This window comes from Numida meleagris, chromosome 3 (assembly GCF_002078875.1).
Source record: "Numida meleagris isolate 19003 breed g44 Domestic line chromosome 3, NumMel1.0, whole genome shotgun sequence".
Taxonomy (NCBI): Eukaryota; Metazoa; Chordata; class Aves; order Galliformes; family Numididae; genus Numida; species Numida meleagris.
The window spans coordinates 79,526,917-79,593,930 of NC_034411.1; the positions used below are offsets into that span (position 1 = coordinate 79,526,917).

A 67,014-nucleotide genomic window follows, 5' to 3' on the forward strand; every position below is an offset into this window, starting at 1 on the left:
CCCTCTTAGCAAAAAATATCTTCCTAATACCTATATTATCTCCACATATCTCATTGGCTGCTTCATTTACATCATCAGGCATTAGGTCCCCAATTCATCGCCAAGTAATGGCCTTCAAAGCAATACCACAAAGATTTTCCCGTTCCAAATTCAAACACCATCTTTGTTCTGGCAATTGAGGGAATCTGTTTCATCTGCCATATTGGATACAGTCATTACAACAGTTCCCACCCAGTATGCCACAGCCATTCCACAGTGCAGTTGAAATCAATAGCATTTTTCTGTGCATCAGGGACTTCCCATCAATATTTACATGTAATGATTAAAAGAGCAAGGGCTCAAATAATCACAGAGGCTTCACCACTGTTGGTACCTCTGGAAATATCAAACATTGTGACACTGTGATCTATTTTAGTTTTTGAAGGTTTCCGTCCTCCTTTAAAGCAGCCCTCCTCTCTCTTAAGCTGTGAGGCTATGGCATTTTTGCTTTCAAGCATGTGAAAACGTGCTTCTGCTTCCCTCTCTAGCTCTGGAATGAAACTCTCTGTTCCAACAACATCTCCATCCAAGCAGTCAGTTATGGCATCAGTCTGGCTTTGCAGAGACAGAAGAAAACTGCAAAACATTATTTTCTGCTCAGGTGATTCACATATTTGTCCCATCCAAGGGAATTCAAAATGTCATACCATTTATCTTTACTGTATCTACTGCAAGGTAGAGAACACAGTATTGGTAGGTTTTAGATTAACAGGTTCTAAACTTCCATTGATTAATCCCTATGCCAATATTGCACAATATCTGGGTTCATTCCAGTTCAGCAGCTGATTTAGGAATGTTTACATTATTCTGGCTGGAGCAGCTGATGGAGAAGCCTGATTAGATTGTTCTGAACAAAAATCCCATGTTCAATTCCGGTACTGAAGATATATAATGCCTAAATTCAATTCCTTTATTATTTACATTCAATAACTAATGATTACTTAGTTGTTAACCAAGCCCTAAGGGTTAGTCATGATAATTAGACTATGAATTATCAACACACAAAAAAATCTTCAATATTTCTTAATGTTTTTCTTGGTTTTTTTTTTTTTAATTGCTTTCTCTGCTTACAATTTTCTTAGCTAGAGTAGGCATGGAGATGGATTATGAATCTCTTTCATCCCATTTACAGCAGTAACAGCATTTCAGATTCTGGCCTGGCCTGCTGCCAGATACAGGCAATACATTTCCTCCAGTTGCAAGCAATAAAATTATTCTGCAATTGTTATTCTGTGTTTCCCTGGATCTTTTTGAAGGACAGGAATGAATCTCTGCCAGCACTGCAGTGATGAATTATATGCTTTAGCTGTTTAGCACAAGGGTGAGCTATACAAAGCCACAGGAGGCTGTATTTTAAAAATGATCCACAGTAGTTTTTATTGTTTTTCAAATCAACTTCGTAATAGCAATGCAAATACAGCAAAAATAGTAAGTGCAATTAGGAAGATGATCAAAATTAGGAAATTAAGACCAGTTGTTGTTTTTTGGCTTGCCTGCTATCTGTGATACCAGAGTCAAAAAATCAAAAGCTCTGTTGAGGTTGGGAGACTCCGCATCAGCTCTACACCTCCTGAGGACTTTGGTGCTTTTGCAAACGTGTCTCCATTTCCTTTACAGGAGTTTCTGCCAACATGTATACAATTTCATCCCAGCCTGTTCATTAAGTTGCATTTTCAAGAAATGCAGTTGTGCACATTAAGAGCTCTTGTGCACAATCAATAAGAGTAAGTCAGTTTTGAGAATTTCTGATTCTTCCATAATCTTTCTTTTTCTTTTTCCGTTGAAACAGGTAAGATTTTTTCTCCTAAATCTTCTAACAGGGGGATGAGAGTAATTTAATTTCAAGAGCACTAAAATTGTATTTTGTCACATATTTGCTTGTATATAATAGTGCATAAGCTTGGGGGCGGGTTTTTTTTGTTGCTGTTTTGTTGGTTTTTTGGGTGTTCGGTATTTTTTTGGTATTTATTTCGGTATTTGTTTTGGTTTTCTTTTCCTTTCCTAAAAACATTATTTTGGCTAATAAATCTGGTAACTTGTCCTGTTTTCTCATTTATTTTTTTTTTATAATGTTCATGTAGTGGTCAATTCAGTGTTAATTTTGAATGTTTTGAACTGTGGAGAAACAGTGCTGCTGAGCGCAAGTACTCCGTGTCCCCATGCAGACGGGTTATAACAACTTTCATACAAAATGTTCTATTTTATTCTACCTGGACTTCTACACCATTTTCATCAGTGGGCTACCATAACACATTCCATTAGGAAGTTAAATGTGCTAAGGTCTGCTCTTTCCCTAGAAAGGAGTCTGATTTGACTACATTCACTATTAAAAGTTATCCCAAGGCAGCTCAGAGATACACCTCCAAACCGCAGGCAAATAGTGATGATACCAAGCAGGGTACCCCACCTCTCAGGGGCAGCCAGATGCACACACAGAGCCTCCTGACCCTGCACTTTACACCTCCCTCCACGACACGACCTCCCCCACCAAACCAAGATGGCGGCGAAGAGGCAGAGCCTCGGGCCCGACGCGGGGCACCCGCCGCCTTCAGGCGCCGCTATGGCACCGCAGCACGGAAGCAGCGCATCCGGCGCTACCCTCGACGGCCAGCCCTCGTCCCGCCCCCTCTGCAGTGCCTAAGCCACTCAGAAGCCGAAATTATCTTCCGTCCAATGAGAGCAGCCGTCACTTTCCACTGACATCAATTAGACTCCAGAGACGTTAAACTGACAGCGCGGACAGCCAATGGCTGACAAGGAGAGTCCGCCTCCCCCCGCGCCCCGTTGCTGGGGCAGCCGCTGTCAATAGCCCCTGATCGCTGCCGCGGCGCCTTTAAGCGTAGCGTGGCAACAGCGCCGCGTCCGCCGCGCGGGCCGAGCTAGCGGCGGCCGGGTTGGGCCGGGCCTGACCGGGCCCTGCCGGGGAGCGGGGCCCAGGGCAGAGGGCCCGGCCTTCAGGTGAGGGAGTGGAGGGTCGGGGAGAGAGAAGGGCCGAGCTCCTGAGGCCGCGGGCCTGAGCTGGGTAAGCGGCGCCGCGGGGGCGGCCGAGCAGCAGCAGCACCCGAGGCGGGCAGGAGATGGCAGCGCTCCCCCGGGGCTGAGGTGCGGCCTCTGGAAAGCGTTGGCCTGAGGTAACGCTCGGTGGGTTCCTTAACGGGCTGTAGCAGAGCTGCGGCGCTGAGACGTGGAGAAGGTGGGGTAAGAGTAGGGAGGCTGCTTTCCTTGGCAGTGATTTGCTCTGAAGTTCAGTATTCCAGTCACTTAAGTGAGCGTTTCTGTCCGAACGCTGCTTTCTTGCTTTCTTCCGTGCAGTTAGGGGTCAGCACCTGCGCTGTGTGCCGTCAGGAGGGCCCTGAGGCTGAGGGCCCGGCGCTTGGGCTGAGCCTTGCGCTGCAGGGCCGAGTAGTTTCCTCAGCACTTCCGAGTAGTTCTTTCTCTCTCTTTTACTATTTTTGTTTTCCCTACAGCCTGCTTTCTGGTTCAGTGTTTTGCTTATGAGCGATGGGAGGCAGCCCTCAGTCATCCCTGGAGTTGTGTTGTGCTCTCTGCAGCGCTGCGTTGTCTCTTGCTCCTCAGCGACCTGCAGCCCAGCTGCTTGCTGATGGGTTTAGGTTGGGTTGTGTTCTTTCTTTCCACTAACACTAAAGGCTTTTCAAGACAAAATGTGTAAACAGTAGAAGCAGATAGACGTTGCTGGTGTAAATGAGTGTGAAATTCTGAAAACAGAGCTTTCTGAAGTTGTACAAGTCCCAGACTTACCTCATGGGTCCTGTTGGTCTGATCCTGATGCATTCAGCTTCTAAAAGTGTGTGTGGGTTTCTGTTCTCTTTGGTGGGGTGTTCTGCTTTGGCTTGTTGGTGTGTTCCTTTTATTGTTTTGGATTTTTTTTTTTTTCAGTAGTTCACAATGTTTCCCTCCTCAAAGCATCATTAAATGTACTGGGACAAAACCAATATCTTTGTGGATTTTACTCAAGAAACTTTCCGTTATTTTTATAATAACTCAAGCTAGTTGGTAACAGTTGAAAAGTCAATGAACCAAAGAATTTCTTAATTGAGTAATCCTTAAGCCAACTAAAGTAAAATCTGAATACCTATTCTACTGATTCTTTTGCTCTAAAGATAAACTCTGCATTTTTTATGTTAATCAAATTGCACGGTAAACTGGTGGAAAATGGCATCTGGCAAAGCTTGACAAACTGAGGTTTCCTGTTTTGTATGGAAAATGTGATGATATTACCAATTTATAAAACTGAAAACCAATTGAAGGTTCAGAAGTGTATTTGGAGATTCCTCAAGGGAGCATCCGTTGTTTACACTTTTCCAATTTATTTTCAGTCCATTGGTTATTTTTTTTTCCCCTCTTTCCAGAAAAAATCCAGAGAGCATCAGAAATTACTGTACTTTGCTACATGTCAAAGTAATGCTTAACGCAGGTTGCCTAGAGAGGTGGATGCCCTGTCCCTGAAGACACTCAGGGTCGGGCTGGACGAGGCTCTGAGCAACCTGATGTAGCTGTAGGTGTCTCTGTTCAGCATGGGGCAGTTGGATCAGACGGCCTTTAAGGATCCCTTCCAACTCGACAGTTCTATGATTCCATGAAAATATTCTTAAAAGCAAGCATCCAGTACAGAAGTGGATAAGTTTTTACATGGTACTTGACAAAATACCATTTTTCTGCTTTAAGTACTGCTGTGAAAGGCATACTTCCAAAAGATTATTGCCTATTCAGGGAGTACTTGTGGGACTATAAAAATACTGACTGATCATCTTTAAATTAGTAAGTGAAAGTGAATGCTCTTGTTTTATATATGTAATTAGACATGTTGATAATTGAATTGCAGACACTTATATTTTTCCCCAAATGCAATACCACTTATTTTTGCTTATATACGCTTTCTTCTCAAGAAAAAATTTGCGCGTGAAGATTTCTTTCTGTCCTTCAGTGTCCTAACGGCAGACAAAAGTAGGGTGTACCTTGGCTGTACACACACCATTGAAGTTACCTGCCCAATAGAGAAGTTGCTACTGCCGTGGAGGTTAGGCATGCTGATATTAACACTTGTGGATGTGGTGCCTCTGATGCCAGGGTGCACACCTCAGCACTCCAAGGTAGACCGTGCTGCTTGACTTCCCACCAGATTGTTTCATTCAGCTTGTTGCTGTGAGCAAAAAGGGGAACACATGTTAGACACAGAGCTGAGAACTGATTGTTAATCTAATTAAAATCTTAATGGCCTAATCAAAGGCTTAGTACTAGTCCAGATATTAACACAGTTCAGGTTATGCAGTTACAGCAATAGAGGTACAACCTCTGATACCCAACTTTCTTCACCCACCGACTCTCCCTCTGGGACCCAAAGGGCTTTGTCTGGGAGGGGGGAAGTCGTCAGCATCCCAGATCCTTTCCTGGAAGGAGGAACTAGAGGAATTAGATGGTTTCTTTCTCTTCATGGGTCCATCTGGGATTGCTTTTATGCTTGTTAACACACTGTACGCCTTGTTCTTTCCTCATCAGTTCGTGGCTCTGTATCGTAACTGAATTTACTACATATGGTGAATTTTACACGTTGAGAACTTTTCCTTTGTTCTATGTCTTGTTACTTATAGAACTGATTTTACCCTTCTCCGAGGCTGTATTGTCTGGTGAGCAGTAATTAATTGACCACTGGTGAGCTGTTACAGCGCAGGGCCCCTCTGTTGCCCTGTGTACTTTCAGGTCCCCACAGTCATCCCATGCCTGTGATCCTCTATGCTCTATTTTTCCAAGGGTCACAGTTAGTTTGCTCTGCGCAGAATAACAACTGCTTATTGCTATCTGCTGGTTATAAATCAAACTATAGGTGCGAGAGCATACAGTTGTATAAAGCTAAGCAAAAATTAGATAAATCATGTGGTGGTTAGCTAATTTTCTTGCAGCTAAATAAACTACCGTAAAGCTCCAGGCATCCAAGATGAGAGCAGACAACATCTGACAAGTCCTGTGGCCCATTCTGATAGCTGAAAATAAACACTGTGACTTCTTGCAAGCAGTGACAGCACCACATTTGCTATAGGCTACAAACACAAATTCAGTTTTCATGTCTTTTCAGTCAGGATGACTGAAGTAGTCTGATGCCTGTTACAGTCCTACGGAGTGTTACCTTTAGATTTTTGTTATTTTACTATTTTAACATTAGCTTATATCTAATTTTCTATCTTCTGTATTGCCTGCATTTCTATCTTGTGGAGACAGACATAATGCAGTCTGTGCACCCTGTAGAGAGCAGGTGGTTGCCAAAACTGTGCCTGTGTTTCAGTTCGGAAGCAAGGAGCAAGATAACAAACTCTGTGAGACCAAGATTGAGGAGCAGAGCTGTTTGGGATTATGGTTGTGCCCTGCTAAGGTCAAATATCTTACACAATCTTAGTCTTGCACTCATTAATGCTTCTGAGGTCTTTGTTACATTCACAGACAAACGAGGTAATACAGTTACAGGTAGGTGTATACTCCTGAAATGTCTTTGACTTCATGAACGCAAAGGAAAAGAGAATAGTCGATGCTGATCATCTGAATGTTCACAACAGCTTACTCCTTCTGGCATGTGCTAAGGAATCTCTAGGACAAGTGATCTCAAGCACTGCTCATCTCTCTGTTTTCATCAGAATACTCTGACATAAGTTTCAGGCATCTAATTTATTTTGACCTCTTTGAAAATATTTAGGTGCTCAAAAAAAACATTATATTAGAAAGTTACTCCCCAAGTAAAGAAAAACACTCTCTTCCAAATAATCCAGTAATTATTTCCCAGCAGCATCTCAGTTTAGATATCTGTTGAAGTATTTATTCCTCTAATTCCTGCCCTATAGGTTATGAGGACAAATCCATCCTAGTCGCTGGAGACAGAGTTGTGGGTGCTAACAATATAGTGGGCCGGAAAGCTTGAATTTGTAACAAAAACTGTCTTGGCAGCTGATGTTTCTGTTCTGCTTGGCTATGCAGTTCTCTGTGTATAGACAGGGGAACAGAAGGCCAGAAAAGCATGCTACGTTTATTTTATTGGAATAGCAAAATGACATAATATGGTGAAAATTTTGCAGCTCATTTACAGGTATGTCATATGCCCTGCAGTGTAGAAGAGATTTGATTGAAAGCAGCTCAGGTTTTGTTTTTTTTTTTTTGTGCATAGTTTACTTGGGCTCCTAGCCCGTTTCTAAATGGTTATGTCATTCAACAGGCAGAAGTGCTGGGCTCTGATGTGAGTCCTATTTATTCACCCATTAGAGGCTTCATGTCCTGAGGTTGGAAAGATGGGAAACAGGTGGAGAAATAAGCTTGAGAACTGTGGGGAGAGAGGCGGAAGGTGCAGGAGGCTGAGTGTAGTCAGTAAAATACTTCATGCACTGATGTGAAAATTATTTTTGATTGAGAAGGGCAAGGAAAACTTCTGATGTAGTTGCTCTGCGTTCTCAGTGTCTCAAAAATGCAAAAGGTGATTTTTATGTAGAGATTAGATTTTTTTCAGCTTACATCAAAATCAGTCCGCAGAAGCAGTCATTCCCTTTTTACACCTGGTTTGCATGTTTTACACCTGGTATATGGTAATGTTTACCATATGGAAATATTTACCATATACCAGCATTGTGGTCTCTCTTATCAGATACTTTAAAAATAAACATTAAAAAGACTGTACGTGCGTTTGCACATAAAGCACATGACAGAAATATATGTGCTCCTACCAGTTCTGGAAGCAGTTCATGTCGCACTAGGAGTTGTAGGGTACAAGAGTGCTTCCCGGTGCAAGGAGCACACTCCAGATTGATTCATTTTTTTTTAATTGAGTATTTTATTTCTCATCATCAGGGTGTGAGAAGTTGAGACATGGAACGCTTAGTCTAATTCTACAAACACTGTTTCAGTTCTAGTCATAGGAATTAGTCAGTTTATTGGGTTAGAAAGTTTTTCAGCGTTGTTTATATTAGCTTCCCAAATAGCTTCAGTCTTTCACTTGGTTTGTTTTCCAGAGACTTATCTGCTCTCTAGTCTGGAAATAAGTTCTTAATCTAGATTTAGCTATGGTAATTTTCTGATAATCTTTTGGCAGTGAATTGCCTCAAACTATTGTGTAGTACTAGTTCAATTCCTAGAGTGACGTCTGTCCCATTTAATATAAATGATAAGGCTAATGTAGCTGATCGTCATAAGGCTATGGGAATTCTGAGTGATTTTACAGTTCCTTTACCTTTCTTAACAGCGAAGCCATTCTCACTTTTTTTATCTCTCTCAGTTGTTACAGCAAAATGCATTCGGAATGATAACTTCTGTTTGCTGAGCTGAACTACAAAAATCTCATGCTTTGGAGATGAAGATGATAAACACAAAGAAATAATCCAGCTTCTGCTGCTGTGAATATTAAAAGGTCCTTTGTGTCAAAATGAGCAGTCTTTGAGAAGAATCTGGAAAGCTGCTAAATCTAAAAAAAAAAAAAATAATAATAATGGGAGAAAGGGTAAGGAGCCCGGATTCTGAACAAGACAGAAGATCAGATGGGGATAGAAATAGTGACTCTTATTATTCGGATGAAGATAATGCATCTCATTCATCTGGCCAGTCACCTACTCTAAGCTATCCATCTACAAGCCATGAAAAGCAGGATCACAAAACAAGAGCTTCAGACAGTCTTGTGCACTACCAAGGTAGGTAGATAGCAGAAACGGTTCCTTTATAACTTCTCCAAAGAGTTATCTGTCTTTGAAAGTTGGAATAAAAGTGGAAATTTATTGTTCTAGGAATCTACTAATAACATTTGTGTGAATTATACTACAGGTGGCAGGTAGACTCTAACTGTTCAGTTGAAAAATGAAATTAACCTACTGCTGTAAAAGGGAGATTTTTGGTTTTCAGAATTACTCATGTTTCTTTTAACAGGAGAGCACAGCTCTTAAACTAGCCTTTGTTGCATCATGCTGTGGTTCTCTTTGAGTCTTTGACAAGAAGACCCAAGGCAAGGCAATACTACGCAGTCTACAAAGGAGAGATGATTGACATAGTCTCTCTAACAAAATACCCCAAAGATCCTTCTGTTGTGGAAGTGTACTTGACTGAGCTTTCCTGTATAATAAGGTGTGGTTACAAAACAAACCAAAAAAAACAATCACCAATGCTGCAAGACAGAAAAAATGTATAGTGAAAGTTGAGGCACCTGTGGAGTGGAAATTCAAAAGAGGTTTTTTTGTAGGCCTTCCCTGAGGATAAAATGTAGCTGCACTCTGAGCATCTTCACACACACCTCATGTACATGAGCTGCTTTGTTGATGGAGACTGGGGGGAAAGCAAACACCCCTGCAAAAAGGAAGAGAATGGTTATACAGCTTCAGGGCTGAAGTAGGGTTATGAAGCCTCTCTGCCACATTTTGACAGGTGGTTCTAAATAGTTGCATGCATTTTCTGATGAAGTGAAAGCATGCTTGCCTTTCTTAAGCAAATGCTGTGTTTCATTTGTAAATCCTTGATGGCAAAGTTTCCCAGGGAGAGTATCTCTTTGGATCCTGACATTTTGCTGAAATTCTCTATGTTCGGAAGTGCATCTTCTCCATAGCACTCATTGGTTGGGTGTCTGAGAAACAAAACCTGCAGTTCCACTGTTCTATTTGTTTTGGAGTGGACGAAGAAATGAGTAGGTCTTTGGTGTAGCTAAAATTGAACACAATTATTACACGAAGGCATGGTGAACGTAGTGCTTTTCTTGAAATGCACTGTTCCCCAACTTAATTATATGGTCAAAAGTACGAACTTGGTATTGAATTTTCTGTTCTGCCCTTAATGTGGAGAAATTCTTGAAGGGGTTTGAAGGCTAGACTGCAAGGTTCATGGGAGTGTGCTTAGTTGTCAGCAGGAGGGACTTGATTCATGCAGTACCTGTATTAGTTAATCTTCTCATACCTGAATGTTACATAAGCATTAGTCATGTAGGAGGGAAAAGAAAACTTTTTCTTTCCTGTTTTTTTTGAAGTTGTTATTTTTGCTGAAAAACATTGTCTGTAGAATAGAAGCATGGTGTGCATTAAATGGAAGGAAAGATTTGCTGTCATACATACTCTGTGTGTGCGTAACCGCATTATTTCTATACACCAGTTTTCAAGTCTATATATTGTATGAACTGGTGCTCAGAGTATTTCCTCCACTAAGCTGTCTGTATATTCAGTTATTTTAAGATGTATTTTTGGTGTGTAATGTGCTTTATTCTTTTCAGCGTTGCCTGAGATGCAAGTAGAATAGAAACACTGATACTTAGCTTTTATCTGCAGTGATGGTAATAAAATAATAGCAAATAGAAATGCAAGTGATGGATACTAGTAATCAAATAAGGATTCTCTGTGGGAAAATAACTTGTGATATAAGAATAAGTTGTTTGAGGGACAACTGAATTTTCATAGGATTTATGATTTTGCTTTGGAGGCTTTTTTGACCCTTTAAAATTGCAGTTTTATCTGTCAGCATGGATTTGAAAACACTGCTGCATTTGTCTGAGAAAATTACGTCTTGCATAATACATAACTAGCTAGCGCTCAGCTAATTGTTGCAATTTTAAAAGCATTTGAAAGTATTGCATGCATAAGAGTGCAGTATTTCTATCTTAAGCGTGCTAATAAACATAATCAAATATTATCAAAATGTCTGTTATTTCTGATACAATTTATAGATGATTACTTTACAATGCTTCCATGTTGATGGCTGCAGATATTACCTCTTTCAGTAAATCACAGACATAGTATTTTTTTTAATCTATGGAAAGAAACATAAGCCAATCACATGTATGCTTTTTATTTTCTGATTTGAAAGCTGCAGTCTCTGCTAAGTATTGTAAAATTGTTTCAGGCAGAACTTGATTCCAAGAATCATGTCTGAGTTGACAGATTGCATTGTCTTGCAATAAACATGCTTTTTGTTTTTCCTCTCTTAGCCACAAAGAAGTTGGGTTCCAAATATGCACCAAGCAAGAGAGGGACACGGTGGGGTTTCCGTTCTCAGAGCCTCACTAGGGATTCTCCTGCAAAAGATATAGATCTTGTTACCAAAAGAGTTCTTTCTGCTAGGCTGCTGAAAATCAATGAGCTCCGAAATGAACTGACCGAACTCCATATCAAACTAGATGAGCTGCGGAAGGAAAACAGGGCACTGAAGAGGCTTCAGCACCGGCAGGAGAAAGCCTTGAATAAGTTTGAAGATACGGAAAACGAAATCTCTCAGCTCATCGCTCAACACAACAATGAGATTAGAATATTAAGGGAGCGCCTGCGAAAATCTCAAGAGAGGGAACGTGCCACTGAGAGAAGGCTAAAAGATTCCGAAGATGAACTGTACCGCACAAAAACTGTCTTGCAGAAACTGAAAAAGCTGTCTGCAGATAAACACCTTGCCGAAAGAGACGACCTGGCTAAGAAACTAGCCTATGCAGAGAGCAGACTAGAGGAGAGTGAAAAAAGAATTAAGGTGAGATGACCGCCTTTTTGTAAGAAATATTTGTTCAGATGTTTCTTAACTAGGTGAGCTTTATGCGTAGGTTTGGCTCTTGGTTTTCTTCGGTTTTTTTTCTTCACTGCGGTGGAGCAAGTAGAAAATCTTTCTTTCACTTGATGCTATTTATGTGCAAAAATTATTCCTGAAGTGATTATATAGTTATATACTCAGTAGTCATGCATTCAAATTTGCTATTTACAAATTAAGTATTACGTGTCCGTGTATATGCAGTGGAGTTGTGCTTTTGAATATTTTTAGAACTAGTAATAATGTTTCAAAAATGCGAGCAGCTATAATGTAACTTTATGTAGTCTAATTCATCCTCCTGAAGAGGAAGCATTTCTTAAAAATTTACAGGATATTTAGAGAACCATGTACTAAAATTCTTTAAAAAAAAAAAAAAAATCTTGTTTAATCATGTGAACTGCATTCATATGCAGGCTTTTTTGTTGTTGACCCCCTAATCTGCACATCTGAGAGTTGAGCTGAAGAAAATTACAGCAATTTTTTAAAATATCAAAATAAGCTTTAGTACATTTTGTGGGCATCCATCTTAAGAATCTCTTCAGTATATTTTAGTTTTGTTTAGCAGAAATATTTACGGATATATCTTTAAAACTCAACAAAAATTATTGCGTTAGCAATATTAAACTGTTGGTAGTTGTATGCAGTGCTATGTTTAGCTGAAATTATGTTGGTCATAATTGTATGTGTCGGTACTTAAATGTAAATTATATCACAGTGATAATAGATACTAAAAATCCAAAGGATTAAACTGGAAAGAAAGGTGTCATGAAATAAACCCCAAAATACCATAATAGAAATTGCTACATTTCTCAAATCACTTCACCCTGTAGTGTCACCATCTGGCACCTGGAGTTTCTTGATCAGGTATCTCAGCATTTATAGTAGCAGTGGATAATATTAAAATGAGTCATGCCTTCGAAGGAAGTGTCTTTTCTTCTTTTTTTCCTTCTCTCATCATTACAGATTCACTTAAAACAGTTATTGAAAGGTGAGGGTATGTAAACAAAGCAACCGTCACAAATTTCTTTCTAGTAGAAGATTTATAATTATTTCCCATCTTCTTCCTCTTCAGGAGGCATCTCGTTTCTAAACTATCAGGTCAAGATTTTACTAGAGATGTGGAGATGCATTCTCTGCCTGTTTCAAGAACCTTCCCTAGTGGATACCGTTATGTCCCCAGATTGCCCCTCACTACTCCAGGAAGAGGAGCAGCAGCACCTGCAAGTGCTATGCCTGCCTCCTCAAGCGTTAGGATTAGGGTTTAAATGTATTTAGTGTCATAGTAGTGGCAGAGTTGATCTTTGAATCTAGGATGTTTGTTTGTTGCTATTTTTTTTAACCACGTTGACTACTAAAAGAAAAAAAAGAAGTGTTCTTGGTTATTAAAAAGTATTATTTTGTTGCTTTAATCGAAGGATCTGGAGAAAAATCTTGAATTAAGTGGTAGCAGTTTTCAACGAGAGTTACAATTGAAGAAAAAAAAGGTGCTTGAAGCTCAAGAAAAAAATCAAGCTCTCCAAGAAGAGCTTCTTCAGCTAAATCAGAAGCTGAAGGTAAGATGGGAAGCAATGTAAAGTTGGTATTTGTGTTCTGGCATTTTATCTTTGGAAGAACCTGTTATCAAGTTTTTATTTTAGCAGCGGTTGCGCTTTCTGATATGTACTTGATTATATCACGAGAGTTCTTTTCCTGTTTCAAACTAAAAAATTCTGTGCTCTGACCCTACGGCCTGTTTTTTGAGCTGCAGTGTTTCCATGTTATCATTATTGTTTGCACTAGTTAGGAAAAGCAAGAGCAAGTACATAGCCAAGAATTGTTATTAAACCACAAGATTTACTGGAAAATTAGGTATCGAAGACTTGTTTTTTAAAATCAGATCTGCAGCTATATACAGCCATTTATGTTCCTAACGTACTTGCATTTCAGTAGGCTTGTGTAAAGATTAGCTGTGAGATCTACATACGTTACTAAACTTGTGCAGTTTCATTTAACTCCCGCTTTGGTTGCCAAAATTCTGAATTTTGCTGTAAAAGTGTGATTCAGAAAGCACTGTATTCTACCTTTTCCATTTGCCTTTATAAAGAACACGCCTTCATAAGGAAACTCCACGTTTCAAACGTTCTTATATAATGAAGATGCAGCAGTTTGTCGCCTTACTAGTTATTGAACACGCAGCGCTAGTGATCCAAAAATCTGTTTGTTTAGAGTGAATGTTTTAAGCACGATTTGTTAGTGGACAGCTTGATATTCTGAAAATATTTTCATTATCAGATGGTTTCTGGTAATTTGCTGTTCATTTCTGTATTTTATTCAATAATTATCACAAAAGAAGAATATGCCTCTTACCACATGATTCAGTGGGACACTACTACATGGTATTAACACACCCTGTGACAAGTAACCTTGAAATGTTTAACTCTTTACAATACAGAAAGTTTGCTTGTGCAATCTATACATACATCACAACTCTTATTCAAGTTTATGGAAACACTGGCATTTAGTTTTATTTTTTCTGCAGAGCTGCAACATTTTTTTTCCAGAGTATTTTGCTAATGAGATTTAGGAATGGAGGAAAGTTCTATTTGAATTTTTGAGCACAAGAAAAGTTAAGAATGTGATTGTTCTCCTTAAAAATTGGACAAAACTGTTGAAGCCCTTACTTCAATTCCGTTTACAATGTGTATTTTTTTAGTTTAATTTACAGCTTTGATAACAGCTAATAAATGAGACATTAGTAACTCCTTCTGCTATGTCTCTTTCATTTTCAGGAAAAAGAAAGAGAACTTGATGCAAAAAATATATATGCTAATCGTATGCTGAAGGTATCGCCGAGAAAAGGCACGGATGTTATTCAAAGAAGGAAAGGTAACATATAAAGCAACAAAGGCAGAAAAATTAGTGCTGCTACTTTGAAATTAGACTTTACCAGGTTTATATCGTGCTGACCCTATCACTGCTTGTCCAAGAAGACTTAACTTTTTGCACTGCTTTCTACACAGCACCCATTACAAAAGAAGGGCACAGGATGACTCTTGTGTAACTGCAGCAGAACTAGAACCACAAATTCCCTCAGTGTTGTTAATTTCTTTCATATCAGATCTTCCTGCGTGAAGGAGGACCAGGAGATTGTTCAGTAAAATTTCTAGTAGATCGTAGGTGATGTCTGCATGACAGTAAACTGAAGGCTAAAAATATGAAATGTCACTGCTGTATTTTGGGAACGTTTTTTATTTATATTTTTCCCCCATTCAAATTTAGTTTGTCAGATTGGCTGCGGTACATTTTTCATCAGAGTACATATGTCCCAGAACATAATCTTCTAAAAGCATCATTGCAGGAATTTTCTTCTGGAGCGACAAGGCAGCCTTAAGCCTTATGCTACCAGCATAAATATACATTTGTGTATGTATGGCTGTGTGTGTACTCGGACAGTCTTCAGTGGATCAGTAGAATCTATTTGTCAGAAGAAGGAATTTCTGGGGCTGTTTTAAATAGTTAATTGCCAACGTTTCAAACAGTTTATCTATTGCTTATTTTAGTATAGATATTCCACTGTTAACCCATTTTTAAGTTCAGGCATTAAAATATATTTTTTAATAGAGATAAGTTTATGTGCTTGGAAGATACAAAAAAGTAAATTTTAACTTAATGAGTTTACTTCTCTGAATGTACCTTCTGTGACAAGGAACAAGATGAAAACATATTTTGTGGCTGATTTTTAAACAAATATTCAATATACTGTGATGATTTTATAAGTAGCTTTATTTTTTTTTCTATTTGTAGATGTGCTTTTACATGTGGGTTTGGGTTTTTTTGTTTTTGTGGTTTGTTTTTTTTTTCACTTAGTGTGTAACAGGTGCTGAAAGCAGTTATGTGAAACTCGTCAACGCTTTGCACTTCCATACTTGCAAATATTTCAAAATGAGGAATAGGTATATAGTGGGGAATTTTAAAGTGAAAATACGATTTGTTTTTATTTTCTACAGCCAACAACCAAAATATTACAAAAGGAGCGCAGCTCACAAAAGGAGTACAGACCAGTGGATACTTCTCACCGGTAGAGTTTCCCTCAGAATCAGAATTTGTCTGTGATGACGCAGTAGATAAGAAAGAGAGGATTCTTCCCAGAATAGTGAGTTCCATTAAAAAAAAATATTTGAGGCCTGCTGCAAATAATTCACCTATCAGACTGAATATTGAATGCACAGCTTGTTTCTTAGGAAAGAAGTATACAGAAGGTATAATTTAGAAAGTATTCTGATCTTTAAGAGAAACTCTGCCCTTCCAGAAATATTGTGTGCCTTTCTTTCGTGACAGTTCACCACATTCTGTGTCTTACTGATAGCCACTAACTCTACCTGTTTCTTTTTCTGCCACTGCCATTTCTTTGAAGCTTTCAAGACTTCATTTTGTTTTTCTCCTCTTCTTTACTTCTGAAGCTTATTTGAGCAATCTGTTGTAACAGTGCTGGCTGCTTTGTCTTTGTTTTGGTCTTAATTATGGTTTCTTTTACTTTGCAAATTTATTTCACGCCCCATAAATCCAATGCTTCCTCTTATTGTCAGAGTGCTGGTATTTCTTCTATCATTTATCCAGCTTTGTGAATGTGGCTGGATTTTTTTGTTGTATTTTTTTTTTCTGTTTCCCTTTTTATTGTAGAATAGTACAATTAGAAGTATTCCTAATGCTTCCGTGAGCTTGGGCTAGAACTAGAGATTTGTAAGGTAAAATTAGACAGGTTCTGGTACAAATTTGATGCACTTTACTTATGTAAGGCTGGGACTACCTGTAAGAAATAATAGTCTCGTGATGGTCTTGACTGGCTTCCTGATAGGACTGAAGTATTTGCATGGCTGGTTCCTTCATTCATACATTCTATTCCAGAATGTTTTCTGTAAGTGTGGATAAAGTTCAGTGTATGCATTTTTCAGCACTTCAGTGTGTAAGTTCTGTAACCATGCAGTAGGTACTAGCAGAGCTTGTGAAATCCAGTTTTTCCTTTCAGTAATGTAAATTAAAGTTGGGTAGCCTGTTTCACTTATTTTAGAGTAAAATAAACTCCAATATAAAGTAAAATGCACCTAGAGAAATAGGCACAAGCCACTAGATTAGCATCCACAATGTTGGAATAGGCTGCCTTTCTCTTCCTTGCTTTTCTGCTAGTGATTTTTACTGCTGACATTAATATCTTTTCAAGTGTATTTTCCTTTATATGTCTATATATACACTTATTAGCTGATTTTTCACCCAAGAATGAACCTTTCTCTCTCACTGTTTGTCACTTGATACTCCATAAATTTAAGTACTGTTGTGAAGCTGTCTGAATCTACAACCCACTCACTTCAGTAAGAAGTCAGATTGTGGTAACTAATTGCTTGTTTGCTAAAACAAAAACGAAGTGGGGTCTGGCTTCTATTAAAGTCCTTTCCTATTAAAATCCTATTAAAGTCAAGTACTGAGTTTTAAAGAAACCTATTCTAACACAGTGACAGTTTTATAACACTGAAGCTGCAGTGTTCCTGAAATGTGTAATACGGAATAGAATTGGTTGTTCATTTTGTTTCAGATACATGTTAGAGGTGATAAGATTATAAAGCCAAATCCCTGAGTTGTCAGAGTTGCTTTGGCTTAGATGTCTTGCTCATTTTTATCATTAGCGGTAAAGAATGTAATTTGAGAATGAAATAGAAGATTGTGTGATATTGTTTGATTTAATTATTATTTTTCTGCATTAGTTTGTTATTGTATCAATTTGTTTCAGGAAAAAGAGCCTCAAAACAAAGAGTGGAAAAAGCAAGCAGACTTCCCAAAACAAGAGCAAGACAGAGAAAGGGAAGAGAAACTGAAACGTGTCCAGGAACTGCAGGCTCTAGAGGAGAGGTTTCAAAAGCTACGTGATGGTAAGAAAATGGGCAGCTGAAAGCTGGAAAATGCAGCATAGAATACTAAGTGAGACTGCTATTTTTCTTGTGAGAAGAGCAAAATGATTTTGCAGAGATCATTACAGTGGAAAATTATTTTCAGTTATGTTATGCAAAGAGATCAGAAAGAAAAATGGAATATAAAGTAATCTGAATCCTGTGCTCAGATGTGATTAAGTATGTAGCCGCAAAAAATATTGAAGTCTGAGAGGTTTTGCTTTACAAAACAAGGATGACATAGCAAGTAAATGCTGACATTATCTCTGATTTGCTAGATGTTATTAAAGCAGACAGTAGTTTGCCACTGTTGTAGCACAAATCTGCTTTCCTTAATAAGGCCTGTTTTTTCAGTGCTTACTTACTTCACTTATATCATTCGAAATAGTAATTTATCTTTTCACTTGTGTGAATCATTTGCTGTGGCTATTTGAGGAATATCAGTTTCGATCATTACATCTTAATATTGCTTTTTTTATTCATTTGGTTTTCAAAACATGTTAGTGGCTTATGTTTATAAGTCTTTTATACCTTTTGAAGTATTTCAGATGAACCACATCCTGTCATGTAAAAATACTCTTTCAGTGATTATAGTTAATGAACGGAAGCAGTTACTGTAGATGACAAGGAAGAAATCTAAATATCTACAGCTGCTTTTAACTGAATTCTGTGTAAAATCCCCTACCTCCACCCACATCAGTGCACAACTTAAGCAGGCCAAGAATTTGCTCTGTTGCCTGTCTAAGATGATTCTGACCATGTTTTCTTATTGTATAAGCTGATATTTTCCCCACCTTACATACAGAAAGGTAGCTATTTTACTTGTTATAATGATATTTTCAATATATTGTGATTGAAAATACATAGAAACTGAACTGTTGGAGTTATTTCTGTAAGCTTGATTGGAAGTACAGTAGGTAACACGGAACTTCGTGAAAACATCAATTAGCAGTTTAAATTAAGAGTGCAAAAGGAAATGCCAATGTGTTGAATAGGCCAAGTAGTCATATTCAGCTTTTGACCTAACACGTGTCTATTGTGTCTTGTTATTGTGTCTTGTGTCTTGTTAGAAAAATATTTTGAAAAGGTAAATTCTTAGAAGCTTTCTTTTTCTTGTACACGTAAGTATTTGCACACATTAGTAGCTAATTACTGTTTTGCAGCTTGCATGCCCCTTTACATTTATGCAAATTGCCATTTGGTGTTAGCACAGGCACTCTCATTGCCTCATTCATATGGTAGCACGTGAGACCCTTGTGTGAAGGTGTCTTACGCAGCAGATGCAGAATGTTTTAAATCACACACAAAACAGTAATGATTATCTGTGACTTTCTTGCCTGAGAGCCTTACAGGAATGCTTCCATTTACAGTAAAAAAAATATATACATATATTCTGGTGTCTGTGATGCTGACAAAGAAAAACAAAGTACTGTGCAAATTAGAACTATTAAAATCAGTGATGCTATATTAATTTTTCTTCAAACCCAAGAAATAAGAAGGCATTTAGCAGAAATTAATTACCCCTGATCTTCTAAAATGTGGAAAATGTCATAATCCTTTTATAAAAATGATAGTATACCTTTGTATCTTAGCAGAGAATCCAGTGGATTTAGTTGTAATTTTTTGAATAATTATTTTTACTATAGGAAAACCACACTGTGCATAAAAGAACATATTGCATACTCAATGGCTTTTGCTTGCACTGTTTTTAGAATATTCTTATAAAGGCAGCTTAAGACTGAGATGTTATAACTAATGTTTAAACATTTCCTACAGAGTGGGAAAAGGAAGAGTGTGACAAAATGAAAAAAGAAAGCAGCTTTTTCTTGGATAAAGAAGATAAAACAAAGATGGAAACAGAAACACACAAACCTGAAATAGACACAGAAAGTACTGAAATGCTGGAAGAACGTCGAAAAAGTGAATTTCTCCTTGCCAGAATGAATGAAATTGATAGAGAAACTCAAAATGTAATGAACACGAAACTGGTTTCCCAAACACTGTTTGTAAATACATCAAGAAAATCTGATTCTGTAGAGAAAAAAGAAAAAAATGATCAATTCTTTGAAATTCCAGGAAAGGTTACAAATGGATTTCCCCAAGACGACAGCCAGGAGGATGCCACGAGAGCACAAGGGCAGAAGCAGCGAAGTTTAAGGACCGTAGATATAAGTAGTGAGTTAACATTTGGTAGTTATGCACCTTCCTTTGGAAAAGTATCAGGGAGACCAAGCTGGCTTAATCAAAAAGGTGACTCTTTAGATGAAAACGTGAAGGAAAATGCAGATTTCCACAGTAAGAAAGAAAAGAAGTCCAATTTAATGGAACAACTCTTCGGAAGCAGTGCCAATACCATCCTCCTTCCTAAAAGTAAGGATATGACATCCTTTCCCATAGATTGGGAATCTAGCAATACCCTTCTTGATAAAAACAGTAAAATCAAAGTGAAAGAAGACAATGATCTTTTCAGTGAAGGAAGAAACCTAAACAGACACCGTCTGCAACACGCTGGAAGCAAGCCAGCTTTTAAAACCCTGGGTTCTTTAGAAGATGAAATTGAAGAAGTAGTCTTACAATGATCATATTTTATATTTTTCACACGTAAACCCTGAATAAATATTTTCCCGTAATATTTATTAGATACTGATTTGAAACATTTCAGATGTAAAGCCTTATGAAGGAATAATTTACTTAAATGCATATATATGTTTAGAGGAAAGATGCCCTCTGATAGAACAGCCTAACCTATGTGCAGGAAATTTACTTTAAAAAATAATATCCAAATACAGGCCTTGGAGATTGGGCAGTGACTATTTTGGCAGTAAGACAGTGAAGTTGTCCTGAGGGACTTGCTGATAGGTGAGATAGCTGCTGGCTTGCCACTTAAGACAGAGAAGATTCTCTTACCCCTATCTTGGCTTCAGATTGATGGTCCTTGTTGCCACATGGCACCATCTGACTTGTGCAGCTGTGGCTCAGGGTGCCAGAGGCTTGTCAGTGCAGCGCTGCTAGGGATGCTCCAGGAAGGGAAGGTCTTACAAAGGCTTACACTCCTGCACACCCTTCACCTACGTGCACTCATAGATGCTTTGTGCTCTCTCGCTGTCTTGTGCTCACAGTCTTTCTCTTGCTATCGCTCTCTTTTAATTATTGAGACTTATGTGTCATACTGCGATAGATCAGTGAAGTCATACTTCTCACAAGGCAGCATTATTTATGGCAGAGTTAGCTGGCTGAGAAGGCAACAAGCTTTTAAGTGGCAGCGCTGGCATTCTGGGCAGCTAGTAGATGTGCATCTCTGGCTAGCCAGTGTAGGAAGTATTTTGTTACCTGTAGGCTGCTCACAGTTCACTGCTTTTAGTTTGGTTTACTTCTTTCAAGCTTCAGTTTGCTTTCTCAGGCATTCATAGAGCCTGTAAACTCTATCAGGAAAAGGCATATGTAACATCAGTGTCATGAAACTGATAGAAGAGACTTGACTAGCACAAAGCCTCAGGTAGAAAGAGAATGCTCTACGCTGCAATCATGTTATCTCAGAACAACCTCAACAGAAATACAACTAACTCAGGAGCAGCTGATCTCTTTTCTGCAAAGGTTTTCTGGAGACCCTAATACCAAACTTACCCAACTCTTCTCGTATTTCCAGGTTTTTACTATATATAATCGTATTTATTATATAATGCCATTTTTGGTAATTTTTGAATTTTCTACATAAAATTCCAATCATTAGTAAGTTGTTTTTTAACAGAATGCTTTTATTAAAAGAGTTAAGTAAAATTTGTATGTGTAGACCATCTTTAACAAAAAGTTTTGACTTTTTATATTGTGTTATTGGTGGGGGGGGGAGGGTGAAAGGGGGTTTGGTTGTGACATTGCTAGTCATGCAACTCACTGCATGGTGCATGTACATAAATTAGAATTGTAGGCAGTGAAGTATATAGCAGAGGCATTCCAGATAATTACATGAAGATCATCATTCTTTACTAGAGTGGCAGATTTTTAAATGCTTCTCTGATATGCTCCCTATGAGCCTGATTTTAAAACATACTAAAATACAGAGGAGGATTAACATAATTTCAAGATGCTTTGAATCAAGATTTCTGCAGAAACAATGGCTTTTCTGAAAAGCAAGGCCGCTGTCTGCATCATGCAGTAACTTTCTTTGCTCTTCCATTCAGGAAGAAAATTAGTCACAGATCCAGACCGGGTGTGTGGGACCATTTTCGCTAATCATGCTGGAGTGGTAGCAACCCATGTTCACCTGCTCGCTTACAGTGCAAACCTTCTTATGTTTATTATAACATTACAGGGTTTAGCTCATTTGTTTTACTTACTGTGTGTCAGAATACAAGTTTAATTCTGGCCAGAAGTAGTGAGTTTAATTGTCTGTGTTATTCTTCCTCAATTACATGTTTGGGGATATACAGTGTTCTGAGAGGCAAAAGTCTGCTTGTAAGCATGTCAAGCATATGCGAGTGAGTGGTTATTTATCTTATAACTTTCTTGTCCTAATTGTGGATGAGTACTGCCCTTCAAGACTAAGGAGCTGTGCTCGTGAAGATGTTGCTGTGGCTGTTTGCTTTTGTTTCCTGTGGCTGAGGATTACAGGACACAAAACAATGATGTAATTGCTGTGGTTATTAAGGATCACATAGTGTATGGAGGGTTGATTAGTTTGTTTCTTTCTTTGCACAGTGGCCCGTTAACATCTGGCAAATTCTAATCATCATGCTGAACTGTTGCGCTCTGCTGTTTCAATTATAAATGTATAGTTTCTCAGTTGCTTCGTACTATCAGCCTCTTCTTAAGCTCACAAGTGTCCACGTTCTGTTAACAGACGTTTCCTGAAGCAAACACTGTGCTGGCTTACACAAAAAGGTATATCCTCTAGGAAGGTGAAAATAAATTAATCTGCTGGGAACAGTACCACAGGTATATTTTCAGTTTTCCCCTGATTGCTTTCTGTCTCAACAGCTTATTGTCTTTTCTTGCTAAGTTTGCGGTTTTAGAGTTATTTGTGTGTTAATGGCATTCTAGTGAAAAAGTATAAATCAAGCACTTGGGGCTTGGAGGGAGCAGGAGGGTGGAGTTTCTGGATCCTTCTCAACATCTGCAAGCAGAATTTCTGATGTTGAGAAGTAACGGTTTTCTACTGTCTGGAAGCAGCTTCTGCAAGGCCTTAAAAGGATCTCTAGACCTTATGATTGGGTTCGTTGGTGTACATTTTCCTTTTTTACCCCTGATCTTGACTTCTATATCCACACAGTCTGCATGTTGCTTTAGCAGTGGTAGAGTGTTTGCAGAACATTCCATTTGGGGGGATAAAAAGCAGGTTGTGAATGTGAGCTGTTCTGATGATTTGTAATGATGACTTGATGCTTAAGTACTGTTGTAGATTCTGCTTGTTAGGTTTTCAGATCATAAGGCTGTCAAACGTGTTGTGCTGGAAAAAATTCCTCCGTTCTACTACAAAAAGATCATTAAAGTTTGTTAAATTTTTTTATTGGAATACACAGGGAGATGGTTACTGCCCTGGGCAATACGGTCTCCCACTGAGGAGCACCTGATGAATGTGATCAGGTGTTAGGACACACCTGACAGAGGAAACAGGAAATTTTAAGGGAGAAGATTTTTTGAACTGGGGTGGGGGGGAAGGGTAGGGTAGATTATTTGTAATGCAAGAGAAGAGATGTAGATTGTAGGAGGAGGACTTGGGATGCCTTTCACAACTCTGAACTGAATCCTGAAGAACACTACAGTGGTAAGAATAGCGAGCCGGGAAGTGCTTGAAAGCGGTGTCTTTGTGCTAGTTAAGGAATCAAAGAAAGTGATTTTTTTTTTTTTTTTTTAGAACTCTGATAAATTCTGTTTTTCTAATTTTTCTTTGCCTATTGTATACACGCCTAAAGAGGCTAATTGCAAATCTATAATGCTTCCAAATGAGGAAATTTGGAGAGGGTGTGCTTGGGCTACCTGGTAGCCTCAGGTTCATTGCTGGTGCTGAGACAGAAGCTCTAATTCTGCTAGCCCAGAGTCTATTAGCTCTGTCAGGGGTAGTGGAAGAATATCTGATCTGGCGTGTTAGGAGTAGGAATCTGATTAGGAAAATGCCTTGAGGCAAATGGCTACAAGAGCATCAGCAGGATTTTTGTGGATATTTACAGACTAGAGAGCGCTCAGGGTGAGCTTTTAGTATTTAAGAAAATAATAATAAGTTCTACATAGTGCTCTAAAGCCAAGACTAGCAAGGATCTACACTGCAGAAATTAACAGCTTCAGGAGAATCACTGTAGAAAGGGAGGTTTTGTTCCCAGAGGTACATGACTTCATGAAGTCTGATCTCCTCTTGTCCTGAGATGACAACTTTAAGCATAAGAGATGCCCTGGGTGACTTTGCTCATTTGTAAAATTTTCTTTTGCTGGATCATATTTAATGTGATCTCCTGTTTCGAATTCTGCTTTTGATTAGCTGCAAAGTTTTGATGTCAGCAGAAGCAGAACAATTGGATCAGTGTGAACCATCAGCCAGGACCCCTGGCTGCTGGGAGTTGCTAGGATACCTCTGACAGGCATGGCTCACTTGGCCCAGCACCAGCCTAGTTTGCTTGAGAGGTAGGTTCATGTCTTTGCGATGGGTGTGTGTGTGTGTGTGTGTTTAGAGTGAGCTACAGGCTGACTGTTGTGAGTATCTGTGTATCTGCTTTTGATAGTCAAAAACTCTGTGCTCTGCAGCAAAGAATGCAGAGAGAGAATAGAGTAGTGATTCCAGTAACATGTGAGCATTGCTTCCAGAGGGGAACGTCAGCTGTAGAAAACCAAAGATTGGTTTGACTTGGCCTGTAGGTGTGGTTTAACCTTGTATCTGTGAAGACACAAGGGAATTTTTCACCTCTCATGTATTATTTCTTGACTCTAAGCAGCAGGTTGGACCAGATGACCTGCAGAAATCCCAGCCTGTGCCTTTCTATGATTCTGCCATCCTTGCCATGTCCCACTGATATTAATGCTCCCTTCCCACATAAATCTTTGCACAAAGCTCTTCCATGCTACTTAGTCAAAGTTGCCTCAGATACCTCCTGTGTGTCCATCTGTTCTTGAGTATGGCAGCACTGTACTTAGGGCACAAATGCTAACTCAACTCTTCCTTGCCACAGTAGCTGCAGCAGACAGGCATATCCGTCCTGTACCCTGTAAGGCTTTTCTCCACGTTCCTGTTTCCTGAAACGTCTTGTTCAAACCTTGTCATAAAGACCTTTTCTGTCACTCGTATGAACCTTTCCACTGCCCCAGAACCCTCGTTCTTCTTTCACTCTCATAAACTCATGCTGCTTTGGATGTGACTTTCCTCCCTGTCGATGGTCATTCATTCTATCTGGTTTTGGCTGTTTCTTCACCTAAGCGCTACAGTTACCTTCTCCCTCAACTCCCTTCACTTCCTCTGTTCTCTGGGTTTCCTTCCTTGCCGTATAGCTTCCTACCAGCCATATGCCTCTTCTCTCCTGTGGGTTGAAATAATGTTGGAAGGCCTCATAGGAAGGGGAGGTGATGGTTCAAAACTGGTTTTGTCTGTACTACCACATACAAACACTAACAGGGATGTACTCAAGCAGCCTTGTCCAGCAGCTGGGCACCAGGACACTTATACCTCGTTGGCCTCTCAGGGGTCCTTGCAGCAGACCAGAGTGCAAGACGTGCCTGCTGGGAAGCCCTCGTATCCCCTGGTCTCTGCTTGAGCTGTGGAGTGCAGTGGGGTTTGGAAGTGCCCCTTGATGCTCTTCCTGTTCCACTTCTGAGAGTTGTTAGGATTTTCTGTGTCCTTTCTCATCTTCTTTGAGGTACCGAGAGCTCCAAGCTGGTCTTCATCTTCCCACCATTACCCCTTAATGGCTTAAGTCTTTGTTTTAGCCTGGGCATAGGCTGCCCCTTGTATTCCCGATAACCTGAAAACTGCATATTGCTGTGACAGGATCTTGATGAGCTTGTTGATGTGGGAGCTGCTCTTACAGCCTTTCTGCTGGTCCATCTGCTGTCCCCACATCCCAGGCCTTCCCATTCATTTTCAGTTTATAGCAGTCTTAAATGTTTCCTTTACCGTTCACTGTGATATCATGAGAGTTTGTAGGACTCAAGCTACGTGCTGCTGTGTTTTGCAAGGCTTTTAACAAGTTTTTGGCTTTGCTTAGTAATTCTCATGGCAAGGATGGATAACCCAGCTGCTGTAATTAACTAGAGATCAGTTAATTACTAGTAGTGTAGTACTAGAAATGGTGTTTGGACTGGCAAAGGGCACTAACTGAACTCCTGTACCTGATCTTCCCCTAGCTACGAAGCTAAATGTGGGTTTCAGTTCTTGTGAAACTAAACCTTAAACTGCCTGTGTAAAGCAAGCATCTGGGCCCTGGGGCACAATTCTTATTTAACCAGCAATCATTTGTTTGTTTGCTTGGTACATATCTGCCTTTGTTTCATAACCCATCTTACAGAATAACAGCAACAATGCCTGGCTTTCACTGAAAGTTTGTCTCTGCATGCTGTCTGAACCTATTGGCCTCGTGGCACCCACGTGGAAACCCTGAGAAAATGAGAGGCACGAAGCCCTTCTCTGCATCACTGCTGGCAGAAGTTAGACTCAAAACGTCCGTGTTCTCATTCATTATATGGCACTGCTCTATTCCCATGTGCGTATAGGCGTCCTCTATCTGAATCTCAAATACTGGAATGCAACAGGCATTCAGCCAGTTTTCTGTCCTGGAATGAGTTGCAGTGTGTAATTTCTTCTATCAAAGAAATGCACAAATATAAGATTAAAGGTTTTCTTAAGAGTACTCTCATGTCTTCTGATCTTTTTTTCCTCTTGGATTTTGTTTCCCGTGAATCCACCCCATATGATGGCAGAGGATGAAGTTTTGCTTAAATTGATAAATCACAGCATCCTGCAATCCAGGAAAAATACCCACCATTTACCTAGCATGAGCAACATTGACAACATTCACTAGAAATATTTGATTCAATGAATATTAATATTTCCATATTCTTCTTAATTATAAATTACGCTCTGAGGTCTAGAGTTCATCCAAAACCTAATTCAGTAAATCCTCATTTTAATGAGCGGCAATCAGCAAACCATCCTGATTTTCTGAGGAGCCGAGCGTTGCAGTGCCTATTGAATTCAAAGTAAGATTAGTCTTTCTGGGCAGCAGGTTGAAATTCTGTTAACCCCTATACAAGATCTGCAGATTTGTACTTTGGAGTTCAAGAGCTCTTCCCCTGTTTGACCCAATGACAGCCCTTGGCTGTGGCACTCAGCCGGAGCTCATGGCTCAAGATTTGAGTGTTACCTCTGCCTTATGGCAAAACTTGCCATCTTTAAATTTGCTGTTCCCCAGAGTTTCTCTGTTTAAATACAGTTCTAACTTATAAGTGGTGGAGGTTTGAAACGAAGTATATGGTATTGTACATGGTACTTGATATTTCTAGAAAGAGAATGTGTTGAATTTTTTAAGCACATCACAAAGTAGCTGCGAACTCATGGTGGGTAAAGCTGATACAAAACACTGCTTACAGAGCTCTGGTTCCTCTCTGGTGTTCATTTATTCACATCTCTCATTCCCAGGAATGCACCTGCTGCTGTTCTGTGTTATTTTGGTCTGGATAAAGCTTTATGAGATACATCCTGGCCCACGCTCGCTTTTGTGAACCAGTTTGATGCCGTTTTCTTTCTCAGCTGTGATCTGGGGTCATGCTCCCAACAACATGTATGTGCACTTTGGGATGAAAACGCTTTCAGCAAATATTTGAGGAGGAAAAAACCCAAGCCAGTGAACCATAGACAGGCTGTCTCAGATTCTGAAGTGATAGGAAGGACTCCATATTTTGTCAGCTTATTCATGAAATTACCACTTAAAAATACTTTATGGATCACACAGTGCTCATATGGGCAGTGGGTACAACTGTCAATAACTCTTGTACGTCACATGAGCTTCCTTTAGAGGGCACCGTTGACTTCCTTAAAGTCTACTTAGATGTCTGCATGCACTGCTAACGAGGCTTGTCCACACCTGGGCATTTTTGGTGCATTTGAATATTTTTTGTTCTAAATATTTGGGATGCTGTGTGCTACCGCACATCATCTGCCATATGCAAATATCTGACATAAAATACACTTCGTTATAGACTTCTAGGCCTTGGCTATGATGACTTTAATCACCAAGAGAAATGCTGGAAGGCGAGTATGCTCTGCAGTGCTGAGCAGTGCCTCCCCATAAAGGGTTTAGAAGGACAGGGAGGCTCAGCTTCGAGCCGCAGGGGCCATGATACATGAGCCATCATTTTCACCATGTGGTCTTAGAGGTGCAGGTTCTCTCGTATGGTATGACCAGTTGCTGGGCCTATTATAGAGTGATACTGGATACTCTCCCCTACAGCTTTCTGCTTTACAGCAGAAGTGATGTTTATGCATTCATATCTATCACAGCTTTCTCTCACACACACGGTTTTGGTTTGTTTTTTTTTTTTTACTTTCTTTTTTCTCCGTTTTCATAAGCTGTACCAAAGTTCTGAGAGGATGTGGCTATGTGGTCATTTTGCTTGATAAAGTGATGCTAAAAGCATTCAGCATTAACAGGTGGATAGGTGATGTGAGTTGTTTTCTAGAATGAAGAAAGTTGTTAGATTTCCTAATCAGTTTTTCTGCTTCTGACTTTTCCTGTCCTAGCTTGAGGCAATGTATGGTCCACAGTGATGTAAGCAGGATAATTGTGTAAATAAATGTCTGCCCTGCAGAGAGAAAAAAAAAAAAAAAAAAGGAAAAAAAAAAGAGAGATTAATTTTAGAATTGGATGCATCTCATTTGTCCAGATAACTGTTGTAATTTCATGGAGATGAAGGGACATCCAACAAAATGGTTGTTTGGATGCTTACCTTCTCTCTTGCTCCTTGTTTATGATTGTTTATACATTGTGCAATTGCATCAGCGTGGTCCTGATAATGTGGGTTCATATTTTATACTTATGAGGTTAATTAACTGCAGAGCTCCAGGGTGCCCATCTCTACTCTTGCAGATGACAGGGGACTGTTCAGTGAGTTTGCAGACCCTGATCCAGATCTTTAACCATACTCATCACATCTTTTGCTGCCTCAAAAAGTACCTATGCCTTACCATGGGAACAGGCAGACTGGCACAGGCAGAGGGAGGACTGACCCAAAGGAAGAGGAAAAGCTCATAGGAGGAAAGTAAACCCATCTTTTGATGGCTTGCAAAGGCTTTTTCAGGCAGCATGAAGCACTCAGAGAGTGGCAGCGATAGCTGGAAGAGAATGGAGCCCAGCAGAAGTGCCCAAGTATGTCATCCTGTGAATGTCACCAGCGCGTCACTTCTCTCTTCTTCCATCCCTGCACAGGAGATTTTCATAACACCCAGCAGCTAACCTGAGGTTGGCTCTGATTTTCAGTAGACTCAACGTAAACTTATGTTGGTAGGGTTCTGTGTTATGCCTCAACTCACAAAAGCTTGCAACCTCACTGCAACACAGTCAAAACACGACATCTCCTCTAGAATGTTATATCTTCTTTTTTTTTTTTTTTTTTTTTTTGCCTAGTTATGTAATTAAAACCCAGTCAGAAGAAAACTTAGTTCTCCCAAACTTAATGTTTATTTGGATAGTCTTCTATGGCAGGCATGTTTACATCTCTGTGATACTGAACCTCAGGGAGTTCATTTCATTTCACGGCCGCTGAGTCTCATAATTCCCCAGAGATTTTTAGCTATAATTTTAAAACCTGTTGTTATGGAGAAAACCTTGAAAATTAGAAGCAGGAGGTCTCAAAGAAAGAGAAAGTACATTTAAGGAACAAAAATACATAATAAAATCATAAAAGTTCAAAATACATATTCCATCTTGTAGTCATTTTGTTGAGTAATATTTTCATTTTCCTGACAGAAGATGACAATTTATGTTTTTGGAATTGATCAGGAAAATATGTCAAGTCTCTGTTGCTATGAGTGAGTTTGAAATTAGTTTGTGCTATACACTGAATGCTACATGAGATAGGCTGAGTACAAGCATTCAGTGAAATACATCTGTATTATCAGCATCTCTGTCTTTCAGAATGAAAACAAGCACACAGAATCTGATCTTCTCAGGGCTGCTTAGAACTTCCAGCTCCAGGTACCTTGAAGGAGGCTCAGCTGCTCTGTAAATAGACCCATTTGGTCCTGTTTCAGACTTAGGGTACTGTGTTTTAATCTTGCTTCACATGGAAGCCAGCATGGCAAGTGACAGCCTTGCTGTAACCATAAGTTCTTGTATCTGTGTTTCTTCCTCTTTTGCATGGCGAGAACAGTGATGTGCCCAGGGAAGTACTAGCTAACTTAGGAATATTTGTAACCCTTTCTGAGAGTTTCTTCTTCTTGAAGCTCAAGGGACTGAGGCACCTCAGAGTTAAGATCATTCTAGTGAAGGACGACCCAAATTTGAAGGAAATCAGTTACCTACTGATCTCAGATGTTCTCACGTACTTTGTTTCAAAACCATTTATGAAACACTTCGCTTTAAACGTGGTCTAAGAGCACTCAGGCAGATGATCTGCAGGGCAAGCACTGGTCCCAAAATACTCCTGAGCAGCCAGGCCACATGGCTGGAGCAGTGTGTGGGGGGCCTGGAGATACTGTACGTAATATCTGAGGTTTACCTCACATAACACTTCTTCAGGAGATGAGCGGACTCCTTGTCATCAAAAATTGAAAGTAGTGAGAGAGGCAGTCACAGACACTGACCTAGTGAAGGAGAAGGTTGCCGCAAACCAAACCTAAACTTGAGGTCAGCTCCTTTGCTGACTTTCTGCTCATGGCGTAAGGTATCTTCTCTTTCCCACGAAGCTGTGGGCATTCAGCCTTCTCAAAGGGCTCAGCTACAGTACTGGGGACCCTGGACACCTCACAGGCTCCAAGACCGCTTCTCTAGGACAAAGCAGTGTAGATAATTCTGCTGCTTAAGAAAGGTCAAGTCTGGGGTTGCACCCTCAAGGCAGCCTCAACAGCAGATGAGGTTGCTTTCCTTCCTACCAGCGCACCCTTTGCGCACCTCTTGCTGGAGGTTTGTCCCACGTACAGCAGCTCTTCACCTGCTTCAGTCTCAGAGAGGTGTCCTGGAGGCCTGTGCTTCTGTCTCTGAGCCCTGCACCATTGATAAGCTACTTGCAGTTTGTGCTTTCTGTGCAGAAAAGAAAACAGCAGAGAGAATCAGTGCATGTGCGTGAGAAGCCTTAAAGCAGCACCAGCGTTGTACATTTTTATCTTCTCCAGCCTTACGCTTATCTCTCCTTTTTAGATATTCTCCATTCTACCTCAACTTGACACTGTGCCCCACTGCAGTCATGCAAAACCCAATAGCACTCTGGTCTCCTAAGCCTTTTATTTATTTTTTTTTCCAGAAATTTTCCCTTCTATTCCATGTTATGACCTTTGAATGGCTCCCATATGACCTGCAGGTGCACTTGCTCCTAACCTATTTCAGTGTAACAGCATAGGAGCAGAAGGGAACCTTTTGATCAACACATTCAGTCCTCTGCTCAGACAAGAAACCATGTCATATAATCTTTGCCTTAATCTGACTTAGCTCAGTCTTAACATAAGTTGGCTTTTGTGCCCCGTGCTTCCTTCTACCCAGCTGTTCTTGCTGCTTCAGTGATGAGAAAGCCTCCGACTTCCAAAATTACTCTGATAGTTCTTATTTGGCTCTCCACTAGCTCCAAGGTATTTCTGCAATGAACAATTACTGCTTTGCTTCAGGAGGCTAAACAAGACGAGCTCCCTTTATCTCCTCTGGAAATTCAGGCTACCCAGTCCCTTACTGTCCTTACACCCCCCAGGTTTGTATGGCTCTCTCCTTAGGAGCTTGTCAGGCAGAGGCAAAATGGTGCAGGTGTCTGCTATTATTAGAGATTGTTCTGAGATAAAATAGATACATGGATGAGAGTATCTTCAAAACTAAAGGAGCCAGGACCCAGGCATGTGTTCTTTGCTTCATATCTTAATAATTAATTGTTACTGTTTATTATTGATTATAGTAGTTTGCCCAAAACACTAATGAAAATGTAGTTGCAACTCCAAAGATCTGGTAATTTGATTAGGAGCTCTATTAAAATTTTATGACGATTACTCAAATATATCATAATTAAACGTATAATTAAATAATTAAATGTACTCAAATATATCATAATCCAGTATATCGCTGATAACTAATGGGACATATAGATCCAACATATAGCTATTAGCCCTGCTGTTTTTCAGATGGACAGGCTTGATGCCTTTTGCACTCGGCTAACGTGAGGACAAAGGACTGATGTGAGCAGTGACAATTTTCCACTGCTTTTGTTGAAGCCAGAAATGTCATATTTCAAGTAAACAGTGTCAAATGCAGAGCTCATAGAAGCCCCTGCTCTTATTCAGTGTGCCATTCCCTATGCATTCAAAGATCACGTGAGCCCTTTAAGCCATCACCATATGCTAAAGTTTCGTGATTGGTTCAACATCTACTGTGACTCCTCATCTTCTTTTCTTTTCCCCAGGACATAATCTCTGCTCCCACAAGCACAAATGATGTTCTTTTTCCAAGTATGTAACTGTTTGGCTTCACTGTAAATGAATTCTCTTTGCTTGCTTGTGCTCACATCTGCTGGAGGGAAGAGCGGTCCTTTTTGTTATTTAGCAGTCCTCCAATTTTTGCTTTATTGGCAAACTTTATCAGCGTTATTGTATTTCCTTCCAGCTCACTGATAAAAGTTAAATAACGTGAAGAGATGTGGCAACACACTGCAAATGCACTTCCTTGGCGATGATTCCCTCAGCACACTGATGCCTGAGATCCGTCAGTTAATTGGTTTTATCATCTACAATTTTAGTTGTAGCTGTGCAGAAGTATAATCGGTAATTATTGAAATTCCTTGGATATACATATATTTTGTAACATAAATTGGCGTTTTTGCATTTATCAACCAAATCTGTGGCATGATGTGAAGGAAGAGATATTGAGCTATTTGAAAAAAAGTCTGATTTTTTCTTATTTTCTTATTGCTATTGATTGTATGTCTCTCCTTTCGTTTGTTTAATAATGAAATCCCATAACTGCAATTTTGTTGTATTTATTAGAACCAATCATAGGCTGTCAGAGGCATGGTAGATTTCATAATTCTTTGAATGCCTTTTTCGCTCTTGTACATTACTACATATTTTATCTGCCTGCTCCTCTTACTAAATGGCCTTTTAAATTCACAGTGTATATCAAAAGAGAGTCTCCATTGCCATAAACCACTGTATTGCCTTCATTCAGTTTGTGACAAGATGAGGCTTCCAAAGTGTTTTTGTATAATCAGACACCACAACACGAGAGAAGCCTCCAGGCCAGACAGAGTTGGTTTGAATAAATCCACCATCTTCCCACATCCATGCCCCAGCAAATCTGGAGTCTCAGCTTTCAGAAATACTCTTGAGAGGTCTTAACACATAAAACTGCTGAATTCCCAGTTTTACTAGCAGGGAATGTTCACAAAATTCCCCATCTCTTCTTAGGTCCTTCATGCAAGCTACTCTCCTGTGTCAGTGCTCGAAAGGTGCTATGTGCTCCGAGACACCCAGTAGTCAGATTAACTAATAGCCCTTAGAAATCAGACGTTTGGGAGCTCTTGGTGTTTCTGACAGAAGAATGAGCAGTTTTTAGTGTATATACAGTGCTTGTTAAAATGGCTCTAGTGAAGCATTCTCTTTTGGGATGTGGGTGGCTGACAGCAAAGTACTAAGGTTTTGGCAGCTGTTTTCTGCACACCTTTTTCCCCCCGCATTAAAAGGTATGCTATCTACAGATAGCCTAAGGGCATAGCCTCTGCATTATTCTTGTCTGCCTCCCCTGAATCCTTTGCGTCAGCTTTGGACCATGGAGAGCCAGTAGCATTCTTTTGCCTCAGGAAAGCCATCTGATATGACTGGAAGGACTTTCAGACCCTCCACAGCAAAGCCAGGTACCAAACATGACTGCCTTTTCTTCCAGAGGCCATTCCGTGCAACGCTTATAAAATATCTCAGTGCTTGCCCTGCATAGGAGAGCTTCTACTTCTCAAGCTGCACTGTCGTGATGTGGACAGGGCTGGGAGATGCTCCTGCAAGAGGCCATCACTCCTCAGCACCAAGGAGGCTGTGAGAGGCAGGCAGAGGCCCTCTGGGGCTGCTGTGAGCGGGGTTAGGCCTCAGCCCAAGGGCTTCCGCAGGGGTTGGCTGGGCGAGGATGGCACTGCACGGCGGCCTGAGCACCTGCTGGGCAATCTGAATGGCTCATCAGAGAGCACTGCCAGGTTTTAGGAAAGCTGAAAATCCAAACGCAGGCTCCCAAGCTGGGCTATGCCATGAAGGACCATAGATCTGTAACAATTAAGGAAGTAATGGCCTTTTTGTTCTGGCTTGGTGCATCATGCAATGAGGTCTTGATCCATCGCTACAACTCCCAAGCAGTAAAGTAATACAAATAATTATTAATAATAATGAGCTGGGTTTCATTACATGTCTTGCCCTGAGTAAAATCCCCTGTGAACAGTTACCGCCTGTGAGAATATTTAATGTCTTACTGCAATCTGAAAATGTAGTGCAAATGGCAGTGTAATAAACCAAAGAACTTCATCAACTTCTAATTGAAATTAATGAGAACTGAACTACTGCCTTGCACATAAAAGAAGAGACTCCTTCTCCATCCTTAACAGCAGTAGGCTCTAGGGGTGATGTGGGTGAGCTTGAGTTATCCTCTCTTCCCACCTCAAGCAGTGCTCTTATTGCAGAAAACTAGTCTTTCTGCAGCCAGCTAGCAAATACCAGATGGAGAACCTGTATTTTTCTCGTGGTCCCTGCAGAATTAGTCCATGATCCAGAACCCATGGACATATCTAATCCATGAGAAATGAGAGACATCTCTATTGTGGGAGACAAGGAGCTGAGAAGAGATTCCCCACCTACCAGACCATTTTCTACAGCACCCGTTCAGAAGTTTAGGCACAGACCAAATCTTAACCAAAACAGACCGTTAATTCAAGGGCACTTTATACTCTGTGACAGAGGTATAGAGGTTAGAGATGGCATCAGGCAAAAGCGTTGTGCTTTCCTAGATGGCCATGGAAGCCCTTCCCCATCCCCTGGCAGCAGACATGAGTAACAGGGGCACTTGGTACTGGTCGTTAAATTCTATTAGCATGCCATAGCTCAGGAAGCATGATTCTCCATCCCAATATTTTGCACCAGTATGATTGGTTTGTGAACACCTAATGATTGCAGTGGGGCACATCTCAAGCCACTCGGTTCCAGGTTACTGACATGTTCTGTCTTCAAACATGCACGCAGTGTTTATTTTTCAATAAATATTTGCTATAAAAATGGATAAAAATGAGCTTTTTTTTTTTTTTTAACTAGATTGCACATCCTTGCAAAGCTTTAAGAGCATCTAATTTGCTGAAAGCTTCAGTTTGGTCATTTTGGTCACTCCACCTCACTCCACTGCAGCAGTTTCATTGGATCTTGTTGGTCATTTGTGAAGAGAAGAGTTATGGTGACATATTGTAGTTCCCTACAGCAGACACAAATCAGGAGGATTGCATTTGGAGGCATATCATTAAATTTCAACAAGCGGGTTTAGAGGAGAAGTCATTCTTCCTATGAGATCACTAAAGCTGCAGTTGCCCATAAACCATTTGAAAGACCTGAACAAAGGGCTACTTAAGGTCCTCAGTTGATAATGCTTAAAGCTGCGTTTTGTTGTTCCTTTGTTGTTTTTTTCTCCTACTTAATAGTTGTTATGTTGTGTTCTTTTTTCTCAGTGCCAGAAAAATATCTAGTCAAAGGCTGTTGGAGAAATGATTCTATGGTTCTATAATTCTATTGAAACGGGGTATTTAAATGCTACTTCTGTCTAAAACCCAGAGGGAGCTAAATATCTGCAAGGTTTTTGGTGGCTCTAGCATATGTGGATGGTTGGCTTGTGACAAAAGCATGCCACATGAGTATCTGGGAAGCTGAGTTTGAGTACCAGTCTTTACCTCAGATTCTGTTGTTTTATTGCTTTTCATAGCATTTGTACACACAACTTTTTAAAAAATAATTATTTTTTACATACTATCATTCTGCACTCTGGGTCTAATTCAAAGATCTCAAAACCAGCGGAGATCATTCTAAGCAAAGAGTAAAAGGATTCTCTAGGAAAATGATAGATTGTGGTATTTTATTACATTTTCCTTTATCTGAATTTAAAGGCTTAATAACTACAACTTCTGTTTTCTGAAAATGATTAGTCTTCACCTTCCAGATACTTGGAAAGTAGTGCCCAGAGTTATGTGTGCTTCTCTCCAAAATATTTACTCACTTGGAACCAGAAATGCCTCGTCAAGGTTTCACAACGGAATTTACTACTGCTTGGTGGAGAAGGATGGTTTCTACGGTGATGTTATGTGCTAAGAAGGAACGAACGGATTTACATATTAATCACAGGACAGCCAATACCATTCCCTGGTGAGTGCTTTTACTTTACCTGAGCTCACAGTTATTGGACTGATCCCAGCAGATTTGCCTTTACGGCAACATTTGCTTTTACCATGATGTCCCTTGAGTGCCCAGCCTCCATAAAAATAAATAAATTCTCGTTAAACTGTGCTAAGTTCATTACCAATTAATTTTATTTCACTATATGAAATTCTAAATAAAAAAGACAGGTTTATTTTAAGCTTTTAACAGACTGTTGTAGTTAATCGCGTGTATCAGGCAAGAGGCTTGGTTGCTAAGAAAATCTTTGGCAGGCTTCCACAGGATTCGTGTATTATAGACAGAAAAAATACCAAATTATTGTAAGTGCATCTGTTAATTTGAATAACGAAACAAACAAACAAAAAAGACAATAGAATGATTTCCTGCTCAAGTTTTGAGTTAATGTCAGCCTAGACCAGAAGTAACATACTTCTTACCAATTTACAGGGCAGGTATTTGACTTTGGAGACCTGATTAAGATTTTTAACAAATTTAAATCCCCTTTTCTATGTGGACAAAACTTAATGACCTCTGGTTGCCAGTGGCTGCCCTTGAGCTGCTGCACAGAGGATCTGAGCATGAGCTCAGGGCTAAAATAGGTGTCCAAAACACTAGTTATTTGCAGAAACTGCCGGTGTGCTCATTACTTCCAGGATAAATCTCAGCTGCATTTGCATTTAATGTTCTCCTTTTTGCAATTCTCTGCCATAGGATCAGGTGTAGCTTTCTCTGTAATTTTCCCAATGGCCTGGTGCAGAAGAGGAGAGAAAAAGATGGCCTGAGGTGGGGAGAGAAGACAGAGTGGGACCATCCTTAAAAAGCAGTGATGTTCCTTGCCTCAGTAAGTGGCAGAGCAGTACGTACCCAGGGCTTCAGCTGAATTAAGCCTTCCCACAGCAAAAGACACCGGGTCCTGGGGCTTAGCTGTGAGCTCAGGATGCTGCCAGGTGCAAAGTGGACATGGCCGGGATACCTGCACAGACATGCAGCCCTGCACAGGCCAAGGCTTAAAGACTGGTTAACTGTGAAGAGAACACTCAGTCCATTTTTGGAACTAAAATGTGGGCTGGAGTCACCTGGTGGTCATGAACCAAGCAATGGGATAAGATGCTATTAAAATTTTCTTAGCAGTGGTGACTTTAGTTGCTCTGTAGTAAGACCCTGGGCTGTTCTCCATTATCGGTACATTAATGTAGGATTTTGGAAGGAAATGAGTCCCACAGTGTTTATTTTTCTGGAGAAAGAAATCTTATTTTTTGTTTCTCTTTCATTTAAGTGTTTCTTAATTATGTCCACTTAAGCACGGGACAATTTTGTAAGCTGAGGAATAGGTTCTGGCCTCCAGTTACCACTGAGCTATTTAACCAGCAAAACATTACTGGGCAACGAGGGAAGGAAGAAAGTAGAGAATATAAGTTTTTCTGTTGTAATTTAATAATAATACTGGAGATAATTCTTCTTTTGCTATGGGAGATAAGTAGGCATTTTTTTTTCTGTTTTCCTTTTGCTTCTATTACTTTATCCACCCTATGACTTTGGGCAGTTCTCCCAGTCCTGTGGTCCCTCAGTCTTCCCTTTCTGCAAAACAACAAATCAAACTGCCTTTCCGGAAGGCCAGGGGGGTGGATGGAGTGCTCTATAAATATATAACAAGCTCCATTATTTTGCTAGGAGGCAGAACGAACTAATCCATATATTTAATGCTTGCCAGTGTTTCTGGTATTTTTTTTAAGATGATATAGTAAGAAAAGAATAAACTTAAAAGCCTCTATGGCGTATATCATGAAATGTCAGAGGACTGTATCAAATATTTGATTTGAAGTTCTCTGCAAGTCTGCTTTTAAAACAATGCTGAGACAAGGCAAAACCTGCTCAGCCTAATATCCCTAGAAAGAAATCAGATCTACATTTTTTAAAACGCCTTCATTTACTTGCGAGAAGAATATCTATCCTCAATACTTCATGCATAAAGTGCTTCATGCCTGCATAGCATATGCACAGAGCATATGTTTTAATTTTATTTCAGTTCAATATTTCAAATTCAAACAAATTAACCCAGAGTACTATCAGCCTTCTTTTTTTAAAAAGGAATATATATGCCAGATCCCATAAAAGTGTTACTAATGGAAAAAACAGTCATATACCTGAGCATATTTTATTTATTCCTCATTAAGAAAAAAAATACCCGTCTTTTTATTTAGAATTTCATACAGCAGAAGGAAACTAATTGGAAATGAACTTATCTTGTTAGTTCTTCAAACATTTTTTTTTGCAATCTTTGTTTTAAGGACTTCTTGAACTGAAGATGACATTTGAGTTTTGTAATTTAGGGCTATTCTTCTTAAAAGTTGTCCAGTTTCCATGCACTTTAACTAGGGGATGTCATGTTCTTTAAACTAGTTCTGCCATAACTAGGAAAAGCATGTCAGAAGGCTTACATTTACTGGTCTGGAGTCCACAGTTTGAATCCTATTAAATGGCATCTAGTATATATATTGAATGTGTACTCAAGAAACCTTCTGGATTCAGTGGAAGCCTTACCTTAGCATAGGATGCTGTTTCTCTGGTATCATGATAAATACCCTGCGGTAATGCAACCACCAAAGACTATTGCTTTTGAGATTTGTAAAATTGTATGATGAAGCCTCTTTAACTAAATTCAGAAGTCCTCTCCTGAAAATCCTCTCCCAGGAGAAAATTCAGTAGTCAATATTAATGCCTGTTGTCAAATCCTCAGGTAATGCAAACTATTATATGAGTCATTTGAATAGAAATAAGGAAGAGACTCCTTTTTTTCCTGTACAGCAAAATGGTCATTGCTAGAAGAATGTTAAAAGAGAGCTCAGTGTTTAATGCCCGTGCAAAACAATATCTTTAAGTCTCCTACCAAAATTTATTCTACCAACAAACAATGCTAACTAGGCCAGAAACACATATCCTGTTTCATCTCCATCAGAACTGCCTACAGGGCCTCCTGCCTCCACCAAACCTTAATCTTCTGTCCTCTGATTAGCTCTTATGAACGCTCCTCTTCTTGCCCTGGGTGCCATTACCTCAGATGTTTGGAGCAGAATTAGTTTTGATCTTTGCGAGCTCGACTTCCGGTGCCAGGATTGGCCCACAGGCAGCTCAACTGAAGAGTATGGAAACTGCTGGTGTGAGTAGGGGGGGAGAAGGGGAGGTGTGTCTGTGATGGTGGGGGTGTAAAGGGTGATGGGGGTGGCAGAAGCTACCTAGGAAGAGGAGCCCCTCCAGTTGGCTCTGCTGAATTGGGAGGAGGTGGGCCAATGGCAAGGTAGCTTAGAAAAGAATACAAAAGATGACTTGCTTGAACCTGCTTTCAGGAGCTTACCTAATGTTGCCACATTAATACATCATCAGGTAGCACTGATCATAGAATCACAGAATGACTTGGGTTGGAAAGGACCTCAAAGCCCACTCAGTTCCAAACCCCTGCCATGGGCTGGGCCCCCGCCCACCAGATCAGGCAGCCCAGGGCCCATCCAACCTGGCCATGAACACCTCCAGGCTGTCTACAGCTCTCTGAGCAGCCTGTGCCAGTGCTTTACCGCTCTCAAGTGAAGAACTTCCTGCTAAAATCTAATCTAAATCTCCCCTCTTTTACTTTAAAACCATTTCCCCTTGTCTTATCAGTATCTGCCTGTGTAAAAAGTCAGTCTCTGATGTGTAGGAAAAGTATAGCTGCAATCCCACTCTCCTCTGCTTCCTGTGCCTCGCACAGAGATGCAGGTGCCCCCAGCTCACCTCCTGCAGTTGGATTCTACACTCCTTTAACCCAAAGAGCATGTATCTGGCTATTTCTCATCCAGGAGGACAAGGCCGCTGGACTCTCCTTTTACAACAGTCTGGTAGTAAAAAACCTAAACCAAGGTCTTGTGCCAGATGTCTCGCCAGATTGGCGCTGGAACGGGCTGCCCAGGGAGGTGGGTGAGTCACCGTCCCTGGAGGTGTTCAAGAAACGTTTAGATATAGCGTTGAGAGACATGGTTTAGTGGGGTTGGTGGTGGTAGGTGGATGGTTGGACTAGGTGATCTTGTAGGTCTTTTCCAACCTAGCTCATTCTATGATTCTATGATTCTATGATTCTATGATTCTATGATTCTATGATTGAGAGAACTGAAGCTCCAGCCACTCCTCTCAAGGGGATCCCAAATGCTGGAGGGAGGATGTACCCTCTATCCCTTATCTTGGAGCTAGAACAGAAAACCATTGGAGACAAGAAGAAATAGAAGAAAGTGGGCCATGAGCTGGTGGCATACAGGTGAGAACACCAAAAGGCAGGAGACCAAGCTGTGTTGTGTTCCTGTCTCCTCTGCCTGTTTTCTAATTCTTAATTAAGTGACTGCCCAGAGTGAGGCACAGGAATGTCCAGCGCTGAGGGCCAGAATGTGTGACTAGCTCTCTACCACCCTCCTGTCCCTCTTCTGGCTCCTGATCTTTATTCAGCCTTATTGTTCAAAAAACTCTTGCCTGTTATCACATAAAATGCTACAGTGGAGCAAAGAACTGGAATTTTGTCTCTGACTCACAGCTGCTGTATAGCAAACCCAATTTTCATGTTTCAGAACAACATTCTTTCATTGAGAGATGGATCAATATAGCAAATATACTTTTCATATGGGCACCCACAAAGCTGTTCCAGTTTTATACCGTTAGACTGGAAGCTGAGACAGGTTAATAATGTTTATCAGATATTAAGGAAACAGATTTTAAGTATTTTGTTGAAGTGCTTTTCTATTTTGAATTTTATATGAGAACCAATGGTGTCTCCTTATCCCAGTGCAGGGCAGAAAATAGACTACAGCAAGAACATAAAACCAAAAGCAGGCTGTGTTTTATACAGTCATTTCTTAACATGATAGTCATTTTCCCATTTCTTTACTTCTGGGTTATAATTAATCTTAAAAAGAAGAATGGTTTAGAATTTAAATGAACCATAAAATCTGTAAAATGTGAAGTCCAAAAGCAGGCACTTGGCAATTACATTTATTATTGCACGTTGACTAAGGTACAGCGTCAGATACGGAAGGACAGCTGACATCAAACAGGCACTACACATAAAGCGCAGCAATATCTGTTAGGGAAGAAAGGCGTTCGGGGGGCATTTGATTAATGTACATTTAATTGGACTTTCCTGCCTCATTGGTTTTATTCTCTCAATTTAGCTCAAGCTGCTCAACTACGTAAATAGGCAATGCACCTACTATAATTAACAAAACATACTGTTTGTGAATTACCTGATTTGTCAGATTGTACGTAAACAAGTAGTATATTATGCAAATCTTGCTGAAGTATTCAGAAATGTAAACAGGCAAAGTAAGTCCAGTATTCACTAAGAAAAGCCCACACCCTCCTCTTTGGAAGCCCTTTAGGGCGCTTCATTTTTGTGGGTTGTTTGCAGCTGCAATTGTCACTTCAGTTCTATATTTCATTAAGAATTTGTATGATGCTCTGCCAATAGGATTCTGGACGGAATCTGAGCACGCTCAGTTTTGTCCCTCACGCGATGCTCGCTGGTCATATAAAGAATATGTGAGACCATATTTGTAGCATAAAAATCAAGAAACAAAATGCAAAAGCAAACATATATTGTATGAAGAATGCTTACAGCAAGGAAACCTAGAAGAAAATGTCAGCTTACAGTGCTATTTATAGCTTTGAAAGGATTCTATGACTTTTAAGAATCCCATGCCATGTGCTATAAATCTGGGATATAATTTGAAAAGAATATTTAAAGTGAATATTTTCTCATAAAAGGGATTAAAGCTATTTAACAACTGAAGAAACCTTGTAGGTAATTTGGACTTGCAACTTCCATTCTCAGCAAATACGAGGGAAATTTGGACAGTGAAGCACACGTACAGTAATTCCACAATCGGGATATGGTTTGAATGAATGACTTGTTGCATGAATATTTGAAAGGAAAACAAAACAGACAGAAAAAATGCGCATTTTCCATATTTTTGAGTGGTCGTGTAGTTGTACAGGATTTAAAAATTAGTGAAGCGGTTATTGTCCTTATAGAGACTTTCCTCTTTAAATACTCTTTAGTTACATCTCAAAAACCCCGCAGATCTCGCTTCCCCAGTAAACCCTCTTTAATTTGCATATTAAACTGCATTCACTTCCACCCTGGGAACACCACCTACTGCTGAACGTGTCCATGTACAATACGGTGCGGGAGGACCCCTACCAAGTTTACGGTTCTATTAAAATCAGGTTTGAAAAACACGCAGTTTTGCATTTATGGAATAAAAATGGAAAATTAGAGACATATTCCACAACCCACCTGTACATTTAATGAGCCGGGAGGGAAAGAGGTGATTATTTTCCTCCTACAAATAAGCAAAACTTTATTTGGAAAGAAACAAATACTGGACTCGTTACATATTTACTACCTTCCAGACCTCCTTCAGTCCCCTTTGCTCTTCACTGTAGAAAAGTACAAAATAACAGTTTCCTTTTTCTTTACAATGTTTTTCCATTTCACTTCACAAGTTCAGTTATATAGGCTCTGATGCTTTAATGGCTCCTTACATGAATGTAGTTGCCCTCATTAATTACTCAGAAATCATTTCCACAGAATGCCAGAAGGGCAGAGGGTCCACCTGGCCCGACCCCCACTCCTGCAGGGACACCCAGAGCAGTGGGCCCAGGCCCACGTCCAGGAGGATTCTGCAGAACTCCAAGGAGGAGACCCCACAGCCTCTCTGGGCAGCCTGGGTCTGAAAAGAGCCCAGCTCCATCCTCTTTGCGCCTCCCTTCAGGTATTTATGGATGCTGATGAGATTCCCCTTGAGCCTAATCTTTAAGAAGCTACATTTTTCTCATTGAGAAGGAGGATTTTTTGAACGGATGCGCAGTTTGTGATGTGGATATTTCTGAGGAATCCCTGGGTGGGCAGCAGACTGATCGGGCACTGCCCCAGAGCAGAAGGTTCTGCAGCATACATGTTTAGCTAAAGAATTAATTTTACAGGGGAAGGAATTTAAATTGAATCTCCCCAGCTATCTTGCTGCGGAAAACAGTAGGAGACCAAAATAAATGTCCATTAAGAGGTAATAGCTGGAGTGTGCTCCACCACCGCTGTGTCTGCACTGATTATGTAAAACAGCTGTCAGTCAGGAAATTCCTTTGGGAAAACGGTTCTTCCTTCTTTCCAAATTAATTACATTAAATGTGGTGAATTACATTAAGGAATGGGAGCATGGAGGAATGGTTGTGGGAAGTCAACTTCTGTGCTACAAACATGTTTTTACCAATTAGCTCTTTTTGTGGAGGTGCACAGCAAAGATGAACTTCCCCCCTAATTTCCTCTCCAGCAGGGCTAAATAAGGAAAATACTCATACATTTCATTTTATATGTATGCATTTTTCCTTTATTTTTAAGAAAATATCTCACCCTTTCATGAGCTATTCTATACCTTTGAATGATTATCTATAAATACGCTTTTAATACACATAAGTAGCACTGACATTCCTGATATTTTCTTTAACATCCTCTTCGGATTCATTTACAGTTTTCAGCAGCATTGCCTCCATATCTTTAAAATGGCTCAACGTCCTTTGAGCTCAGCATAGGAGAACAAACTGATGTAATTATTTATGGAATATTTAAAACTCAATGCTGCATGGCCTGTTATCTCTGCTATCCCAATTAGGAAACAAAAGCTCATCTTTGCCATTCTCAGTCCCCCTCAGTTCTCTGTAGTGTATCTATCTGAGGAAGATGGCCTACCATCATTTTACTTATGCGTACAAAATTTTCTGAAGGTTTTCTGACTAACATCATTCTGCTGGCTGAAAACTGGGGGCTTTCAACTGTTCACATCTGATTTGAGATTGCCATAGCTACTTTAGATTGACATTTATGCCACTGTAGTTGGTTAACATTTACCAAGATATTTGGTAGTGTACTCTCTGCATGGAGGCTGAATTATCTCAGCCATGCTTGAGGCCGAAATGAGTAGAATTGCACAATAATTATCACTGTATGTATGTTATGGTTTGCCATTATATTGGTCATTCTGTTGTATGGGTATCATAACATTATGGTAGTAATCTTAAGTTATGAACTTCTCTTCTGAAGGACATGAATATTCAACAGAAAGGAATGGAATTAAATGTATCAATGTCTTCTCAGTACATTGGAAGCTGTTCTTTTGAAGCCAGACTACTCCTGCTAAAATGCTTTTAAGTGTTCCAGCACCAGTAGTGTTTTTAACAACCCGAGCAAGCTATACAAATATCCACTTGCAGGAGATCTTCCATTTCCCTACACATATGTCCCACCCTACAAGCATGGGCAAATATTACTGCTGAGTTCGGTGTAATTATTCAGTGTTCATAAAAATACCAGGGAGAGTGAATGAAAATACGCCTCCATTGAAGACAACGTATTGACTTCAGGGAGGCAAGATTTCACTCTAAGTGCAAGAAAGATGGCTTTTACTATAGAGTCTTAGCATCACCAGTATTCCTGAGGAAAAGCAATGCTCAAGCCATAGAGCTAAGTTATGTCATCGGAAATACCAGATGTTTAAGTTGGTGAATTATAATAGCCATACCCTGCTGTAAGATTTCTCATGATGCAGTAAAGTGAAACTCACGATGCATCTGTGATGAAAGATCAGTCATTTCCTGTCATTTGGCTGGGATTTAGCTAATTAGAACAACAAACTCAATGAGACAGGTTTTGTGTTTTATCAGTAATTCATCTTTTACAGTATACAGCTTTGATGATAACCAACATTTGTTGCACAAAATACTGTCTAAACATTCTGCTTCTCAATGCAAAATGGTTTACTGCATTCCTAAAAATATTCTAATTTACCTCTTTCTGATGCTGAACTCCCTCAAGCCCTCAGAAATAACGTGCAGCATCTTAGCTTCTGTAACACATTGTATCGCCCTTCAAGCTCTGTGTTGCATTCTTGTGGCACAATGTATGTTAGTTCTGATGTCCTTTTGGTCTGACGGATCATAGACAGCTCAAGGGAACAGAGACAACCACTTTAAACCTTTTAGCAAGTACTGTCATTTTATCTTTTCTTCAGAAAGCTTAATCGGCTTCAGTGGTTGCTGGTCTGGTTGCCACTGACACACTAAAGTACATGTAGTCTCTCTATAATGCTGGTTATCTGGCAGGACTGATGTTACTCTGCTTTGGCTCTCTAAAAGTACAAGGCTGAGTCTAAGCCAGTTTCTGGATTTCACCTGCTCTCCATGGAGAGGGACAGCCTCCTTCAGCAGATGTTTCATCCTGCCTCTCCTGGAAACTTGTGCCATGTTCCTCCAGAAAGACCCAGTGCCAGAGGGACTGCAGGGGGTGAAAGAGACACATCCCACAGCAAGGAAGCAGGGAAATCACATTACAGAGTATGTGTGTCTCAATAAGGAGAGACCAAGCCAATACACATTGCAGCTGCCATCACGCCAGGGCCTGGTGCCACCACCAGCTCTGCATCCATCTTATACCGAGCACCACTGCCGTGCCTGGTCAGATTTCATTGCCAGGCCTTTTCCTCCTCCTATCCACCACTCCTCATCACAGCCACTGTCTAACAGAAGAGATTGTCCCATTCTCAAGCCTGGCCCGCTTGTTTTGTCCCACGGGCCTACAATCGCCCTCAGGCCATCCCCAAGGGCATGCTCAACACACGTGAAGAGCAAGCCATGTCTGTCTGAGTCTGTGTTACGCACTGCTCTCACACCTTTTGGTGTGATCTTCAAGCATCATTAACATCAGGATATGGCTGCAAGCCAGCCCCAGCTGAATCCTATGGCACCCATTAAAAGCGTCAGGTTCCAGATTCTGAACTACATGCAGACACTGTCCATTAGACAGTTTATTCTTCATCTGTTACATATCATATGGGCTGTCAGGAAAAATGTTGTGATGTCACGTATTTTTTACTTATTCTATTAGCTTTATAGGTTAAACATGTAATCTCACTAAAAAAAAAATCAAGATAATAGAATTCAATCTATTTTCAGAAAACCCCTGTTAGCTGGTGGTAATTATATTCCTCTCTTTTAATTCTTGATGGATCAAGTCCTGCATCAGTCATTCCATCAATTTGCCCAGGACTGATATCAGGCTGTCAGAACCATAATTACAGGGTCATCTTCTTCGGCTTTAGTGTAAAAACCGGTCACACTCTTCTAAAGTTGTTATAACTAGATTATGCTCATTCTCATCAATTAAAAAATATTAATTAGCTAGACGATTACTTGCTGTAAATCAGAACTGCTTCAAAGCAACCCTGTGTCTTGCCCGTGAGCACAGTAGCAGAAGAGGCAGTTCAGGGGGTGCACAGGATCCCTTCCCCTTTCTGAATACACACTCCTCAGTCACCCATCCTCGCTGGATCACAGGGTGCATCCCTGCTCATTTTCTTTAGTACCTGGCTATGAACCCATAAGCCAGTGAATTTCCCTCGTTCCAGTATTGCAGGCTTCACTGCATACCCAGTTCAATTTACCTACCACTTATATGCATTTTAAACTCCCCTTAGCTTTCTGCTCCCCATGTGGAAAAGCCCTGCTTTCTGTAGTATCCCCAGCCTCTGGAAATGGAAGAACAGAAACTCTGAGGCTGCCACTCTGTTTTGTCCTGCTTTTTGCTCCAGAACAGCCCCCTTTGCTTTCAGCCCAGGCGCAATGGAAACACAGAATGCCAGTGCTGCTGGAGGTGTACAGGAGGCAGGGGCTGGTGAGGAGGTTGAGTCTATGGTGATGAGACAACCTTATTGCTTCCAAGGCTCTTGCATCTATCCCAGGCTCCACATACAAGCCCTGCAGACAGCTGTCCACACAGGTCTGCTCTTCTGCATTTGGGATGAGGCTGTGCATTTAACCTACCACATAGTCACGCACATAAATGAGGGGCTGCAAGCACTTCTTCCCCACCTACACATTGCCTTCCTGGGCATGATGGTGCAAAGCTGTTTCATTAACGGGAATGAGCACCCATCAGGCAACTCAGAAATAGATAATCTTTCAAAAGTCCATCATCTGAAGATGGATGTGCCACTTTATCTTTACAATCTTTTAATCTACCAGTGCTTAACACTGTCTAATATGTGCTTAGTAATATGTATTTGGCCAATTTTCTGCTTGTCAGTCTGGAAAATCAGCATACAGTCATCTTCAGCATTGAGCTTTGTAGACAGCTAATGATAAGGGAAAACATGGGATTAGTAACAAAGACAAAGAGCACAAGCTGACATTATTTACTTCAAGCCTCATTCAGCAGGAAGGCCCTGTCAAGTGAGGCACATTATTCCCCAAAGCGTATTGAAAACAAATGGCAGAACATCTTCCCCTGTAAGGACAGGCTGAGAGAGCCAAGGCTGTTCATCCTGGAAAAGAGAAGGCTCTGGGGAGACCTGAGAGTGGCCTTTCAGTATCTAAAGGCAGCTGTAAGAAAGAAGGGGACAGAATCTTTAGCTGTGACAGGACAAGAGGAAATGGTTGCAAACTAAAAGAGGGGAGATTTAGATTGGATATAAGGAAGAAATTTTTTACGGTGAGGGTGGTGAAGCACTGGAACAGGTTGCCCATAGAGGTGGTGGATGCCCCATCCCTGGAGACATTCAAGGTCAGGCTGGACAGGGCTCTGAGCAACCTGATCTAGCTGTAGGTGTCCCTGTTCAGCACAGGGGAGTTGGACTAGGTAACCTTTAAGGGTCCTTTCTAACTCAGTGATTCTGTGATTCCCCATTGCTTGCCCAACACCAGCAGTGCTGCAGGGAGGGACATGCAGCAGTTGGGCGGGCCTGGTGGCTGGCTCTCCTTGGCAAACAGCAATATAGCTCCTGTGTTATTAGTTATTTGTAAAGCAAATAAAGAACATTTTAGGTGGGCGAAAAGAGCCTGGCCCAAGTTTGCAGCTGAAACGTAGGCACGTGGAGAGGAGAGGACAGAGGCCTCTCCAGCAGTCTGCCTGTATTTGTCAGTGAATCTGTAGTACACCATTTATAAAGACAAGAGCCTTTCAAGTCTTTCCTTAATCGTTCCCTTAATTATTATAATTAATGAGCGTCTAGTAGCTTGCTTCAGTCACCGGTGAATTCAAATGCTGTTTCTATTTCCTGCCTCATCTTCAGGAATTCACTAAGACAAGAAGTCAAGAATACAAAACAGTGATGAACAAGCAGCTTGTAACTGGAACTTGAAAGGAAACAGTGATAAATGAATAACTGTGGTTTGAAGTGTAGGTATGGTGCTAGAAAACTCTCAAGAGCATGGGAAGGGGCCACAAAACACATTTTTGGGCCACTGAGATGATGAAAGGTCTGGGGCACCTCTCCAATGGAAAATGGCTGAGAGAGCTGGGCTTGTTCAGCCTGGAAAAGAGAAGCCTTCAGGGAGACCTCATTGCAGCCTTTCAATACTTGAAGGAGGCCTAAGAGAAAAATGGAGAAGTTCTTTTTACATGTAGTGATAGAACAAGGGAGAACAGTTTTAAAGTAAAAGAGGGGAGATTCTGATTAGATGGTAGGAAGAAATGCTGTATTGAGAGGGCAGTGAGGCGCTGGCACAGCTGCACAGAGAGCTGTGGGTGCCCCATCCCTGGTGGCGTTCAAGGCCAGGCTGGGTGCAGCCCTGGGCAGCCTGAGCTGGTGGGGGAAAGCCCTGCCCACAGCAGTGGGTTGGGTCTGGGTGGGCTTTAAGGTCCCTTCCAACCCAAGCCATTCTATGATTCTATGAAGACAATTTGCTGTCTTCCTGCTTGGCACCGTTAGCTGTGTTGTGGATTTCTCCTTTACTTCTGGTGGTAGTGACAAGAGACCATACACCTGACAGGGCCATTTCATTCAGTACACATTGAACTGTAACTTGCTATTTTGACAACAGCAGACAACTATGTCTTACTAGGCAATCTAATATCAAATAATGAACAAACAATTCAAGAATAAATTTAGGTCTCAATGAACCCCAATTACTCTTCAAGCTGAACAAGCTATAAAAATATAATTGCGTTTTGGGAGTTCATCTTCTCTTTCCAAATAACTCTAAATACTTATTTCACAACTGTTGTGATCAGTTCTGTTCATAGGTAGCTTCTGTTCAGTTGTTTTTTTTTCTTTTTTAATTTTCCTGAATTAGATAATGCAGTATAACATGAAAGAATGCACGGTATTACAGATGCTTTTTTTGCTTACATGGTCTGCAAAGAATAGCATTATAGGCTTCCTGAGCATCACTGTTGTGCACCTGCTTTGTAGTGAGATGCTGATTGTCTGAGTCAGCTGGGTGACAGCAAGGATTTGCAGATAACTGAAAATCAATACGGAAGTAGAAGATACTGGTAGTTCATTAGAGGGAGAACTTTGGATATCAAATGTTCAAATAATGGGTTTCTCCTGTGATTAATACTTCTCTTCTCACTGCAAAGCAAGTATCCGTAGGAAAATAATATTATCCATTTTTTTTTAGGAAGAAAATTCACAGTGGGAGTCAAAGGAAGAAGAAAATCATTAAGTGATGTTAACTAGGTGGGCCCTGTTCTGAACATGCCAGCAGGATTCTTTTTGTTTGAAAAGAGGAGTGCTTTTTACCTGGCCAGGGAAAAAGCCCCAGTTGTACAATCTAATCCATATGAGCAGAATGTTGTGGGCATGAAAAATACACCTGAGACACACGCTGCAGATATCAGATGTGGGGCTCCATCACACAGATCTTAGAGAACTTGTCCACCAAGATTCATTTCCAGTTGATTATCTTAGGCATGGAAGAGAGACATGATTATATCTGCAGCCAACTTGAAAACATTAGCAATACTGATGCTGTTAGTCCAAAAACAATTTTTTTGTAAACAGAAGTAGAGTCTATGACCTGGCCGCTGAAGTCAAGAGAATACAGTTAGCATTGCTGCAATTTCAGAGCAGGCAATAGTGCTATTCAGTACACTAGATGAATTATTCTCCTTTTACTTTCAAACTGAACATGCTACTAGAGGATGTTCAACACAGTGACAGAGCACTGCATTAACTCTTTTCTTAGCAAGGGTTTAGCTTCCTCAGAAAGGAGGATAGAGAGAATCAAGAGCTGGTAATCCATCCCAGTGAACTCCTTCTGGCTGTTCCACATCAGCAAGAGCTTTTGAATTTCAATCTCTTGGTCTGCATTTCACATATTTTTTTTTCAGAATGTGAATTAATTAATGAAATATAGTATTTTTTTTCCTTGTAGACTATCTTGTGATGGCTGCATGTGGCTCTTCTTGGATCCCAAGCATAATAGATGGCCTTAGAGGCCTGTGTCAGTTTTCATTTCTCTCCTTTCCTTGTGTAATTATCAGTGAAAGTATAAAGTGATCCTGCGAGTGAGCAGAATAAATCACTTTATTTCTGCAGCGAGCTGGAGGAAGCACTCAGCAATATGTACTTTCCTCCTCTCACGTTTATGTACACAGCAATGAAAAAATTGGAACTTAATATTTGTTCTTCGCTTTCCCTTTCCCTTTCCCTTTCCCTTTCCCTTTCCCTTTCCCTTCCACTTTCCCTTTCTCCTTTCTCCTTTTCCTTTTTCCTGTCATTTCATTTCCTTTCATTTCTTTTCTGCATGAATGACCTTAGGTTCCCACTGCTTAAGGCTTTAGAAGCGAGCCACCGCCACACTGTAGAGTACTTGGCACCAAGTCTCTTCTGAATCCTATGTATTGTCCCCAAGTTCCTAAGATATTGTAATTATCTTGTGTCTTTCTGTTTTTGCTATTGAGAAGTCCTTCATATAACCTCAGGACCATGTGGCAGCCTATTTAGTGCTATGTCATTGTGGGCCAAATCTGGGGGGTTTGTGTTGCGTTTTCAAGGAGCTGGAGGGTACAAAGATGGTATCAAAAGACTTTGCTGAAGAATTGCATAGAGAGTTGAACCTGATAGTCTCTTTCTGGTTGCCTGTTAGGACTGGTCTCTGTAATGAAAGGAAAAAGGAGTGTATCCCCAGGGTAACTGTAAAAGCTGGTTTGAGAGCTATAACCACAAAGACCAGGAATATAGTGTGATCCAGTGACAGCCAGCGAAGAGGTCTATGCTGCAGCGGGGTAGTGGGTGCCAGTCCTGCACATCCACAGGGAGCTTGTGTCTCTGTCTGAAAGCATCACCCCAAATGACCCCAGGCCTTGGAGTGCAGGGAAGCCAGCATCCACACTGCTCAAAAGCCTCCTCAAGCACGGACCTGCTCTTCACACCATGTCCCTTCTGTCTCTTTGGGGACACTGCAGGGACCCTGTGGCTCTGAGACATAACAATGAGTGTGTGTCTGTGTTTGTGTCTGTCTGTGGTGGGTTGGCGTTCTAGTTTGAAATGAGTGTGAGGATGGGCAGCCTGATCTAGTGGTTGGCAACCCTGGCCAGTGCAAGGGATTGAAACTTTAAGGTCTTTAAGGTCTCTTCCAACCCATGCTGTTCTATGATTCTATTACTGTGGTGGAGCTCACCAGGGAGCTGTTTTTATAGCATGATGGTAAAATAGATATTGATCATTGTGGGGCCTGGCATCTGCATAGTGGAGTTGGAGGGTGCCTTAGGGCTTCTGGGCTTATGTTGGAGGAATGTGAAGGAGCAAGAAAGCAAAACCTGGCAATTAGAAGCTGCCTCTGTCAGCAAAGAGTTTGCAGGATGAAGAGCTCCGTAAGGAAACCAGAGAATGGTGGTCCATTCAAGTGAGAAAGTAGGGACAGATCTGTTTACGACACTGGCACTTTCTGACACATTCTGGAGTTACATTTCCTTCTTTTCATCTTGCCTTGACTCCACAAAGTCCTCCTATGTTCATCTGATGACAACCTACATAATAGCAGAGATTCCTGTTCTTTGCTCCTAAGCCTATTGCTTTATGCTTGGCATTGTTACACATCATTTCATCCTCAAATGCTTCTCCAATCCTCTTTTATACCATCTGATCCCCTTTTATACTGTCAATATTCAAATGTTTTTTTTTGTATGCATGTTGATATACTGCCTCTCACCTTTGCATCATTTCCAGATTTCAGTGGGAGATACGCATTTTTCCTTGAGAATATATGCTACATGAAAATATTAGATCAGAGACCATGACCAACACTGCTCCTGGAGAAATTCTGTGACATACTTGTCTCCAGTATGATGTCTGCCTTTTCAGCATAACCTCCTATCATTTGCCTTTTAACTAAATGCTCTCTTTTCAATTCTTACACACATCTTCTTTGTCATAAACTGATGATTTTCTGTATGAAATAGAAGGTAAAGAAACAAAGTTCAAGTTGATTAAAGCTATTGCATTTCTAGGGAAAAATAAAATGGAGTAAATAATTTTGTCTTAAGGAATCATTTTGTTATGATATAATGTACTTCTGCTGAACACAAAACAGACTTTCTTCCATTTATCCCAGACATACTGGCAAAAAAAGCAAGCAAGCTCATCCTTACTACATAAGGCCTCCTTGGAAACCGCTCCAGGAAACTGTTTGGTCTCTTTCCTTTTCCCTGTGGGTGTCTTCATATTTCTAATATTCCTCTGGGGCGGCCAGTTGTCCAGCTTGATTCTCAGATTTTTCCTACCAATTCTGAATGAGAATTCTGGATAATTTTTTTTATAATTTTGATTTCAGAAAAATCCAACTCAAGCCTTCCTTTCCCCAAGCACTTCAGTTTAGCCCACTTTACCGTGTAGTTTTAACATCTTATCAAAGTTTATCTATTTGAAATCCTCACTGTAGGTACAGATCATTTGTGTTAATCCTTCCTTTTCATCACCATTCTCTGCCAGAGACCAGCAAGCTCCTCCGTGAATTCTCTGTCTGAAAGAGTGTGAGCTCTGTTAGTTTGGGCTTTGGTTTAGATGTCCAGATGAATGAATCTGAATAAAGCTATCTCACCTGAGGCATCCCCCTGGCATTTGTTTGCAGAGAAGATGAATGCAGTGCTGCTGGCTTCCTTGTCCTATCTGCATGTATAAAAATTTGAGTGTTTTAAAGCATAAGGTAGGCAGCACAAAGATCCTGCGGAGGGAGTCATGTAAGTGTCTGTCTGAGATAGTCACTGCAGGTTCCTCCTACGGACCCTGAAGAAAAGCAGACATTTTAAGGCTGCAAATCAGATATGAATAATTCTAGTCCTTCCAGTGACAAATTTTGGGTAGGGACGCTAGACGGTTAGCTGAGATGTAGGCATTGACGCTGTAAATAGCTGCTGTTAAGGGAGATGAATCAAACTCCTGCAGTGCTCTAACCAGTTGTTTCTGAAACAAACTACTGCACTCATGTCGGTGCTAATGAGGTTGTTACCTCTGCTGGAAACAGGATGCTGCATTAGCTGGACCTTTGATATGATACATGTAGCATGCTCCTGTCTTAGTCAACAAAATTGACGTACATAATACAACATCGAGGCTGGAGGTGGCTCTGGGCAGCCTGGTCTAGTAGTTGGCGACCCTGCACTCAGCAGGGGGGTTGAGACTAGATGATCCTTGAGGTCCTTTTCAACCCAGGCCATTCTATGATTCTATGGTAATTTATGTTACTTAGAATTTTAGTTTACTGTTAATTAATTGTAGTGAGATTCACTTGTTAGATAATATTTAGTATAATAATTAGTATTATCCCTCAGTAGCTTTGTATCGTAAGAGCAAAAGGCAATGCTAGTTCAAAATGAAGCGCTGGTCTGAATACGTGCCTTAAAACTGTATGTTAGGTTTTGGACAGGATACTATAGTTCCCGGAGATCTCTGTGCTAGTTGGTGCATATAAGCTGGTGTATGTTCACACAAGGTTACCTGCTAGAGATAACTACTCAGTTGTCATACACTGCAAAAATGATGTGCTGATAAACGTATATATATTTGTCTAAAATGGAAAACTTGTACATCCATAACAAAATCTTACAGTTGCTTTCTTCGTGCCGTGCTTTTCTGGTGAACCTTGCTTTCCCGTATTCTTAGTTAAGCAGTCCATAAAAGACTAGCAACTTACCAGCTCTTCCTTCAAGGCAGGAATGCTTTTTTACTGCGATTGTCCATACAAAGATTTGTCACTGAAAAGATTATTTTAAAAGCAAATAACACAGTTAGGTATTTGGCTTTGTTTGGTTACTTAAATTGTTAAACTCAACACATCTTTTCTTTATATGTGTGTCCTTGTCTGATATTATGCGAATGAGATACATAAAGTAATATATGATTTATAAAGAGATATGCCAAATTTTACTGTAAGGCTACATACAGGACAGCAGAGAAAACTGCACTGACTACCAAATAATAATGAAATACCTTGACATCTAGATCACTTTATGATACTATTATATCTTCAGTTTGACATCTAAAAAAACAATAATACCAATCCTGAGCAGTATGAAAGTATCTCGTACTGCTGACATTTTGACATAAGGAAGTTTAAGGTGATATATAGATACTCTGCACCAGACTGCCTGATTTCCACAGCCTCAGTGAGGCCATGGGGTAGTGAAACTGCAAATCCCCGGTAAGGTGTGTGCAGCGCTACAGGGAGAAAGGAGCCCACTTCCATAACACAAAGTTCTGCAGCACGAGAGTTGTGCACGGACTGCGGAGCTGCAAGGTCGTTGCATAAACGTGCAGGTACATCCATAAAGAATAATCTAATGATTGCTCTGAGCTTCTAAAACTCAATAGATAAAGAATACAGCTTGGGGGACAAGCATGGTTGTCTGAGGACCTTCTCTGAACGTTCATAGATGTCCCTTACTGTAGCTTTTGGTGTACAATGTGCACATATTTGAATATCACATGGAATGAAAGTGATCAAAACAGGTTAGATTTTACATTTAGTTATATCAAAAAATAGTCTAGCCTGAATTATTTGGCACTAACAGACAAAACTCAGAAGTTACTCAATATATAAGTGCAGCAATTCTATTACAGATGTTACGTGGTATTTGTCACTTAGATAGTGCATGTAAAGAAGCTTGGTTCATGGTACTTGTAATTTATCTTACTATGCTAGCACTAAAGTAGAAAGGCTCAAGTGAATTTACCCCCAACTGCTTGAAAATAATAGAAACAGAAAACAATAATGGAATTTGTAATTAGACAAATGCCCATTTCATTACTCTTGACCACCATATTGCAGTTCCAGATAAAAGAACAACTGCTCCATGCTCCTAGATGAAAGATCATTTAGATCAAGGCTCAGCAAGAAGCCTGGGACAAACCTGATATATCTATTTAGAGCCATGACAGGGAAGAGCAATTTATCAACATCAGTAAATCCTGATGAATGCTAAGACACACAAGCCTCCTAAATCAAATAGGGGCCTCAACCAGGTTTTGTCTAATAATTGCTCACTGAAAGCTGAATGCGAGGTAGGACATAATTGGATTCTCCCTCTCCCCATTATCACTAGCATAGCCCTAGAGTGCAGGCTATGTTTAGGATGTTGAGCAGGAACAGGAAATTAACTGGTAAGGGCATAAGAATGGAATTCTCACCTTCTCCAGCAAATAAGGTCAGGTCAGACATGATGGTTTTCTGACTGACCTTTCCAGGCCTGAAACCTGTTTTGAAAGTGAGGAGTTCTGCACTCCATCTGCTATCCCTGACTGATCCATTTAGCCCAAATACTGTGAAGTTTCTATATATACCTGGCAGATATGAGAAATCTGTACTTATTTTGGTGCCATATGATACTTAATTCCACAGTAATAGGACACTGATCTGGAAATGAAAGGGTTAAGACGCAAATTAAGGCACTGTTTTGGCTTGTGAAACAAGTTGAGTGTTGTTCTGACAGGGAACAAATGTGATTTTGCGTGACCTTGGACATATGTAATGTTGGTCAAGTCATTTACACTTCCTTCATCTGTTCCCTTTCTGTAAAATGCGAATATCAGTGCTATACCAGTCTCATCACAACATAAACCTACTGAGTATGCTGGAGGAGGAGAAACTGTATAAGTATCTTCTAACTAGAATGCCAATATAATATTTCTCCCACGTTTAACCAAGCCATACAGCATGTGGATGAAGCTGCAGAACCTATGGCATCCAACCGGCAGCAGATACAAGTGACAGAGGAAGAACCATATATATCTAGTTTCCCAGTGTTTGCTTGAGATATAGATAATATGAGAAAATAAAATATTGGGGGGTGTGTCTGGTATATTTAAGTTTTGCCTCTGGAAGAAAAATATCTCTCACATACACACAGAGGAATAATTCATGGGAATAAGTGATCTTCCTTCCTTTTCTATCAGTTTTTCTTGTGGAGAAGGAGAAATGGGGTAAATGAGATCCAGTTTCTTTTAATTTGCCAGAAGAGAGCTTTCCCTAAGAAACAAGCTTTCAAGCTAGCAGGCAAAGCAGCTCCAGTATCCACCTATCAGCAATCTCCTATAAAGATCATACACTTTAAAAAGACAAAAAGATGCGTTCTGCAATGATCCTTTTCTTTCTTAGCATTTTTCCTGGCTGTTCTAACATTAAGCATTGCTTCTTGGAGAACACAGTCCTTGCGTAAGCGTGTCGGTGACTAAGATTGCTGATGTTTTTCAAAACCTACTAGTAAAAATCCTCTACTCTTAGAAACACCTAAATCCCTGGCATCAAGACCATAACAGCCCAGATGCAGCTTATGTAGGCCTGCTGTCTAACATGGAGGGCTTCCTGCTGTGAAATGAAGTGTTAGTCTCACGCTTGTAAGTGATCATCTTAGAGGGGGGAAAAAGGGCAAAGGAGATAACAGGAAATACACAGCCTGACCTCAATGAATGTTCAGTTTCCACTGATTCGTGATAGCTGCTGCTTGTGACAACAAAATGGCAGAGGATGATGTACAACATAATTACTATGTAGCTAGTGAAGGAAAGGACAGATGAAAAGAAAATTTAGGGAAAGAGTAACCTATTTCTTTTCATGTGCATGATATAAAACGCACAAACAAAGAGCCATAGGAGAACATGGATCACGCAGACAGATGAAAAAGTCATTCAGCGTTCAGATGTCATTGGATGTCACTTTCAGCAGTGAAGAAGGGCTGCTGTTGGCACTGCTACAGTTACAGCCTCCGCTGTGAGCTGCGGGGACATCCTGAGATAGTGGATGTAGTTCAAATTATGGTGAGTTTGTTCTCTTTTGGAATGAGGAGCTCAAAAGTGTTTTGAGCTCAACATAGTGGTACTCCACCCCACTCTCATTCATATTACCTTTCTCTGGTTTTAATCAGATGCAGTGGGCAAAAAGAATTGAATTTGAGTTAAACCTTATTGGAGCAATGAATGTAACAGCTGCTCTTTGTTCAGATTAATTGTGAGGAACTGCACGAGGGGCCTCAAACCAAAACACAGCCACTTGTTACCACTCTAAACAAACATGCACCCTGTGTGATCCCACCCAGGAATGTGAACCATCTGGGTGGAGGGCTTGAGAGATGGAACTTCCATGGGTGTTCTTGTGGATGTGCATGGGTGGGGCAGAGAGAAAGGGAAAGGCAAAGGGAAGGAGCAAGAAAAGAACAGAGAGGATATGATGTATACTTTTTTTTTCTTTTAAGCAGATGTGAGCTTGCTTTGGTTGTACTCCAAGCAGACACAACTTGTGCCCACGCTATCAGCGCAGGCTTAGCAGTTCAGGCTTACTAGCCATGGCTATGCTGTTTATGGTTTGGAGCTGACTCACCCATCCACAGTGAAGGCTCACAACTGTGCAGTTATATCCAGAAGGGAAGAGAAAAAAAAAAAAATCCAGTCACAGGCAGAAAAAGCAAGCTCTGTCTCCTTGGAAATGTGTATAGGTCTGAGACTTGCAGAAGAGCACTGTCCCTGAAAGTCTAATATTTAATTCTCATTTAATATTAGTACTGAGCAGTAGGCATTCATTTTGCAGTCCTTGCACTCCAATCCTGTAATTTAGCAGTAGACAACACATGGTTTCTGGAAAAACTTCTGTTCTTGGTTTTGAAATGAGAGGACATTCTTCAGTTACCTGCTCCGTGAATGAGCCAGTCTTTACAGTTATTAAAAGTTTGGCTGACTTCAACTTTCAGCTGCGAGATTATCTCATTTTTGTTTTCTCTGCTATCTCATCCATATTGTGCGATATTAGGTAAATCCAACCGGTATGTATCAAATCAAATACTGATATGCACATGGAAGGGAAAAAAAAAGGAAAAAGAAAAAAATAGAACAATGTTATCAGGTTCCAAACATTCATAAGAGGTGCTGAAGTCCAAAATGACAGCGAGGAAACCTCTAAATATATCACTACAAATCTCTCAGCTCTCTTATGCAAGTGTATATAAAGCACCTCAGCAGCTATCTCACATCTGCACCAGCAGTAGTACCAAAACCATGAGGTTTCTCCAGCTCCCTGAAAAGAGAGAGTAAATACAGCCAGGAAGCCTGGATGGCCTTAGAGAAACATCTAATGTTTGATGTTGAGCTCTGCTTTGACAATTTCTGCCTTTTACAAGAAACTGTCTGTGAAGAAAATCCATGAACAGTTCTTGGAGCAAAAACTAAAAGACTGGATCTCCCCCCTCCTGGGTGAAGGCCCTACAGCTGAGAAGAATAAAATCGCATCCTATTTTCCACTGGGTGGAACTCAAAGAGGTTTTTCATTCTTCTGGTGCTGATAAATTATTGGCAGTTGCAGCTTCAAGAGGCTGCAGATGTCCAGAAATAAGAGCCAAAAGACCAGTGTTCTTGAGTTTGTAGATCTGCTCCTATCCCTGAAAAGACATTGCTACCACATAGCTGGAGGAGAGGAGATCCCTCTCGCCAAGCTGAATGCTTCAGTCCCAGAGCAGGGCTGGAATCACAGTCAGCACTGCCTATGTAGGCTGCCTGTAAATGCTCTCTTGGTCCTACCTTGCTCTGACCACACAGAGTGCAAGGAGCTGAATTCTGTGTGAGATCAAAGGGACCGCAGCTTTCAATGCTCTGATGTTCAATTTTAGACGGAGACGCGAGCTCTCAAGAAAAATACTGATTTCTGAGCTATGGTGTTTGTATTGTGTTCAGTCCTGAGGATACGTATATGCCCATTTCAAGGGCAACAACTCCAGGTCTTTTCATGACTATGAATGTGCTTGAACTCTGCATTGCAACAGTCTTCTCTGAGGACAATAGGACATATCATATCTTGTGTTTCAAAATTTTGCCCATAATCCAATAAGGGTATTTTTGTTCATTTGCTCGTGTTTTTCTTAGCTTCAATAAGCATAGGATTTCATTCGTCAGCCATTTCTTCTCTCTGTCTCACAGCACGATGGTCAGACTTGGCGATGCTTTCAGCCAGTGGTGAGGAGCATGTCCACACTGCGTAATAAAGGATGTTACAGAGGGCTACCAAACAGAGCTGACTGGAACTGCCTGCTTTACACTGAAGCAAGTACACACTGTGTGTTACAGCACTCTGCTGGCACAGCGGTTCAAGACAGGAGTATTACATCTGCATTATAAAGTAACATAGATTCTAGCAAATTTATTTCTCATAATCTGGCTGCATACATAGTTTTTAGATAAGGTATCTAAAGGGGAACAAAGAAGCAAATGAACCGCAGATGTATGAAGCTGAAGAAGTGGGCTTGAGGCTGTGACTTCATTTGTTTCCCTCCTAAGGGCCAAGACAAGGCTGCCAGAGATATCTTAAATCAACAATGAAACCTTTTAATGCATATCTTATTATATATACAGAACATAATGTTACATGTAACATATTACAATAATATATTACAATAGATTATATGTTGTATAATATTTCCTATTATATGTTGTGTTCCATGGCAATTTATAGATTTTGCATTGTATATATGAACGTGAAATTGTGTTTACTTCTTAAGTTAAGGAAATATTTTAACACTAATGGAACCTAGTATAGCAAAACAACCTCACTTCTTCTACCCTCAAAGACATGTCTCCCATGTGCAGAGAAATTGTAGTAGAGAATACTGCAGTAAAACACTGGGAAAGTTTGTTCTAAGTACAATGTAGAAACAGTTTCAGAGTATGTTAGCATACAGTGCTTCAGCAGCTTTGATTTCTTTGCACAGGAAGCAAGAAGAAATACTGTTAATCAGCACATCTAGGCTCAGCTTACCAACTTATGTTAATACATTCGTGTCTGCTGCAGATAGTACTGTGAATACTCAAAAAAGTCATCATAACTTCTGCTGGCAATTAGGATAAAGAAAATTAAACCCAGGAGACACACTATTTGTAGACATAAAGCTGATCCTCATGGAGGTGACTGCATGCCAGAAGCATCTCTTAAGCTGTATGTCATCACCATACTGGGAAAGAAAAAATACTTTATGAAAATGTCAGAATGTTTCAACAGATGCCGTAGACCTCTGAAATTTTTTATTACACTACAACATTATCATTGCTACATCAGAAAGGCCATATCAAGTATGGCCTTGGCTATGGATACCTGTTTACTAAGCAGAAACAAAACAAAACAAAAGAGAGATCTTCAGTCAGCTCCAGCTAACTCTCTTCTCCCTAAAGTTCTCCACTGTTTAAATTCTAGATGCCAAAATTAACAACTATACAATCCATTTGGTGCCCCACTGAAAACCCTTGTTACTATATTTGCTGACCTCCAGAGCTCACGCAGCTGTGCAGGTTCCCCTCAAAGACAGCTAACAGTTTAGCATATGGGGATGTGAAACAGCAATATGAATTTTCAGGAAGATTGGTTTATTTTTGGTTCTGTTTGTGATAGAGAGGGCTTTCACAGAGTCAGTCAAAAATGCTTATAAACATTTTAAGTATGTATTTTCAAATGCTTGTCATCTTTGCAGTTGACAGGGAAAGGATTTGCAGGAGCAAAATTAGGCCCAAAGTTAGCTTGGGCCTAACTTCACTTCTGTCAAAGGCAATGGTTTCACAGCTTTCAGTGGCTGACAGCAAGTCCTTGGAAAACCCCACCAAAGATGCCTCCTCGATTTAAGGAAGGTGAATGATGTCAACTTTTGTGGGTTTGGGGAATGGCGGCACTTGTTTTAGTTTTGTTTGGTTTTACTTATTTTAGGGTGTTAGGAACCAACTTGTAGGAGAAAAGGATGGACTAAGTTATAGTCTGACATTTGCTCTTACTAGCGTAACAGTTATAAGAATAATCCAGGAAAAGTAAGATCTGCATGTGGAGAAGAAAATATGAATAGCTGTAAGTAAGATGGAAAAGAAAAAGGTTTTGTAAATCACAGATATATATACAAATAATGTTGGTGAGTTATCTTATTAGAGTATAACATAAACATCTTGCCTGCGTCCATACAATTTTTTATTTTTTTTTAAGTGACAAAATTTCACCAGCATTCTGTACAATTACTATATCTATTCTTCATTGTATTGAACCGAGCACTGGTTCAGTACAATAAGGGTTCTATCATACATTGCTGCCCTAAAGCATTCTTTGAGCATTAATGCCTCTAAATCTCCCAGGTGGTTAGGTCTTACTGAGAAAAAGACACGTTTGTCAACGATTCTAAAATGGCACCCTGAAAATACGTTTGTTTTTTTTTAAGACGTGTTTAGAAGCCATAGTTTATAAACTCCATAAAACTGTATATTGTCTTCATTTCCTGAGTTTCAGTAACTGTTCCTCATCTCTTCGTTGATTACTGTGAGAAGACTGTGATATATGAACAAACATAATTTATGACTCTGTGGCTAGTTAATATGTTTACTCACTACATTATCTAAAAGTTAATTTAGGATTTCCCATTTAAATTATACTGGCTATTTATTTGTCAAGATTTCCGCCTCATTGTCTTTTTGTTCTTGTCAGCTCAATCAATTATTTATTGATGTATTTAACATGAAATAAACACAAAAGCTCAGGAAAACATATGCAAGGAAGATGGAAAGAATTAATGTTTGCACTTCTCTCTAGCTAATAAACCAACCTCCATATCCCTGGTGCAAACTTACAGATTGATTCATATCTAATATTAGTTTCTTACCCAATAGAGGATGCAGCCTCAGTGTAAAGGAGGGAAGAGAGCAATCTCATTAGTGGAATCTCAGCAATTCCATACCAGACCACTGCAGCTACAGTTTATGTTCTCTTGTATGGTTGCGACTCTTCTGATCTAAGGAAGATGAATCCACTGCAGAGAAATATTTTGCAAAGATTGTGAAGAGCTAGTAATAAGGGGATGCAGATGTGCCTGTTTTGCTTAGCTGATCCCGAATCTCAGCAGAACATTCATAGCACTCACTCGAGCTGCTCCAAGTTTCTCTAAATGGCAAGCTTACAAATATCATTTCTTGTATGTTGCAGCAGCATTTTGCCACCAATTAGAATAGGCTGTCCATATCTTCATCTGAGACAAACTTTATGCAGTGTCTACACCAATAAATAAATAAATAAAAATTGCTTAGGTAAATAAATGTGAAGTCAGTACATGTAAAGAATGTTTCAAACAACCATTACATTTTAGCTGATCCAATTAGGTCCTGTATAATATTCCTTACAGATAAATTCTTCCTGATTATTGAGAGCAGCTGGGCTTAATGCTTTGAAACAGAAATAGGTCATTGGTTTGTGGGTTACTTTGTTGGTTGTTTGGGTGTTTTTTTTCCTCATTGTATGTTAATAGAGGACTTATCATTTACCTAAGCATCCCTTAAAATTAAACTTGATTTTTAACTTTAAAAATATCGTTATTGTTTTAGGCAATCAGCCAAAATATTTCAGAGAAACTTGATGGTGATGGAAACATTACTTTGTGCTATCAGGAAGATATGATTCTGGATTTATGAACTGCCTCTCCTCCCAATCTCTATGTGGTCTTTGCAGTTTCAAAGGACAACTCAGACCTTCAGTAGGATAAAGCACCTCCCATACCTGCCCAAGTCTCTCCATCAGAGAATGTGCAGGGCAAGCCTGCTTCCCTTGGCCATGCAGCTTGTTCTGGCTGCAGCTGGGCAGAGGGTACCCCCAGCTGCTTATTATCAACCTCGTCACAGATTTCCATCCCCTGGGTTCTGCTAGCATAACTTATGGTTCCCAGACCTGTGATGAAGTGAGTCTGTCCCACTCACTTCCAATGATGAGTCTTCTTTGGTTTGCCCAGGCTGAGATAGAGAGTGACTGTGTGAAAGACTAGGCCAACAGAACTGGGGCAGCACCTTTTAGTTTTTTATGGATAAGAGGCCGGATGGGGTGGAGGGGTTCCTTGATGTAGCAAAGCTGCAGCTGGAAAAGAGGCATCACACCAGTTAACAGACTGAAGTCAAGACAAATGATGCAGTACGCTGTAGTCAGGCTGTACCAGCAGCAGCTAGTTGATGTCTGTTGTCCCCAGCTACAGACTACTGCCCTGCTTCACCAGCTGGAGGTGAACAGTCTCCATGCTGTTTGTGTGACTGCTCTTTTTTTAAGCCCCATGAATTGGTTTGGGTTAATTAAATACTTCTGAACAGTTGTGTTTCTAACTCAGTAACTTTGATAGCCATGAGTTACTGGGGTGTGCTCACATAAATTGGCATACTGACAGAGCTGAGAAGAGTCTAGTCTCTAGCTTTGTTTGGCTCAGAGATAGGAGGAAAAACTTTTAAAGCCCTGTGTAGAGGGCCAGGTCTGCTTTGGCCTGCTTGATATATACCACAGCATGGAAAGCACTTCAGAATTACTTGGTTCTAATTTATCAGCTTCTTTGTTCCAGAGGGCTTAGATGTGGTATGAATATGTGTGGGAAAGGAGCATGTTCAGGGTTAATCTATATTCAGAAAATAAACAGTACAATGAGTGTGTACTTACAAGCATATGCTTGTGGATGCTTTTAGAAAGGGCTGGTCTAAAGTTAAAGTCCTGAGAACAGTGCTATTGAAGAAGAATGACACAGAAGAAAATTTAAGATGATACTGTTGTTCCTCTGGAATTCTCTTCTTGTGGAGATCAGAAAGGCACTTACTCTGGCTGTGCAGATTAATTCAAGATTTACTGCTTTTTAATACCACTTTATCTCGTAAGGTGGTATCTTTCTTGGTCCAGCTTTTGTGTGGAAGGAGATTAGAAGGTAAGAAGCTAAGATGAGAGAGTGAAAATATTGTAAGAAAATTGCTGGCTGTGGCAATTCGGTGTTCGCATTAAGAAGACGTCATGGATGAAGGTGGTGCTGAACTTAAGACAGATGAAGGCCTTCACTCTTGCTTCACCAAGTCATGCAAAACAATGCACTTGTACAAACAGGTCGTAAGTTGCTTCATGCTTGTATGTAACAGAGTATGAAAGCTAGAATGCTTTCTTTGTCTTATTTTGACAGTGGGGTAGAAAACTGTGTGGTGTGCTTCTTACTTAATTTTAGTAAACAGTCGTCTCTCCAGGGTAGGTGTTTCTACTGTACTACTGCATCAAGGCTCAACAGACTTGCTTGTCATGGAACCCTGATTCTCTTCAGCTTTCTATAAACAACACCAGCACAGTCTTCATCTTGTTTTTATTTCATTTATAAGTAACAGTGAATGCTGGAGGCATCTGACAGACTTTTCTCAGAGAAATCTCTAATACACAAAGAAAAAAAAACTGTTTTACTTGATCAAGAAGCCCCCCAAGAATTATCTTAGTGAAAGAGAATGAAACTATTTATTTTGTTCTTGATTCCCTGAAACCAGAACACTGTTAAGTGCTGAGGACACTGGCCAGTGCCATCGTGAGACCACCCTCGATTTTAAAGGACATGGGAGAAGTCCCCGTGGACTGGAAGACAGTGAATATCACACCTGTATACAAGAAGGATGAAGTACAGGCTGGTCAGCTTTGCCTTCATCCCTAGGAACATGGCAGAGAAAATAATCTCAAATATGTTTCTGAACATAAGAAGGACAAGAAGGTGACTGGGAGTAGCTGGGATGGATTTATGAAAGGAAAATCATTCCTGATCAACCTGACAGCCTTCTATGATAAGGTGACTGGTGTGGAAAGTGTGGTTGTTGCATGTTCTGACTTTAAAGAGGTTTTCAGTGCTCTCTCATGGTATCCTTATTGACAGCATGCTGAAGTACAAGCTAGATAGTGAGATGGACTGATAATTAGCTGAGCTGTCAGGTCCAGGCTTGGCAGTGTGATCACAGGAGTGTGAGTAGTGGTGACTGGAGTTGCTTTCTGTTCTGTAGTAGCTAGCTACTAAATGTCTCCATTTTCTGCTATTCCTTGCAGCATTTGTGCAAAGCACATCTGAATGGAAGTTGCCTTTTTGTAATACAGGTGAGGTTTAAAATGTGGTTGTAGTTCCTCAAGATAGTAGAAGTGTCCCTGAAACAATGGTAGAAGGAGCTTCACTGAAAACTGTGACATGTTTCAAAAGCTAGATAGCTTGGAAACCCTCATGATAGCAGTGTGGTGAATTTGAGTGCTTGAATGCTTTTCTTATTCAGCAACAAACCGTAATGCTGTTCTGATACTAACTTTAACATTTTGAAGCAGTTCATGGAAATTCTTTCAGATCATTTGAACTGCTTGGCCTTGAAAAAGTTTCTTTAAGCTAGCTGTCACAGATTATTAAAATCTGCTGCTGTCTAGAAATCTCAATTATTTCAGAATTGGAAATGAAAAATAATGGGAATGAAAGACAAGTATTACCAGACTTTGGGATGTCTATGTTTGAAAAATTTGAACTAACTAGAAGGATGTTGATGGCTTACTTTCTGTATCTGCATCCCCTTACCTTGATATCTCCACAAGTTTGAATTACTGGCCTACAGCTACACATTCACTTATAAGGAACTGATCACAATAGTGACAGTTTGATAGTTTCAAGGGTATCTGGGTTGTTCTGTATCACAAATGTCATCCCTTGGATGTGAAAGGTGACGTAAGGCTGCATTACTTTGGTCTGTGCACTTTCTAAGCATCGTTATAGAAAAGTGGTACTGTGTTATAGCTGCATCCCCTGTTTATTTATAAATAGTTACAGTTGTGAACTTATAAACTAATTTCTATGACAACCAAAAAATGGTGAAAATATATATAATATATTTTCAGCATGGCCTACATCTGTAGTACAGAAGTTTTCATTTCGTATTGGAAGAGAACATTTTTGCTCCTGGAACCGTTTGGGATTTCACTGAATACATATATATCAGCATTTTTACTTGTTAGTGGCAGGGATTTTCAGACAAGGGGTGTTATTTAACACTATTGGGTCAGGTGTGTTGGAAAAAAGAGCTGCAGAAAGGGAAAGAAAAAACGCCAATCAATTCTGATGATTTCTTACTGAAGGCTGCAGTGGCAGGCCAGCCACTCTGAAAATAAATTCTGTTACATACAGGGTGTAATACAGAGAACTGAGTATATGGGCAGCAGAAAAACAACTTGCTGCTATTCTTGCATCTCAGTGAATTCACCCTATGACCTGCTGCTGTGCAAGGAGCAGGGTAGGACTTGTTGTGAACAACTAGGAAAAATTCTGTACTGACCCAGAGATTGCTGAGAGTTAAGAAAGAAACCAGACTGCTCTACAAAGCAGTAACTTTCCTGAGAAATTTCTTCCTCAGGTACAATATTTTCATTGAACCTTAGCTTGGTTCCGTGGTGCAACAAAAACACCTGCAAATAACTTCTCAGCTTTCTTACAGCTTAAGTTCTATCTTTCATGTTGCTCACTAGTTTTAGCTAATTATAAGTGAGATGTCAACAGGATTGCTTCTCCCCTTCCTGCAAAGCCAGAACACCTCTTCAAGTGTACTGGACTTTCCTCTTCTTCACAGGCTCCTACTGCTCTCAGAACTGTTGTTTTCCTCTAGCTGAAAGCTTATAGGAACTTGAGTAAGTGACAGTAAAAAAGAGGTGAGACAGTTTTAAAATTGAACTTATACAGGGCAAGAACTGAAGACTTGGTGTGTGTTGCTAGGTTGTGTAATCTCCCTGAAAACTCAACTAGGCTTCAGCCTCTGGCTCTATCTGAGGTGACCTCCTGAGATCCCTCCTGGCTTGAATTATTCTGCATCTAGAAGCAGAGGGGAAAAAAAATCAACCAAGAATTCAACAAGA

General features: G+C 40.3%; 1 protein-coding gene and 1 long non-coding RNA gene across 6 annotated transcripts; both read left to right on the forward strand.

Annotated features, from left to right (window-relative positions):
* On the forward strand, nt 2,841-26,308 carry LCA5 (LCA5, lebercilin). 5 transcript variants are annotated; one of them, XM_021390557.1, is made up of 8 exons: nt 2,841-2,997; nt 8,306-8,714; nt 10,982-11,511; nt 12,981-13,118; nt 14,334-14,430; nt 15,552-15,697; nt 17,327-17,465; nt 19,260-26,308. In XM_021390557.1, exons 2-8 carry the CDS (start codon nt 8,516-8,518, stop codon nt 20,060-20,062), a joined length of 2,052 nt encoding a protein of 683 aa, XP_021246232.1. In that variant the 5' UTR covers nt 2,841-2,997; nt 8,306-8,515; the 3' UTR covers nt 20,063-26,308. The 5 variants fall into 5 exon arrangements, with proteins under 5 accessions (XP_021246232.1, XP_021246237.1, XP_021246235.1 ...); XM_021390562.1 differs by having other exon boundaries at nt 15,552-15,622; XM_021390560.1 differs by having other exon boundaries at nt 2,908-3,061.
* LOC110395762 lies at nt 40,066-59,408 on the forward strand. The gene is made up of 3 exons (XR_002436618.1): nt 40,066-40,315; nt 42,638-42,821; nt 59,277-59,408. It is a non-coding gene; the product is annotated as an uncharacterized LOC110395762 (long non-coding RNA).

What these genes read in the sequence shown, in the direction of transcription:
- LCA5 (XM_021390557.1), top strand. Translation starts at nt 8,516, where the DNA reads ATGGGAGAAAGGGTAAGGAGCCCGGATTCTGAACAAGACAGAAGATCA. An exon ending in AGAGTGAAAAAAGAATTAAG is followed by an intron (nt 11,512 to 12,980) that starts GTGAGATGACCG and finishes CTTTAATCGAAG; the next exon opens with GATCTGGAGAAAAATCTTGA. An exon ending in AGCTAAATCAGAAGCTGAAG is followed by an intron (nt 13,119 to 14,333) that starts GTAAGATGGGAA and finishes TTTCATTTTCAG; the next exon opens with GAAAAAGAAAGAGAACTTGA.